The sequence below is a fragment of the Sinohyriopsis cumingii genome, chromosome 19 (assembly GCF_028554795.1).
Source record: "Sinohyriopsis cumingii isolate HCF-2022 chromosome 19, ASM2855479v2, whole genome shotgun sequence".
NCBI lineage: Eukaryota > Metazoa > Mollusca > Bivalvia > Unionida > Unionidae > Sinohyriopsis > Sinohyriopsis cumingii.
Window position 1 is genome coordinate 31,776,095 of NC_142979.1, and position 72,089 is coordinate 31,848,183.

At 35.5% G+C, this 72,089-nt stretch overlaps 2 protein-coding genes across 3 annotated transcripts in view; one reads left to right on the forward strand and one right to left on the reverse strand.

The window, feature by feature from the left end:
- Window positions 1-20,730: 20,730 nt before the first annotated feature.
- On the reverse strand, window positions 20,731-46,962 carry LOC149775386 (sn-1-specific diacylglycerol lipase ABHD11-like). 2 transcript variants are annotated; one of them, XM_089944191.1, is made up of 6 exons: window positions 46,785-46,962; window positions 38,512-38,662; window positions 35,066-35,239; window positions 28,789-28,974; window positions 27,822-28,003; window positions 20,731-26,476 (listed from the first exon to the last, which is right to left on the reverse strand). In XM_089944191.1, exons 1-6 carry the CDS (start codon window positions 46,925-46,927, stop codon window positions 26,332-26,334), a joined length of 981 nt encoding a protein of 326 aa, XP_089800317.1. In that variant the 5' UTR covers window positions 46,928-46,962; the 3' UTR covers window positions 20,731-26,331. The 2 variants fall into 2 exon arrangements, with proteins under 2 accessions (XP_089800317.1, XP_089800318.1); XM_089944192.1 differs by lacking the exon at window positions 46,785-46,962 and adding an exon at window positions 46,372-46,493.
- Window positions 46,963-59,728: 12,766 nt separating this feature from the next.
- Window positions 59,729-72,089, forward strand: part of LOC149775387 (ras-related protein Rab-35-like) — a 26,284-nt gene continuing 13,923 nt past the window's right edge. The window contains exons 1-4 of the mRNA XM_089944035.1: window positions 59,729-59,856; window positions 65,300-65,350; window positions 66,078-66,201; window positions 68,982-69,106. Coding sequence (XP_089800161.1) covers window positions 59,805-59,856; window positions 65,300-65,350; window positions 66,078-66,201; window positions 68,982-69,106 — 352 coding nt within the window. The 5' untranslated portion in view covers window positions 59,729-59,804. The remainder of the gene's footprint in view (window positions 59,857-65,299; window positions 65,351-66,077; window positions 66,202-68,981; window positions 69,107-72,089) is intronic.

Sequence of the window (72,089 nt, forward strand, 5' to 3'; positions counted from 1 at the left end):
CATACATACATACATACATACATACATGTATATTTGGGAGATAGGACGGTGGTGTGGGTATGCAAGTTAGTTATCTTGATTTGTTTGAGATTTGGCATAATCAGAATTTTAGAATTCCATTGGAATGATAGTCTACAACACTGTTGCACAATATGGAAAAGATGCTTTGTACAGAGACGTTTCGAATTTAGGAAATTAAAGATTAGAGTACAAAAGGACGCAGGTTGTATGAATGAACATTGGAAGATTGGGTTATGAGATCATTGAAACATCGTGGAACCATGACATGAATAGGTTTATATTTGAAAATAACTTTAAAGTACTTTAATCGATAATTAAAAGGTAACCGCTGTAAATAAACGAATAAATAAGAAGATCGAGAGTACTTTCGTGTAATAATTCCAAGAGCTCGTGTGGGGAGTTGAATAATCTGATTTTGATTAGCAGCTTTGCAATTCTCCCACTTTTAGCAGAGATTCTGGCACATACGAATACAACGTTCAATAAACCTATTATATAGCATTCTGTAGAACACGCGCGTTTTATTTAATTTTCCTACGTTAAAAGCCTGTCAATATTCACAAAGCTAAAGTTCCCTGAATAAATATATTGATATCCTTTAATTTCTTTCTTCTTTACTTTGACCCAGCTTAGTTTTGTCTGTGTTTAACTGCATTTTGTTGGTCTCAAACCAGCATCAACTTCCTGTTGTAAATTTTGCTCAAGAGAATGGATCCAACGTTCTGTTGTAAATTTTGTTCAAGAGAATGGATCCAACGTTCTGTTGTAAATTTTGTTCAAAAGAATGGATCCAACGTCCTGTTGTAAATTTTGTTCAAGAGAATGGATCCAACGTTCTGTTGTAAATTTTGTTCAAGAGAATGGATCCAACGTCCTGTTGTAAATTTTGTTCAAGAGAATGGATCCAACGTCCTGTTGTAAATTTTGTTCAAGAGAATGGATCCATCGTTCTGTTGTAAATTTTGTTCAAGAGAATGGATCCAACGTCTTGTCGTAACCTTTGTTCAAGAGAATGGATCCAACGTCCTGTAGTAAATTTTGTTCAAGAGAATGGATCGTATTACTCATGTCGTCCGCAAAAAGATCATTTTCAATGGAGATGTAAATCATTAATGACAAGGAGAAAGAGCAAACTGCCAAGAATAAAGCCTTTAGGGACTCCACCTTAGACTCATTGTAATGATGATGTAGCTTTGGCCACATAACTCATTAATGTCATTCTGTTAGGCAAGAATCAAACCAAGCATGTGAATTAACAAAGATTTTGTGTGTCTTGAGGTTTTTTTTCATCAATATTTCTTGATCTGCAAAATCAAATGCTTTTTTGCAATCAAAATAAATTGCTCCGATTATTTTCCGTCATTAATTGCTGCTAGCCATGTATCAACCAACTTTGTGAGGGATGAATACTCTTCTCTAAGACCTGATTGTGAATTTTGTGTAACTGGATTATATTTCTTTCAAAATCGGCGAAAACGAAGGGCGATGTGTTTTTCAAAACTTTAGATAAAATTGATGTAGGTAGATCATTGTATGTTGGCGATCTTTCGCCTTGTTTAAAGACTCTGAATATTTTGTCTACATTTAGATTGGGTGGAAAGACTCCAGTATCAATACTTGCATTTATCAAGCTAGCAGTTCAATGGGCAGCAACATGAGCTAATAATATGAGTATTTGTGGTGCTTTGTTAACATCAAGTTTCTTAAATATTTTTAACATCTTGAATATATATGTAAGGGACCTCGAATGATATATGAAATGGGGCTTTAGACTCCACAAAATTTATCAGGAGTGAAAATTCTTGTAGAAGAATGTTCTCGAATAATTTAAGTTAAATATGAAAATATGGTATTAAAGTCGTTTGCATTATCTAACGGCTCTATACCAGTAAGATTACCTTTCAAAATTTCTCTATGGAAAGCAAGAACGTTTGAACTTGAATTAAATTTACGAAAATGTTTCCATATTTTCTGCAATCATTTCCATTCTCAATTAATCTTGAAAGAGTATCCTTTTAGTTTTGTCTATTAAATTTTCTACTGTGGTTATTTTTAACTTCGTTTGTCTCGCTGTTTGTGACAGAAACCACTCAGTTTTATGGCTTTCCTATTTCAGAGTTATCTATCCCCACTCGAGTATAGCCTTACATTCAGGTCGCTAGGGTCTATGAAGCCAGTCATATTGACCCAAGACCTGACGGCTCAATTAAATAGTGTCTTGCATGCACAGGGGGATGAGGCTCTAATTCCTTCCCCCGGGATCAACTAAAAAGTCCGCTTATGGACATTAATCAGACGGACATGCCCGTATGGGCGAAAACGACTATAATTTAAATGATGATGATGATGATGATGATACCAACTATCAGAGCACACCGATTTATAAAGGAGTTTGCACGTGAAAACTTCATGAAGTTTCTTGGTTTGCAGACTGGGATATTCATTCACATTATGCGTCATTTTTCAAATTGTGTGTGTAGTTTGACAATGCAGTATTCCAAAATACTTATTCCAGTGGTTGGGAACAAATGTTAAATAACATTTTTAGAGTAATCATCAAATCAAAAATGAATCATACAAATGTTATATTTCATCACAAGCGTATTGTTTTAGCATATCAATAACACAGAATTGTTGGGGGACACGAGTAAAGTTCAAACAGTTAATTTGTGTATTTCAGACAATTAAGATCGCACTTACACAGATGACGAACGCAAGTTTAAAGTATAAAGAAGCAATAATCTCAAGAAGAAGAACTCATTTCGACTGGTAGGTGTCCCTTGGGTCTCTGCTATGACCCGCTAGGACACTGGAAGGTATGAATGGTGCTATATACGATTTAGATAATCTCTTCTCTCTTACATAGAAGTATATATCGAGTCCAGTACATGATTGGGTCGTAGTGATATAAGGACCATAGTGATATTAAGGATTTTCTTAAATTGGCTTGATATTTTATTCTTCTCCAGATAATTGTTTGTTGTTGTTGTTTGTTTTTTTTTTTTGTGGTGTGTGTGTGTGTGTGTGTGTGTGTGTGTGTGTGTACAGCATTAAGTCTTCCTCGGTCACCTGTGTGTATTTGTATATATTATTTATGTTCTGTCATGTGGTGTTTGTTACGATGAATCGAAAATTCTTCTTATTGAGATTCTGACAGTTGATACTCTGCTGTACATAGGTTTTCGTTCGTCGTTTGTGGATATTGGTATGATTGGGAACTTTTTATATTTCATCAAGATAATACCTTCAGTGGAACTTGAACGGTGGCGTCTGTCGTGGAGACAAAATGTTTACTATAAGAAGAAGAAGAAGAGATTTACAAGTAAATACATAAACAGTTTATTATTGTCCGGCTACAACAATAAAATAATTTATTGAAAAGCAAGTCAAGAAAAAGAAGCGTGGCAATGAATCGGCCTGAGCCATTTTCTGTACACATCCGTAATCGATGAGACAACTTAGGAACCGCAGTCATCACATGGATTTGTTCGAGAAATCATTTCAAAGATAGCGGGACAAAACATAAGCCTTTTGTCAATAGTTATTTCCATATAAATGGGGTATTGAAGATTTGATGGGATAAAGCATGCTGCAATGCAAATAAAGCAAAATATGGAAATTTTATTCGCTTCCCCAAGATGAGGGCGAAGCAAAACTCAGCCTCGTGCTTCGCGGGATTGTGTTGCCAAGAAGAAAGCATGGTACACGAAAGTGGGAGTCGAAATTACTTAATTTTCATATCATGGAAAATGAGAAAAGCAAATATTGTTTAACAAACATAAACCTAAAGAAATGAATAATGGATTCCGCCTTCGGGAAGGAGGTTGTTGTTGATAAAATGACTAATTAAAAGAACAGATGCCAATATACGTGCCGCTGGGATTGACCATTCTACAGCAACAGCACAGATCCGTGAACAATACCTTCTATTGCACCCATTACCATTATCACTTCTACCACTACCACTGCTAATAATAATACTACCACCACTATTACTGCCACCACTTCCACCACACTTACTACAAATACTCCATCGACATCAGTAGTACCACAGCCATCACTACCGCTACTTCAACATCCATATTGAATACCTGAAAAATGCGTGCCTTAGAGTCATACAAATCTTTAAGTTTAGTTAATTATGCTCGTGGGATTGTCTATCATTATGATTAGAAAAGTATAGCTATTACCCATTCTATAAGCAAGCCAAAAGAAATGTCGGGTTTGGTCGTGAATTTAACGCTTGCTGTGAAACACTCTCAAAATGTCTATACTTTGGAATGAAAATATGCAGTTATCCGTACTGTTCTTGAAAATAACCAGAAACAAAACACAGTGTATACCACAAAAATGAACGCAGATCGGATTAATATAAGAGACTTTATCAAACCAGCTTTGCCCTATATCGCTATATTGCCAACGAACATTGCCCTACATCGCTATACTGCCAACGAATATTGTCCTATGTCGCTATATTGCCAACAAACATTGCCATGTCTCGTCATATTGCCAACGAAAATTGCCCTATATCGTTATATTGCCAATGAATATTGTCCTATCTAGCTATATTGCCAACAAACATTGCCATGTCTCGTCATATTGCCATCGAACATTGCCCTATCTCGCTATATTGCCAACGAACATTAACATATCTCGTTATATTCCCAACGAGCATTGCACTGTCTTGCAATATTGCCAACGAACATTGTCCTGTCTCACTACATTGCCAGAGTCCATGGCGATCCTATAAGTGGGTTGGTTTACTCAATGCCAGCACTTTCATTACTTTTGCGAATCAGTAATGTTTCATCTCTCTCTCTCTCTCTCTCTCTCTCTCTCTCTCTCTCATTTCACTAAGGAATTTCTTTTAAAGTTTCAGTTTATTTTCAGGCATTTTGTCATCAGACTATTCTTTCCTTCCACGTAAAAGTGATAATAATAATAATAATAATAATAATAAGAAGAAGAAGAAGAAGAAGAACAACAACAACAACAACAACAACAAAATTTTACAAGAAGTAAAAACATTTTATTAACTCCTGTATGAATGACGTTTTGTCGGTCAACAGAATTCGACATTGTGGACATTTCTGATTTTAACAAGGTTGCCCAAAAAATATCGTTCCTATACTAGGAGTAAACGCATGTATTAAACGGGTTAAGTTTCAACAGAATAAGTCGCGTTCTCTCTTTCGATTCATAAGATACTGTATACAATGTTTTATTTCGATCGATATATATTGGCCCGTCGCCCTTACCACGTAATCACGCCTACTCAGTAGCACCCGTTAGCATATAAAATCAAAGTGTGTTATTTTGACCCCCGCCCCCTCCAGATAACTAAAGTCTGAAAATATAACGAAAAACGGTTAAAAAATGCTGAATCTATGACCCTTTGAATTTGTACATGACAGATAAAGACAGTCATCAAACTGACGGGCATCAGTCCAGCGTGCCTCTCATTACGTAATGACATACACCTTTTACAAGAATGTATGGATATGTTCAACTAATAGAAGCGAAAGTTTATTTTGGGAGAATATGTGTTTGAAATGATGTAGTTTAATGTAGACATGATATCATGCAGGCAAATTACTCTGCCATATATATTTCATTTCCCACCCAATGTGGATTTTTTTTTTTTTTTTGTTTACACGCCGGCACTAAGCTCACTGCACTTAATCGGGAAAACAAAAATCAAATTTCATGACCAAATTAAATTATTTTCTTTCATGTGCAAAGTTATTATTTCATTCATGAATCATACTTTGAAAAAAAAATGATTGCTATGGCAAACAATTGTCCAGAAATGTTAACGGAATTTGCTTCAGAGTATGCAGGGTATGGTTCGATGTCGACTCCAGGAAAAAAATCTATTGCCTGTAGTTTCAGCACTTGAAGGTTAATTCCAGCGGAATTCAAGCAGAAATCCAATAATTGTATGACAAACGAAGGGCTTGCGAGCAAAGAAGCATATAAGCCACGTAAAGTTCACGACATTAGGCTCCATGCACTTGAATTAATAAGCTGAAGAAGATATCCATTTTCTCTGAATTAGTTCCGACCCATTCGTCATTCTTACTTACAAGACAATAAATATTTATTTAGTTCCTCGTGTGATGCTGTGATGATTTCCTTTGTTTACTGAATAACAATGAAGGAGGAAAACAAACAGACTATCAAAGGCTTTTTTTTTCACTCACCACATAAAGAACACAAATATAATGATACAAAATGTTGTAAAGAAAGATAATGGTTTAAAGTGAGTTTCATTGTTATTATATAAAATGACAGAAATTTAGGTTAAGTGATTAATACAAAATCATCGATAAGCAATGCAGATGATTTTAAAAGGTTGTAAGAATAAAAAGGTATTACCAAAATTAGAAACTTGTATGACTACAGCTAAATATAAATACGAACATCTTAAAACTGTCACATGACTTCATAAATTCTGATTGCATAAAATATATACTGGTACGTTAGTGGTAAGAGATAGGTCTGGTAAAGAAATATGCCCTATTGTTGCGTGTAGTTAAATTTAAGTAAGACTTCCTGTTGACAAACACAAATATATAAAAGTGGAAAAAGCAATAAACAAATGTGTGTGTGTGTGTGTTTAGTGTGTGTGTGTTTGCGAAAAATAATAAAAGACAATTCCTGCGTCTTGAAATAAAAAGGATATGAAGGCGTGTGTTTAACAAACAAATAAATAAATCCCGATGATCGCGCCTAATATTTTTTAGCCCTCTAACGTTCCAGTACTGACATGAATTTATTCTTATTACTAATATCAGGAAATAAAGGTCAAGCGTTTCCATGTTCGATAGTTGCTTAATTAATTAAACAGGGAATGTCACCTGATGCGACCATACTCCAGTGTCAATATATTGAAAACAAAGTGTTCTTACTATAAATATAAAAAATTATGCAGTGATGTCTGCCTGTTAAAATAAATAAATACATATAAAAATAAATGTCATCGCATCTGATGATACCCTCATATTCATGCGTTTCAAATACTGACATGAAGTTGTTCTAACTCGAACTGTCACAAAGAACCGAATATATGTATTCGTGTATGTTTGCTGATAAACATAATATGTTAGGAATAAATAAATAAATAAATAAATAAACAAACAAGCGCGTTTGAAGATCAATCTTCAGTACTCACACGTGAATTTCTGTACTATTTGTTTTCACTAACCAATCCTTGAATATTGTCGTAAAGACTTTAATCACTAACAAATCAAATTCACGTAAATTACATTTTACTTATGATGTAATAATGCACCACGAGTCTTAACAACATATGCAAAATGCCGTGAATGATGTTGGAATCACGTGGTCTTTAAGGTGGAAGAAACTAAATACCCATATTAAATCACCGATACTGAATGGCAACCAGGTAACCCTGCATGAGATCTTACCGAGGTCAGTTTAAAGCCAACGCGAGCGCACAACCGGTGCTGCATTAATGTCCCCGTTCAAGAATTCTTATCCACATTTAAACGGTTTTCAGCTGGTTAAATATTTAATAGTTGTTTCACAACTGCCAGCTTCACAGGCCTAATAATGTATTTTGGAAAAGTCTGGATTGTTTCATACAAAACCGTCATTTACGTATGTCGTGAAGATTAAATTTTTAAAAAAAGAAACAATAAAAAAAAGATAAAATTCGAAAGCTTCCCCACTCGTGGAAAGTTTATGCGAACTTCGTTTGATTCAACATATGGAAGCCGTTATACATGGGGGCCACACGAGGAATATATATGTCCATTACAAAATCTGTGGCAATTAGACATAATATTTTGCGGAGAAAAAGAAGACGAAGAAGTAAAATTTATGCAAAAAGATGATGATGATGATGATGATGATGACCCTACTGTCCGATCTGCTAGGACGAAATATCGGATGTTTGAATAGCACATGACGATTTAGAAACGTCATAAACTCCAAACAAAACTAACCATGAAATAAAGAAACAATTGTTTATATGGATGCCAGTTGTTACAGGATCGGCGATAGTTAAATTTTTAAAGCAGCGGTGCAACCACGGAGTTTGAGTGAAGCATAATTAAAAACCTTTATTTACGTTAGATAAATTATTACATACTGATGAAAAATGGAAGTAAAATTGCAGTACCTGTAATAATGGTTTAAATACACAAAGAAAGTTATTGATATTGCTGTTTGCATTGCAGTTTAATTTGCTGCTATTGTAATACCATTTTCTTGAAACAGTTTCAGACATTTACCTTTTGGCCAATTTTCTCTAACCTTTTGAATGCTTTCAGGACTTTCTCTAAACGTCCTCTCCAAATATCTTAGATTCCAACAAACTGTTTTTGAAATACAGATTTTTGTGGTCTGTTTCTTTACGGATGTCTTGCTTAAAGCCTTCGAACTGTTTTTCACACGTTACATAAACAAATTTTCGAAACTTATTTTATTCTGAACTTATTTTTTTTACAATACCTATTTAACCCTTTAATCTCACTTACTCATGTGTAGTGAATAATGAATCCATTGCGGAAGGAAGTTATTACCTTTTAATTTTTTTGTCATAATGAGCTATTAAATCTGATGCTTCTGTTGCCTAGGTGACAGTGATATTCATTTTAGACTGCAACAAATTAACAATATTAAAAATGGTTTGGCTTAAAAACTCGACCACTATATAAGAGTTAGAAATAAATATATAAAATGTTTAATTGGGTGGAGTTTAGCATGACAATAGTTTCAGGTGAAATGGTTGCTGGAGAAGCTTACAGCAAACGGTAAAGTCTCTTCGGAGCAGAAATGGAAATCTATAATTGTTACAACAAAAGAGACATAACGCCACCCACTGAAGCAAAATAAAGACAAAAGCTTTAATTCTTGGTTGTTTAAATTTCTCATATACAAATATAGAGTTATATTACAACTAAAGGACCTCCTTCGAATCCAATTGACAACACAAATGGTAATCTATCCATATCGATGCAAATAACAACATTTTTACTGGTTATACTGAATAACATAGTTTCTTACATCAGTGAAAAGATCAAACAAGGACTATTATAATTTTTTATGGTATTTGCAGCCATGAAATTTAAAGGAATAAAGACAAAGAGGAAATGATTTTCATTAATGACCAAGAAGAAAATATAAATGTTCAATATTTGGATAACGACTCAAAATTGAAAATCACTCAGAGTAACGATTACACAGCGTATATTACCCCCCCCCCCCCCAAAAAAGGGCACAATCGTTGGGAATAACTTGTATAAAAAAAATCCACAAGCATCCATACATTTACCTGCATTACATAAATGACACAGAACTTATTTAAAAAATAAGTACACTTTAGAGATTGAATATGATGATAAGGGATTATGATGGAAAGGTAATAGATTTTCATTTCATGCATGTTTACAACCATTTGATCACAGAATGAAAAGCGAGATATATGCTTGGGAGTGCGATGTTAAGAGAAGAAAGAAGAAAAAAAAGACAGAAGTCAACGGCACTTTACAAAGTTAAAACATTATATAAAGATTTGAAATATGAAATCTCCACCACCACCATCCCCCCCACCCCCAAAATACCAATACAGTATAAAGCTAAGAGCACAAAAATAATACTGGCTTAAACAACACATAACTACCAACACTTAGGTCGTGGCAGAATAAATTAAATATGATAACAAAAATGATAGATGACATAACAACCAACAGCAAAAGGCAATCAAAAGGACTAGCGCTCTGCTGCCCGATAGGATAAGACCACTTCTTTTTAAAATGACGAGTATTGAAACTATATCTGTTAATATATCTGTTGATTCTCGAGCGATAAGATTTTCAAATTAGCCACAGTGAAGGCCACATCTGATGTAAAAATTTGCAAAGATTCAATTTAGAACAAACTAAACAACATATAATAGTTTTCCTGAAAACCACATGTTAATATGGCCATCAATTCAGGATAATTTTAGACAAGAATTTAAACGTGTTCATTGTGACCTCCATATTTGATGTCAGATCGGTACCATTTTCTTTCATGACCGAACAAGATATCATAGTTAATTTTCGGGCGAACATTCCATGTTAATGTTCCATGTTGAATATATTCTATATTAGTATTGCTATCTGTACGATGTGTTGAGGTTTAATATTACTGAGGAGCGGCGATAACAAGATTTAGGACCAACTAGACCCTAAGGATGAATGTGTATAAAATTTTGTGGCAATCCAACATGTGGTTTAGGGGAGTAGCGATAACATCTTTGTGCAAGCAGACAGAACTGCAGACAATATGCCTTCACATAAACAGTTTTTGTCTATGACCAGTTTAGGCTTTAAAAGAATGAATGGAGGTCTGATCAGAGCTATGAAAACAAATGTGCGATTTATCTATTACAAATCTGAGTGAAAAGATCAAAGCCATGCAAGACGTTACATTCACTGAGTTTAATAATAACTTACATGCTGAGATTCAGAATATAATAGAACTATAAAAAAAAGAACAAAAAAAAAAAAAGCTGCAGATCATGCAGTGGTTAATAACATTGGTGTAGTATTGACGAATAAACGCAAACATAAAAGATGACAGAAGAAGCTGGAGTAATTATTGCAACAGCAATAGCTAACAATTCATATTGTTTGATCCTGTAGGAACATGATGTGTGTGCGTCTGTGTGTGATTAATAGAAAAGATCGCATAGCCATGCCTGCGGAACGTGTGCAAAGCAGAGCTTTTATCCGTAGATAACTGTCATCCTTCAGTAAATACATAATTCTTCACAAGTAGGATAAAATACCAGGAGTTAAATATCTCAGTCAAACACAGCATTGTATTACATACATGTCAGTAACATTAAACCTGAACACATTGTACAGACAGAAATACTAATCTAGAATATTTTCAGTATACGTATAGTTTCTTCGTATCAATTCGTGTGAAAGTAATCCGAGATGCGAACAAAGCGGCGGTAAACAAATAAAACTGAATGCTCGCGATAGGTATCAGCATTTCTAATGTTATCAATGCTTTTTCAAGTTGAATGACTACATGTTAAAGCATATACAGGTTTGAGAGTGTGATTAAAATACGCAATGGAAATAAAGAAATTTTTTATAATAACATTTTTCGTCACTAATTGAACTAAACATTATTTCTGTTATAAATCGACATCGAAACATAAAAAAATGAATATTTACAATCATTACACGCAATGGAGATTTCAGAAGTTAGTAAATATAATTATATATATATATATATATATATATATATATATATATATATATATATATATATATATATATATATATATATATATATATATATATATATATATATATATGTGTGTGTGTGTGTGTGTGTGTGTGTGTGTGTACATGTATGTTTTATTGGTTATTTTTATATTATTAAAATATTTATACTTCGACTTGCAAGCTCGCTTTGAATAACGACATAATTTTAGTGTATTGTGCTTCGTATGGCAGTGACCGGAAATCGGCAAATGCAACTGAACTATCTTATGATCCAGCTCCGAATGATATTAAAAAATGGTCTTTAAGTTAATAAATATAGTTTAAATATATTTATGTTGCAGTTTTTTTTGTTTGTGTGGAACAATTCTACCAGCTGATGTGAACCATGCTTTTATGAGTGGTCATTTTTATTTGCATACGACGATTGCGTACTTTCTAAAATACGCATGTTTCATACAATCATTAGCGTCAGTATTGAAAAATAATTTTGTTTTTCTAATTTACAATACAAACAACAAATATCCAAAAATCTGACGATTAAAAACTTCAATTAAAAAATTAAAAACGCAAAAAATAATTTCCCTTGCGTATTTTATTTCCCACGCGTTCCATTTTTCCATTGCATATTTTATTTCCATTGCGATCAATTTTCCCATTGCGTATCTTAGTCATAGCAATTATCTGATTCAAATAGAACATGCAAGATTTAAAAAGGCAACGTAAATGATAATTAAGAGATAAGAAGCTTGTGATGCACAAAACACTGGCAAAGTGATCATCCAATTTGCACAGGGGCGTCTGCAGAATTATTTTGGTGGCGGGGCAAACATGTAGTGGTCAGCTATTAAGTTTTACGGATGTAGGCAAAACATGCTCAGAGGTAAAATCACGGGGACGGGTGGGGTGTGTGTGTCTTACCCATATGTGCGGGTGCCCAAGAATTGGCAGTGTAGGGAAACAGATTGAAAACACGTGGAATTAGATGGATAATTTGAGAGCAAAAAAATGTTAAAATGTTCAGATGAAAATAAATACTTCAGTGTCAAAAGAACTAGCATTTGCACTGAGAACTGTTACTGACGACGCCTTAATACTGGTTAATTTGAAGAAAGAAAATATGTGACAAATTATCTAAACCAATTTATGGCAGATCAACAATGTCAGAATTAAGCAAGTGGTTGGTGTACGAATTCTACTACAACGATTGGAAACAAAATATATTGACAGAATGAGACTTATTATGACTAACTGGATATACTGATTGTTAGTGAATGCATGTTTACACTCACATTACTAATTTACCACTATATTCGCTTATAATCCCAGTCAAACTGCAAACAGCAAAGATCCTGATCTGCCATAGTATAATGCGCCTGCAGATCTGGATCATTGTTGTTTGTTCTACTGATTACTCATAACAAACCGCACAGACCCAGATAAAATGGCGTAGTATGCGCCGGCAGATCAGTCTGCAGTTTGCAGTTGGGCTCGACTTTAAGCGAGTATATACGGTATTGGTTCCTCATAGAAATACTTTGTGGCATCTGTAAAGTGTTGCCTGAATGGAAAAAACCTGAGATTAAATCAAATCTGGCAGATCTAACGTAACCTATATTTTTGTATTGTTGAGTCAAATAAAACTGTCTTCATCACATTCTCTACTTTTGCGCAGTATCAAAACAACCTTTAAACTCATTACGCGTGAATCAAGTGTGAGGTTGGTTAAAGTTGTATTGACTGCTATGTCGATGGTGATTTAGTCATCAAAAGAAAGCAATTGCATTTCTGTATTTGTCATTAACTGATTGCGCAATTGTTTCCGAAGTGATCTTATTGTGTCTTGGTTTCCACCTTTTTATAATACACGTGATGCAGTAGATTAGTCATGGACAACTTATTCCTGAGCGCTGGCTAGATAATAATGGTTTTAAAAACCGCATCCTATGATGTAATTAACCGATAAAACTAGTTCACGGGTCGGGTTCGGCCCGCGTGCCGCATTTTCCCACCCATGTAGTAGAGAATGGACTGTTATATTCTAAAACGTCTGATCTCTAATGGTATTCTGAACTTCTTTGCCATACAGTTGGTTAGTTTTGGAAATAAAAAGTCTTTCTCAAAATAAGTTTTGCTTATTGGCTGAAATTTGTATTAAATTTTTATGTACGATTTTAATCCCGGTTCCTGATCCAAAAGGCAACACGTGTACATTTTTTTCCAGTTTTAAATTGAATTATATGGAAATCTTCATGTATATTTGGTAAATGATGTATTTTTTTTCCCCCAGTGAACACAAGTTTTGGCTCCAGTTAATTTTACATTCTTGTACATCATTTATCAGATTAATTTTCACCTGGAATTAATTTTCACCGGAATTAATTTTCACCTGGAATTAATTTCTCAACAGCTGATGGATACTATTTGAAATAAGTCATGTTACTGTAATGGAATCTCGAAATCTACTTCTCAATGCAACTGAGTTGTCAGACATTTAGGACAGATTTTCGTATAGATTGCAAAATAGTTACTGACTTATTGTTGAGACATCCCACAACCACAGAGATTGCTATGAACTAGGTACATAATAAGTGACATTGACTGGCTGTACCAATGTCGTTACTTATATCACGATCTTTGCCAAAGTAGTATTCGAGGCTTTATTTGGCATACGTTTGTGACGTGATAATCACTGCAATTATTTCACTCTCTGTGACCAGGAGAACTTAAAAAGAACTGAAAAATTCTAATTCAACATTTGATATTTTTAAACTTAAATCCTGTGCTAATCCAGGTGTTCTGTATTAATCAGCGTGGTCTAGTTTGTAATATTTCACACAGACATTACTAAATTCACCAAAAATGCCACATAGCATTAGTGTATCTTTCACGTACATCTTCATGAATGTAAGGTTAAAACGTTCCTCAACATCACATACACACAGACTGATAATTGTTATTCGATATGTTTGAATTCTTAAGTGATAAGAAAACTTTTTCACCGCTCCAGTGGCTGTAGTGGTAAGATAGTCCACCTCGGATGCGGGAGTTCGCGGGTTCGAACCCCGGCCATATCATACGACAAACTTATAAAAATGATACTAGCAGCTGCAGACTTATGAAAAATGGCACTAGCAGATGCATCGCTTGGCGCTCAGCATTAAGAGGTTAGTACTAAGAATGGTCGACCTGGTGCCAGGATAATGTGACTGGGTGGGACATCATGCTACATGTCTAAAGCATGGTGCCTCATTGCTAGACATCACTACAGGCATCGTAGTGATATGACTGAAATTTTTGTAAAGCTACGTTAAAGGTCCAAATCACACACACACACAGTGAAGTTTTTCTATTAGCCGTATAGCTGTTATATTATATCGTTAAAACCGTCATTGCATTCTTATGGGTAAATATTTTCCCTCAAATATGTGGTTTTCAAATCTCTAAAATATTTTATTTGATCTGTAAATGTTCACCACTGAAGTATTGGACCAAATGTTGAACGAATTTAAATCTATATACAAACTCGATTGCACTTTTAACCATTAGTTCTTTTCCATCTTTCGTCAATGCATGAACTTTGCAATACTAACTGAATGAAATATATATTTCATCATGACACACGATTTTTACATTTTCATCTTATTTTTTTTAGAAATAACTTTATGAAAAAGTGGCTCATATAATCAGACAAGTTGTGAATCGAGAATTGTTTGTATTTTAGATACCTACAATTAAAATTACATTATTTATGTGCTGGATAAATGGATAAACGACCATCAGCTATAACTGTAATTGTCTCTTTTTCACAGATGTGACATATTTACTGAATTAAAATGTTCTTCCGTAAACATCATAGTTTTCGGTCCTTAATTGTTGATACACTTGTTTTGGGACTTTGACCAGTGTAACACAACAAAAATTTTACAATCCTTTCCTTTTTAAAGTAATGATTTGCTTTATTTGTATACTGATTCAACATATGAACAGATCCCTGATGGAAAGTGTACTGATTAAACACACAAACAGATCCCTGATGGAAGGTGTACTGATTCAACACACAAACAGATCACTGATGGAAAGTGTACTGATTCAACACACAAACAGATCCCTGATGGAAAGTGTACTGATTCAACACACAAACAGATCCCTGATGGAAAGTCTACTGATTCAACAGACAAACAGATCCCTGATGGAAAGTGTACTGATTCAACATACAAACAGATCCCTGATGGAAAGTGTACTGATTCAACATACAAACAGATCCCTGATGGAAAGTGTACTGACTCAACATACAAACAGATCCCTTATGGAAAGTGTACTGACTCAACATACAAACAGATCCCTGATGGAAAGTGTACTAACTCAACATACAAACAGATCCTTGATGGAAAGTGTACTGATTCAACATACAAACAGATCCATGATGGAAAGTGTACTGATTCAACATACAAACAGATCCCGATGGAAAGTGTACTGACTCAACATACAAACAGATCCCTGATGGAAAGTGTACTGACTCAACATACAAACAGATCCCTGATGGAAAGTGTACTGATTCAACATACAAACAGATCCCTGATGGAAAGTGTACTGACTCAACATACAAACAGATCCTTGATGGAAAGTGTACTGACTCAACATACAAACAGATCCCTGATGGAAAGTGTACTGACTCAACATACAAACAGATCCCTGATGGAAAGTCTACTGATTCAACATACAAACAGATCCCTGATGGAAAGTGTACTGACTCAACATACAAACAGATCCCTGATGGAAAGTCTACTGATTCAACATACAAACAGATCCCTGATGGAAAGTGTACTGATTCAACATACAAACAGATCCTTGATGGAAAGTGTACTGACTCAACATACAAACAGATCCTTGATGGAAAGTGTACTGACTCAACATACAAACAGATCCCTGATGGAAAGTGTACTGACTCAACATACAAACAGATCCCTGATGGAAAGTCTACTGATTCAACATACAAACAGATCCCTGATGGAAAGTGTACTGACTCAACATACAAACAGATCCCTGATGGAAAGTCTTCTGATTCAACATACAAACAGATCCCTGATGGAAAGTGTACTGATTCAACATACAAACAGATCCTTGATGGAAAGTGTACTGACTCAACATACAAACAGATCCCTGATGGAAAGTCTACTGATTCAACATACAAACAGATCCCTGATGGAAAGTGTACTGACTCAACATACAAACAGATCCCTGATGGTAAGTGTACTGATTCAACATACAAACAGATCCCTGATGGAAGGTGTACCGATTCAACACACAAACAGATCCCTGATGGAAAGTGTACTGATTCAACACACAAACAGATCCCTGATGGAAAGTGTACTGATTCAACATACCTGATGGAATGTATTTGGCTATTTTTGCTGTCCTGGACACGTCAGATTGTTGATTATATGTATGCGCATACTGTAAACTGATACATTCAAAATCACAATATAAATAACACAAGGAACTTTAAACTAATTTTTTGGTGTTTTTTTAATTATAATTTACAGCTGAGGTATATGTTGTTATATTGTCTTTTGGTATTTTGATAATTTGTATGGCATATAAAAACAATGCATGCATTTTTCCCCAAAAGTATTTTCTTCTTTTATGTCTGTTTATCCATTTATCAATTATTGTTTCACATTAGGTACATGGATCCCCTTGAGGTTAGCATTTGGAGCATAGCACTTTATTACTATTACATATAACACCATACAATGGGGGCAGTCCTGTCTTCCTGATCTTTTTGTTTCAAATCCCAGTTTTCACACCATTCCCTATGTCCTACAATGCAAGACATAGCATGTTATTTTTTTTCCCCGTTTTCACACCATTCCCCAAGTCCTACAATGCAAGACATAGCAAGTTATGTTTTTTTAGTGCTAACACCCAAAACATAAATATCAGTTTCGAGGTCTTACATGTAGGACTAATCCTTCCCCAATACCCTCGAGTAAAGTTTTTTGTGTACAGGATTTTTGTCCATTTCTGGAAGTTATTCCCGAAGCCAAATTTCTCTAATACGGTGTCTATATAGTAATGTTCGAGTCTGTCAAAGTCCTATTCTTGGTCAAATGGTATCATTGCTCCTTTTAAACCTTGTATATTTAGGATGTCAGTTGTGGCTTGTATGGTTTATACATTATTTTGTATATCCCTCCCCTCTTCTCCGAAGCTTTTATTTACTTTTTTGGAAAAAAATTCTACTTAAAATCTTTTAATCTGCATTCAGTAGTGAGATTGGTCTCCAATTTAAGTCCTCTTTATCTCTCTTCGCATTGTATGTTAAATTTATTATAATCCCTCTCGCATCGAACTGGGCATCTCACCATTTAAAAACATTTTATTATAGAAAGACTATAATATCGGCTTGATCTCGTTGCCAAGTCTGATAAAACTCTGCAGTGAGGCCATCTGACCTTGGTTATTTTCCTTTCATTAGAAATTGTATTGTCTCCTCAGTTTCTATGCTTTGTATGTATGCACCACATAGATTTCTCGTTCGAAATGTTTATTTTTTGGTAGTTATACAAGTCGTTGTAATAGTACCGGAAAAAATCACTAAAATTTTCCATAATAGACTATATTTCCCTCCTTTAATTTCCTTAAACTTTTCTCTTGTCCTCTTCCAGTTTCTTCTCTCTTATGTAGGCCTTCCGCATTCTTATACAGATCCCCAAATTTCCCCGCTCTTATTCTCCATCCTTGGTTTTCTGCCTTTCATATTTTGTCTAATTCCGTTTATGCCATTTGTTTAATTTCAGTTTCTGTCGTACTTGTGTTAATTACTTTCATTAGTTCTTCCTTTTTCTTGCTTAGCTTCTTTACCAGATAAATTATTGTCAAAACCACATTTTCCTGTGTAAAATATAATCTGATACAGAGAGACACGACATCTGCTTCTATCATGCATATCTAGTAACCTTGTTTACACAGAAATTAAAGAAACAAACCAATTGCTACATTCTTATCAACATCACCCTTCCTGTGTAAAATACCTGCATGCAAGTCGAACGATCAATTGCCAAGTTATTGTCAAAACCACATGTTCCTGTCAAAACGCAACTGCTCCAAATTCAGTGTAACGTTTTTTTTTCCCAATAATTTTTAATGTTACCATTTTTTAGCATCAAGTGTGACATTTCGTGCTGTGACTTTTGGTCCTATATATTCTTCATAACAATACATTTCTGATTTGTGACTTTTTGTCCTATGTGTTTTTGTGACTTTTTGTCCATGACTTTTTGCCCTGCAACTTTCTGTCTGTTTCCCTCATGTACCAAACCAAGGTTTTTGTTCACCGAATTTTTTAATACCCTGTGACCACTGTGGCCATGATAACATCAGTTAGGCCTTAGCATGTCCAAAGATTTACTGTCTTAGTGGTGGCTACTCCAAATAACAATACTTCCTCATACTGCCATATATCCGTGATTCATTTACATGTATAAACCATTACCTGTGCAACAGTGTATTGAAATTTGCATCTATTGTACTGATAATATAAAAAGCTGTAATCAAGAAAACTAATTTTTGATGTCATGATCAACATACTAGACTTGTCTTCATTTTGACATTTCACTTACATGATTGGGGCAGTATAGGTATATAGCTAAGTTTGACTCGAGTGTGAATTATTGTGTTTTCTTTATGTGTGCTGCGCTGCACTCTGCTCAAAGCAAAGCAGCTTCACTGTCTTTATTCCCTCACCGACTTGTTGCATGTTGCAAAATTTTTCACACACCATCTATATTAGAAGACTTCAAACACTGAAAATGATTTATATGCCATACAGACATGCACACCATTCTAAGAATTACCACCCGAGCCCTATTATGTTGGGATGGGATGGAATTACAATCTACCCTTGACTGTGGCTTTTCTGATGGGTAAAGGTAATCAAATGACAGGGGATGGAAGCTTATCAGATCTGTCTGCATGTTGGCCCAGAATATTATATAAAATGGGGTAAACAGTTTCATATGGCAAATCAAAATGGTCACTAACTCTTAACAGGCTTGAGGTAGCTACTCTGGATTTCTGTACCATTTTTCATGTGTTTATTGTCAGCATTTGTCTACATTAATTTCATCATGCATTGGCTGTTCTGTTGGAATGTTTCTTCATTGGAGTCATGTGAACTCAGTCTGATTCCAACATCACTGCTGCTCCAGTGTCTAGATTCAATATTGGATTCATTAATCAATGTTATCAATACTTAACTCTCTCTCTCATCTGGGGAATTCTCAACATTTGTCAAAACTGTCATTGGGAAGCCTCTAGAAGGAACTGACATTTGACTGTAATGACTTAATGAACTACCTCCCTGTTTCAAACTTCCCATTCATGTAAAAAATCTTAGAACAAGTTGTTCTATTCCAACTTTCATCTCATCTGGATTCAAAAAGTCTTTTAGCAATGTACAGTCTGCATATCACCCTTGCCAGAGTAATGTAACTTCCCTTCTGAGAGTAGTTACCGATTGTCTCTCTGCTTTAGATAGCAGAATGATTACAGTCCTCATCTTCATTGACTTGTCTGCAGCATTTGACACAATAGACCATGATATATCACTTCACTGTCTCAGGCATGAATTTGGTATGCAAGATATAGCCTTACTATGGTTCAAGTCCTACTTGGTCAACAGAACACAAACTGTGTCCATAAAAGGAAAACATTCCAGCCCCGTTCATCTAGTTTGGTGTCCCACAAGGTTCTGTTCTTGATCCTGTTCTCTTCATTCTATACACTCAGCCACTGTCTAATGTCATAGATTGACATCCAGTGTCTCACCAATTGTACAAAGATGACACTCAAATATTCAAATGTAACTGCCTAACTGAAGTTGAGGCTAACATACAAGGCGTAGAGAGGTGCAATTCCAATGTGAAGTCATGGATGATGTGTAACAAGATACAGATGAATGATAACAAAACTAAAGCCATTCCAATCACCATGCAAAGACTTTCTCATTTACATCCTTAGCTTCAAGTGATAAGTATCAGCAATACCAACATTAAATACACACAGTCAGTATGAAACCTAGCTGTCACTCTCAACAGTACTCTCTCATTACACCAACATGTCATGAACATATGCAAGGCTACACATTTGAAGCTCAGAAGCATCAGCTCATTTGCAATTTTCTTTCAGCTGATGCCACTAAAACACGTGTGTTCCTTAGAAGTTTTAAGACTGGACTATTGTAATTCACTTTTATCTGGTTCATCTCAGTATCTAATACAGAAACTTCAAAAAGTTAAAAACACAGCTGCTCAGATTATCCTTAGAGTATCCTTAGGGTTCTTCCTCCACATTAATACTGGCTGCCATGTATAGCCTATCATGTGCTGAAAAATGGCGTTAAACCCTACAACAACAACAACATTATCATTATTATTATAAATTTGCATACCACTGTTAAGATACAATTTATTAAACATAGTAATTATATTCAAATTTGACATTTTCCTTTGTAGATACACAAATCTTTACCATTTACACATTCATCATTACTGCAGGAACATATACTGGCTGATCACATGCGGAGACTGGTCCAAAAATAGCTTTATAGTTTTGTATCTTTTGTGCTGGAAAGGTAATACAGTCTATCTGAGAAAATGTGGATATAATTAACCAAAACTATGTAATATAGTTCATGTCAAGAACATCAGTGGGGCAAAGTGTTGACATATCCTTGAATTTTGAGACAGTCATTTTTGAAGCCGAGGTTTACTCTCATGAGACAATGGAAGGCAATTTTGTATCCCTCAGAACTAGGCACACAAATACTGACCAATCATTATGGACAATTTCAGATACTGCAGATGAAATTACCTCCCCTGGCTAAATCTTACAACAGCTTTGGAATATCTACTTCTTTTAAAGAATATTGTTTTCAAAATTTTGTTTGAAAATATAGATCAAACATATCTAATTTTAAAACAACCATTCTTATAAATTTTGATTCATCCGAAATGAAATATTAAAAAAATTACAGTCTTGTGTAACTTCAATTCCTTGAGAGAAAAAAAAATCTTCAAATATCTCCAAAGTCCCTGTTTATTTTTATTTTACATTCCAGAATAATGATGCAAGTATTCCTCTTATTGAATGTAAAGCTCATTTAAAACTTTTTAAGTGTGGTTGTAGATGACTTCAAAATTATTCAGACATTATAGACAGTTACAGTGCCACTGACCAGAGTAACACATGGCTGAAGAAAAATACCTGGAAATTATAAAACTGCACCAGACACCTATTTCTCTACTAAATCTTTTCAAAAATACAGTCTCCATTATTAACTGAATATTTCTGAAGCAGAAGAAACAATGTTTATGACTCCTGACATAAGTACAAAATCAAGACATGTGAGGTAACTTTTGTCAGATTTACCTGAAAATATTATTTTGCTTTTTCCCCCCCGACTAATTCGTATTAGGTGATTCAATGAGGGCCGTTCCAGTAAAACATACCAGGGACCCAGGGAAGGCACTTTTGATGTGGGGTACACACCCATAGATGCAATTTAAAATTTTCTCATCATTTTAAAAGGAACTCCAATGAAATTAAAGTACCTTAGCATATATTTTTAAAAAAATGCCTTCCCTGGGTACTATGTATGTTAGCCCTGAGACAGTTTTGCACAATTTATACCAGCATAATATTACAAAATTACCGAATATACTCACTTATAAGATGATCCAATTACAAACTGCATCAACCCAATCTATCACTGCATCATGTGCCAGCAGTTCTGGGTCTGTGCAGTTTGTTAGGACTAATCAGTAGAACAAACAACACAGACCCTGATCTGCTGCTGCAGTATGTGATGACAGATGTGAATCTGTACTATCTGCATTTGGACTGAACTTGTAAGCAAGTATATATGGTAGGTCAAAATGAACATGGACCACTATACTAGTGATTTCTGGATTTCAACTGTGGAGCAACGTTCAAAAAGGTTTAGATGTTATTTTTTTATTATCTTACTTTGATTATGTTTTGTTGTTTGGCAAGTAGATTGTTTGTTCATATACAAGATGGCATGATAAGGTAATCAATTTAAAACATGCTTTCCCTGTCTTACCTTGCAATACTGATCTATTCAACAAGGAAACTTAAGACAACATCTTACACCATTAAGTAATAACACACATGGTAAAATTCATCTGTTGAATATTAGCTAAACTCAGTAAATAGCCTAGCTGTGTGGTACTAGATGTTAGAACATGGGAAGCTGTAGGGTACTAGAAGTTAGAACATGGAAAACCTAGATGTGGGGTACTGGATGTTACAACATGGGAAGCCTAGCTGTGGGGTAATATAAGTAAGAACAAGGGAAAGCCGAGAATTGGGGTAATAGAAGTTAGAACATGGGAAAGCCATGCTGTGGGGTAATAGAAGTTAGAACATGGGAAAGTCTAGATGTCTGGTAATAGAAGTTAGAACAAGGGAAAGATCAAACAAGAAAGCCACCATCATTCAATAATGTGAGAATTAATGAGCATTACCTCATACATCTGTTTATATTACCCAAAAGAGGAGAGGCATCGCTGGACAATATAATACTAAATGTACTTTAATCTTGTATTTAAAATAAAACTAAATATTGTTTATTTCTTTTACATCAAAAGGTAAAGCAAAAGGCAAAGGTAAACTTTTGCATACAGTAATATGACCAGTTTTTCTGCTGATATATATTCAAGCAACTATTATCTAAGATGATGGGGACAGAGCTCCTAGTAATATATTATGAATATCAACATTACAAAATAAACAGCTAAATTCATAATGAAATCAAATGTAAATCATGTGGCAACCAGTTCCATGCATCAGCTAATGCTAATCTTCTATATCAGAGACAAAGATAAGGAAGAGATACAATATGAATACCAACAACATAATGACGATATACAATTAATTCTATGTGGAATGACTAAGTAATCTGATTTCGATCATATTGTCCAGCAATGTAGTTTTGTACCAAAGCTGAGGTCAGCAATATGCATGATGCACATATATACTGACACCTATCTGTACCTAAACCTACAATCTTTACTGCAAAACACATGCATGGTGACTGAAGTAAATCTCTGATGAGATGTACAAAAGTTATCACAAGTTCAAAAAAGTAAAATATCTAATGGTGACAATCAATAACAATAAATGCAGACATAACACTAGTAGGATACGCTATTTAAATAGCAAGCTGTGTGAGACCACGCCATAACCCCTGTTGGCTGTTAGCCACTCATAATTATACTGTGTGAGACCATGCCATAGCCCCTGTTGGCTGTTAGCCACTCATACTGTTTTTCTCTACACTTAAAGATCATTCTACAAGTTGCCATGTTTATTTGCATTGTCCAATTTGTGGCAATGCTCATGGGAATCTTGGAATAAGATGACCTATGAATATATTATGAAAGACATTTTTCATGCATTCTTTTCACCAAACAAGCACCTAGCATTAATGAATTACAAGCAGATAAAAACCAATAGACTCACTGCATAAACAACTGACATGAAAGAATCATTAAAATTCCACCCATACTTATGGTGCCTACCTCTTGTTTTCATTTATGGGTATTCCACCTAATCTAGTGTCATTCCCCTGCTTTTCGATACCCTTTGTTATTTTCAGATCTAACTAGGATTAGTTCCCTTATACAGAATCTCCCATTAGAGTAACGGCAGGTCGAAACATTCAGCAGAGGGTGTAAATCTTGTCAGTGAGTGCCAGGATATCTTGATTATATAACAAATGTCAACTAGAAACCTGGAAATATTGAGCTATGTTTCTGTGCAACATATCCACTGAGAAAGATTGTATCTGTGACAAATTTACTCAAAATTTGTTCCAGTTACTCGTTCAAATAAAACACTTTTAAAATGGGGGTAAAAACCATATTGACCATAATTTATATAAAAATGGTTACCCCACTAGTCCTGATGCTTTTGTTTTGACCAACCTTCTTTGGACTTCATAAGGAACTTAGCTTAATGAATCAGTTTTAAAAAAATCATGTAGGAACCTTTCCAAGAAATTGTAGATCAGTTACTGAGACATCTGGACAAATGGAGTCTGGATTAATGAGCTCTTACTATAATACCCACCATCATAACTCACTTCTCTGGAAATGTTTCCCAAGAATATTTATTCTTATCTTATGTTGCTCAAAGTATTTAATTAGATTCAGACTTATATACAATTAAAAACAACTGCAAATCTGATATTTTCGCCTAAAAGAATTATCTTTAACACATTAACCCCTGGAAATTTTTGCCATTTTTGCCTGAAAATCGAGTAGGAAACACATTTTGAAAGCTATTTCTGAATAGACTCGAAAACACCAAATCCCCGGTCATCTTTCAATAACATACTGTCTAGTTGTGTTAGAAACATCATATTTTGTTGGCTATTTGACTCGCACATGAGGAGAAGGGTAAAAGTTGGACTTGTTTTTTTGTTGTTGTTTTTTTTGCTAAATGGAGCCATTATTTTTGTATGGAGACCACTCTTTATTCCAAGTGCCCATCTTAGCCTACTTTTTGCAAAGGCTCATCTGTCTGTTTGCAGTTCATACCAGTTTGCCTTAGATCTGAGACCTAAAAGTCTAAAATGCGGACACAAAATGGGATTCTGATCACGGGTGAATTTTGCATAAAAAAAAGTCGGGTCCAAAAAATGAGGTTTTTCTATCTGTATTTTGTAGTGCAACTAGATATTCCAGATTATTTGCTATCATTGTAGAGCTACATCTGTCTACCTTTCTATAATACCACCCACTTTAGTGTATCATGCATGACCATGACGCTACAGAGCTCGGCAGTAGGCTACTACCTCCTGCCCTGTAAAGTCGTCGCTAGGGGTTAATGTGTTAAGAATATGTTAGAACATGTTCTATGATATAGTGTAAATGTAGTGAATATATGCACCTGGTAGATGGTTTGAATCTGTATTGCATTCTGTTGCTTTACAGAAATACCAATTGAATTATCTGTACTGAAAGCTATATGAAAGATTCAAGAGCAATGGGATACATGCGAAAACTTGATGTAGAACTTGCATTTCAACCTGTATGTTTAAGCAGAGTCTATTCTTGGAAGGACGATTGCAGGATTCATGCAAATTTCTATTAAAAAAATCACTCACAAAAAAATCAACTGAATAAATGAAAATCAATTATAATATTTTCAACCCCTACCATATGTCTTCATTAAATTCAATCTATATTTAGAAAATTTCCCCTTTCTTTAAAAAATGAAGGGGTAAAATTTCCTTCTAACTTTCAAGTTCTAGAATAGATCCTGTTTAAGAAAGGACCAACTGTAATGAAGACAAACATCAATTAAATTAATTAGAATGGAACTATCCCTATGATGGTAAATGATCTTGTATAACTAGAAACAAATACTTATCTTGCTACACATTATGAATCCCGAGAAATACACAAAGAATCAACAAACTCTCTTAAAATCAAATTTTGGTCACACCAAACAAATACATTTTGATTACTACTCAGACCTTAAACATTACAGTATGTACTCACTTGTAAATTGAGCCAAACTACAAAAAAGACAGACCCTGATCTGCCATTGCATACTGTACTGGAACATCAGGGCTTATTTTTCATGAGTCTACTGATTACAACTAACAAGGTGCACAGACCCAGATCTGCTGGTGCATTATTTGACAGCATATCTAGGTCTTTGCAGTCTGACTCAACTTATAAGTGAGTATATATAATATAAAAATAAGATTTCAAAGACAGTCTTTGTGTTGCTATCCTTTGGTACTGTCACTATTCCCTTCCTGTTTGATACCGAAAATCAAGTTAAAAATCCAGTGTTTGCCACAGTTCCTGTAGATCTTGTCTTCTATACCAGAGTGCAGGAAAGAAGTCAAAAATATATTCAAAGTACCAGTGCCTCCAGGAAATGTTTGAAATACATGAGATTAAAATCTGCTTAGCTGGCAATACAAGAAGGAAGTTCTCTAGAAATAAAGTGGTCATCATAACAAAGTCTCCTCCAGAAAGTGTTTGACATGCTTTAGGAATAATGATGGCTTTTCTGAATGGACCCAGTGACCAGCTCCTTCTACAAACCGTACCTGGCAATTGGGGAACAGTTTTTCTATCACTGGCAAATCAGATTCCCTGTCAAAAGAGGAATAAGGATTTCACATTCATGCATGCTGATAACATTCTAGTAATGCATATATGAGGTTACACTCAAGTTATAGAAAATACTCATACAGTCTTGTTTTCTAATTATTTTATCAGTGATTCCTGTAGGCCAAATAAAACAATAAAGGTCAAAGTTAGCAACTTTTTTAAGGGACAAAAATATGCAGATGTTGACACTTCATATATTATGTCAACATTATGAAAACCATGGAATATGTACATTTAGATTTAATATTATTTATTGGGCACAATTTTCAGATTTTGTGGTTGTCACTTACAATGAATTTAAGACCCAACAAACAATAACTTTTCTATGAAAAAAGCAGAAAATATGAATGCCTAAAATGATACTTGTTGAAATATCACGAAAATGGACACCTCTAACAATAAATTTGCAGTAAACAGTTCTCATTAAATGTTTATACTGGACATGTCTGTGTGAGTATATATGTTTATGTTTGTGTGTGCACACAAACAGATATATATATCCTGGGGCCCCTAGTGGCAGAGTGGTCTAAAATACACACCTTTCCCAATCATTGCCATCTAACCTCTGTCTATGCAAGTTCAAGTCTTGGGCTCAGCCAATGTGGGTAGGTGAGAAAACTTGCCAGTAGCTTCCAGTGGTTCTTTATCAGGGTTTTCCCTGGTTCTTCTTCCACCAGTTATTCTGGCTGCCATTAATATTTTACCTTGCACTGAGAAATGGCATTAAACTCCAAACAACAACATGATTTTTCTTCAGGTGTGGGAATGTAGTATATGCCTAATTTACCATCTTGCAGATCACAAGAAGTGGCTAACTTTTTGCCAATGGATGCAACTTTTGATATTACACAAGAGATTTTGGACTTTTAAAATAGTGAAATTATCTGACCTTAACTTTTGAGTATTTTATCAAATTTTGCCATTAAATTTGTACTGCATGTCTTTTCTGGAAATTTTAGCAACATTTTCCTTTTCTATCTCATGGTATATATTTGGTTTGTATTAACAGATTCATCATCCTGAAAATGTTGGCAGTGTTTAGACTTTAAGATTTCTCCTGACTAGCTTTTGCTTGGCACTATATTGGCATGCTTAAGCTGATACCATTAAACCATAAACAAAGAAAACATATCACATTTTTAAATTGTATTCTGAGGGCATGCATAAGAGTTGGACATTGTCAGTAATCAGCTGTACTTAACTAGAAAAAATAAACAAAGTTAATGATTCCTAAGTAACTACGTCATATCTGGAGACTGGAGGGGGGTATATTAGAGTAATAGTATTTTTAATTTATCTAGAAGGTGATATAAAAAAATAAACTCACGTGACATGTTGAGAGTTGTCACCAGCTATAAACAATGTGGGACCTGTGTAAGACTTGTCAATGGTTGGAAACCGACACAGGTCAGAGTAAAATGTGATGAGAGAATCCAGGTTTACTCGCCACTGTATCTTATTATTCCTCTCTATTAAGTTTGTCACCAAGAATTCCCGAATTGTAACATTCTGAAATTTCAGAATTAATACAGTAAGTTACAGAGGTGTTTAAGCTGATGTGTTTGAACAAAATAACTGGTAAGCAAAGTAACTTGTTAATGTTGGAAACTGCTGATTCATTACACAGGGCCCCAGGAACACTTGGCTGAATAAAAAATTCCCCTGCTTTGGAAGAAGCTGGCTGAATAAAAAAAATCGCCTGCCACAGAAACAGCTGGCTGAATAAAAAAATTAGCCTAATCTGTGCATATTTTATCTTACTTTCATTGCATTTCAATTACAACAAATATAAGCCTGCTTGCTACTTGAAATTACAATAAACATAACGTCATCTGTAAACAAATATTTTCTCAACTGTTATGAAAGAAAACACATTTATAAATAAAATTAATTTTGCACACACACACAAATTAATCAAAATCTTCTGAATGTATGTAATGGAAATTCTTCGTCTATATATCATCTTCATGCCCTTACAGCTTTTACCATCAATTACTCTTGGTTTGGGAAGAATTTTTTGTTTTGGATCACGACATCTGATTTTGCTTTTATGTTTTGATGGCATCAGTAGATTTGTATAATTTTAAGAAACTGAGAGATAGACCTAATAAATAAATGTACTTCACCAAAGTATGCTTCAAGAAGAAAATGAATAAATGTAAATAAACTGGATATGAAAATGCAGGCACATAATTATATACGGTTCATCCCAACTGTGATATGACGATAATGAAGCTGCAATGGTAAGTTATGTGGGACCAGTGTAATGTAGAGTAACTCAGATCTGACAGTACCTCTTCAACTTCCCTCAACTTTTCCATAGCTTCTCGACGTGCAGTGGATAGGCTGACATTTTTGTCCTTGTCATATATCTGAAGGCCAATCTTCAACATCTGCTCCAGATACGCTGGGAAGGACCCTGCCACAGGGCTCTGCCTGGGGGAAACATCCACCACTATTAGACCTGCCACCCTCTCTGGCTGTTACACAAAAAAATGTTGAAACTTTCATTATTCAATAGTTATTCAAGTTCTCTGTATGCCTTTGATGCAGAGAGTCCTGCACCTTCAGTCTTCATAAAGTTCCAATAAAAAAAAATAACAGTTCAGGTGAGAAAAAATTGTTCCATCAGTGGGCATTCAATTTTTGTATTTAGAACATAGTAAATCTATTTCTTTTTTATTTCCATTTTCATTTAAACTTCTTGACTTCGGGTATAAAAAAACACTTTATTTTTGTCAATCTGGTTAGACAAAATGTACATCCAACAGATGCAGTTTCAGAAAATGGAGGATTTTGACCAAGATACAGGAAGCAGTGATATAATGTTGGGGTTCAAGACCAGCATTTGATGGTCTAGGATGTATTGGAAGTGCTTAAAAATATTTATGTGACTGCACGTCAAGTCAACTGATATAATGCACACCTGACAGCTTGCTTGTTGGTATTAGAGGTGAAATGACATGCCTGTACTATGTACTGACATGCATCACAATACACAACCTATAATACTATACATATTCATATGCATACCAACTTGATGGTAGGATTACCAATTAAGTATTATTTTAAAAATGGAAGAAACAAGCAATTTCATTTAATTTTTGTCCACTGCCCACCATTGTGTGGTCATCAAAGTTCAGAAACCTAATTATGGCCTTTAAGACAGAGCTGTATAGTTACTGGGCACATATCAAAAGAAACCAAGTTTCATTGCCCAACCTTAAAAAGAATTAATGGTAAGTTCAGAAAAGGGGTAAAATGTTTATCAGTGACCTTGACCTTGAAAATAAAACCTCACCTGTGATACATGAGATGCCATCAAACTGAGATTCATAAGTGTACCAGAGTAAATCTCTCTACCTCAAACAACTTAGCTGAAATAAAGCAGAAACAGCAGAAACCTTAAAACATTGACAAGTGACCTTGTCAATGGGGACAAGACCCTAAATGCACAATGCAACACATCTTCTATTTAAAAGATATAATTATGTCAAGCTTCATCCATTTATATGAAACAACTGCTAAGTTTAAAAGCAGAAGAGCAAATGTGACTGAAACCTAAACTATTGACATGACCTTGACCTTAAAGATAAGACCCTCAGTGTGGTACATGACTCATTTTAGTGATGATATATAGTTGTACCAAGTTTCATCCTTTCATCTCAAACAGCCATAAAATTATAGAATGGAAAGGAAAGTGTTATAGAAACATTTAACATTTAACAACATGATTCTGACCATGACAATATGACCTCCAATGTGGTTCTCAACATACTTGCTAATGATGATATACTTATACCAACTTATACCAAGTTACATCCATTAATATCAAATAGCACTAAATTTAGAGTATGAAAAAGAAAGTTGCAACCATAACCTTGAAGATAGAACCACCAACGTATTGTATTTGATTACCCTCCTATATGTTTGTCCACCTAATGATTAAACGAAAAACATCAGGGATATGAATTCAAAAAACATAATTTCATTCATCAATTTATGAATTTTAACCTGATTATTGTCAGGTGGTCCATAGCACTGTCAACTTGTTGGCCTTTCAAAGCAAACAGGGAAAGTCTTTTTTTTTCTTCAGACAATAGATGTAATGTAATTTGCCTGAGTCCAAGGCACATTGTTTTAGGAACAGGCATATGAATGGAGACTGTAACAGGAGGTGTAAACCAGGGGCCAAAGCATACAAGACTGGCTACTTCTAGGCCTTGAGACAAGTTTTGTGTTAATGTTATAACTGTCACTGAGTGTTAAGCAACAGAAGGTCTGTTAGAAGGTCTCAGCGAGCATCTCCAAATTGTACATTATCCTAGTTTCCAAAGATCCTAAGGGCTGAGGGCTCCATAAACAAAGAAAGTGGTAACTTGAGTTACCATCATGCCAATGGTTTAAACTTCCTCCTTTTCTATCACCTTACCCACAGGCTAGAACAAAGAAGAAAACCCCAAAGGAGAAGGGTCCAGTGAAATTAGGTCTTCTGAGAACTTCTTTGTATCTAGCAAAAGTACTTTAAGAAGGTCCAGGAAAGACTCTCCAAATTGTAGACTGTGAGAACTGAGGGCATCAGGTATAGATTGGTGGAAAGAAGGCAGTAACTTCAGTTACCACAAACTTCCTCCTTCATCACTTGACCCATATAGTGTGACGAAGAAGGGAACCTCCCAAAAAGAAGGGTGTAATGAAACTGGGTCTTCTTAAAACTCATTTGTGTCTACCAAAATTGAGAATTCATCATCCTGTCTTTGCTCTCAGGGCCTTCTTTCAAAATATTCAAGATAAACAGTTGCAATGCATTTACATACTAAAATGAACAGTAGCCGAATTCAAGAGTCCCTCCAAGTCCATTTCTTAATCACTTACCTACAGGGTTAGTAGCATATTTCTTTCAAAATTTTCAAGGTTCAAAATCATGTTTTTCAAGGTGCATTCTTACATTAATTTTAAAGGATATATAAATGAAACTGTATGCAAACACAAGTTAATACTTACTATTACTTCATACGAGGAACATTTCTCGCAAATTTATTAAAATAAAAAAAAAACATTAAGTCAAGATTATGATCATTGATATCATTCCCATTGATATTACATCTGGGCATTAGAATAATGTACAGTCACTGAACAAAGTTCATTTTACTCTGTCTACACTAAACTATTTACAGTCCAAAATATTTTCGAGTGAATTTTTAAGTTCTTGTAGCTTGTCATCAAGCTGTTTTTCAAGAGCTCTAAGTTCAGTGATTTTGTCCTTAATACTTTTCTTCAATCTATTTGATGTTGTGATAAAGGAAATTTTCCTATAGGTCTCTGCTTTCAATACATAGTATTTAGCAACAGCTGTCATTGTCTCAATGTCTTTTTCAGTACCTGCCTTTTTTCTTTACCCACCCGAACTCAACAAAATAAAGTAACAAAGATATTTGGGTTTATTTGCGTTATTGCTTATATAATAACAGTGTATGGATATTTGAAACTATTTCATATTAGATATATTAATATTTCTCTCAGCTTAGCTGTAGTCTATATTTTTAGATTTATTGTGTTCATTGCACTTATTTTCTGTCCTTTTTCTACTCAACTGAAATACTGAGTGGATCAAACTAATTTCATAAATAAGACTAAATACAGTTACTATTTTAAAAACTGAATCTCGAATTTATGTTGAAGGCTTCTTGTTTTGCCATATTAGCCACCATTACAAGAGCTTGGTGTTTCTTTTTTCCAGCTGCATGTGACCGTAGAGCGCTCTCTCCCATTGCATTCAAATCAATATGCTTCTGGCATAATTGGTATTCTACAAAGCTCTGAGAAAGATCTCATAATCCAAACTTTATATTTTTCTTTGTCTAGCCATCAAGGCTGGAATCAGCAGCCAGCCATTTCGAAGCATACAAATGATTCAAATTTAAACTGCAGCTACATAAGGGCTTCGTATAAATGGAAGTTCAAAATTTATGACTGTGCAGTGGCCAGTTGCAGAAACTTCCCTTCCAGCACAAACTAAGCGAGATATCTTTTTTCTTTTCTTTTTTCTTTAAATCTGTAAAACAAAAACCATTTAAACATTCCTTTCGGTTTCAAGAAAATCAAGGCTTTTCAAGGTACCCATACAATATTTTGAATTTTCAAGGTGTTTTCAAGGCTTTGTGGTACAAATTAAATTTTCAAGGTCTCCCTTGGACCCTGTAGCTAGCTACATGTATCACTTCATAAGACCAATTCCAAGCTGAAAAAGCTGTTGATGCAATTGTTATTTTTTGTAATTCATAATCATATTATTTTTGATGGGTAAATCAATTCTAGATTCAAGTTGAAACACAGACTATTTCATTACTTTTTTTGCCTCTTGAATCTTATGAATCAGATTGGACTTCATTTTTTGGCCTGTTTAAATCTATATCATTGCACAAGCTATCTGAAGTACATAATTTGGATGCTGTATATTGCCACTATCAACCAGTGTTGAAAGCTAAAATGTGTTTAAATTACATTTACAGTTTCCACTGCATTGTCCAGTGTAAACTGAACATTTTACACTCCGGTTTAAGTAGAGATTTTCAATAGGTTTTTGGCTGTCTGAACGTTACATTAGTGATCACAATACTGTACACCATACTGACTTTAGCCTTCAGTATTGGATAGGAAACTTCCACCACAGGGTCAGAATTCTGCATCATATGCAACCCTTTGATGCATTATGAAAGATTCTATTATTCCATCTCCCTTCACCGGGGCTTTGTGAATGGTGGTTTGCTGTATTTCCTCTACTCAAAGGAAGGAATGGAGCTAACCCATTATTTATTGATACAGAAGGAGGTGAATGGCAGTCCCCCTTCATTTTCTTTGATAATGGATTTAGCGGGAACAAGGATGGTTTTTGGACTGCACAGTCCATTGAACCATGGAGCCATGGGAAAGTTATCCATGGTCTCATGGGCAGAAAGACAGGCATCACTGGCTTACCACTGGGGAGTGGTGGTCCATAAGCCTTGTTGGGATTGTGTGTGTGTGTGTGTAGATAATAATACCTCATCCTGTTCCCTAGATGGGTGAACAAAGTCTGAAGACTGTTCTCCATAGGGATTGGACAGTAACAGTGGGATTGAATTGGCCTATTTTCTTGGACCAGTGGTCAAGACCTAGAGCCTCGCCTGATAACATCATGTTTAAGCCTGGAACCAGGTAACTGGTGACCATTAGGTGGCAACAGCCATCTGAAGACCGGTACTGGTCATCTGACCTGGTGACCAAAGACAAGCAACCAGTGAATAGTACTTGATGCATTATAATGCTCAGTGACCAGCACCCAGTACCCAGCAACTTGTGAGAAACACCCTGTTGCGGAAACCTGGTGCTCACTGACTGGAAACCAGCCAATGACTAGAAGGTCTGATGGAAAGGTCTCTACTCAGGGAACTTGACTGTGATGAATGAGATTCCTGTGATATGTAACAGGTCCACTTGAGCAAGAAGATGGTTTTTACCTTGTGTGAAGAAAGTGGGAGTGTCTACTGGCTGCTGGCAACTTCTTCCACCCAGAACTGCACAGGATCCTTTCCTAATGACAGCTGTAAACCTTTTTCCCCTTGGAAGTGTCACTGATCCCTCTTTTGCAGGAGTGGAACTTTCCATATTCTGCAGAGTCATGGAATCATCCCTTACTGTTACTGACAGCTTCCCTACATCTGGAAGTGGCCTGGACCTCTCCTGGGAAAAAAGGGTCTTCCAGTGAAGATAAAGAGAAAGTGGGTTTCTACTCCTCTTGTCCTTATAGGCAGAGCAGATTTTGGTTAAGTCCCACACTAACACATCAGACCAAGCAGGTGGGACAAGTGTCCAAAGAGGTCTTTTTATGAACACATTAACCAACACTTTTAGGTATACTGAAAGATTAAAAAGAAATGCAAAAATAAACCTGCAGAAATAGAATTGGGTGGGTAATACTTACCCTGGTTACTAAGATGGGGATAAATAATGATGAAACAAAGAGGTCCTAAAACCAGACAAACTGAACTAAAATGAACACAGAATAATGAAAATTACATAAGGACTGGGGAGAAAATATCAGTTATAACACAAACATATATATGATTTACAGTAGATATGCCAACAGACTACTTAGATGATGACCAATGTCCAGTGCCCAGAGGCACATGAAAACTACACAAGGTCCAAAGAAAAGAAGGACAATATTCCAAAAAATGGAAACAACTATGGAACCAGACTGTTTTTTTCTAGACCTCCAATTACTAAATGTAGAAGGAAATATTCAACTTGGACTGGTAACTAGCACCAGGAAAATAGAAAATAATGAGAACATTAGAGGTCAGACATCATAACTTTCAAATTGCATTAAAACAGATGACCATTATCATACAAATCCATAAGATCTGATTAAACAGCAAATATGAAAACAATTGTCAACAAAACCAATTATATCAATCTCCTTTCAAATCCAGGATTTGCATTTAACATTTGATTTGTAGCAAGCAAATAGGTACATGTTTAAAAATGTGTAGAATCTTGTATGGTCTATCTGTCTGAAACAACATACACCTTTAGAATGGCAGTCAACATACTGGTTTTCCCTCCCATACTATGCCCCATAAGTGTAGCCTTGTCGATTTCCAATTCATCCATCAGATGAATGATGTCATCACTCATCCGAAAATAACTGGTCTCTACCACATGGGGACTCTCTCCATGATTTCTGGCATCAACAGCAATCACCTGCAATACAGGGAAACACACATTTTACATTTATCAAATATCATGGATTGGATCTGATATGACACATAGTCAATAATTTCTTCATGAAAGAATACTTCTAAGTTCAGATTTTTGTAACTATTTTTTAACATGTGGACAACATATCTTCTCCATCAACCAAACTAAAGAATATCTTTTACTACTATTTCTAATTACTTGGGATATCAAAAATGTGACATCTCATTAACATCAACCCCAACAAAGATTTCACCAGTGCTTTATTTCATCCAGTTAAGACATAAATAAAAAAAAATATATTTCATTTTACAACAGAATTTGCTGAAAGATTACAGAAAGCTGAGCATGTTTAGTTTATTTATATAGTTGCTATTAATATTTTTGGAAAAAGCAATTATGTATTCTTTTGTTTAGTTCTTCTATATAGTTGCTCATAGTTTTTCTGAGTAAAAGCAATTCTGTATTTTATTGTTAAATACTCAGCAACACGTAAAATCATCAACTTTAAAACTGTACAACTGACACTAAATTATAACACCAAAAAATATCATGAATCCATGAATCCGAATCCAAACTGTACATCTTCCAATCTGTGTTTAGCATGTATCTCAGAGAAAGAGAGAGAGAGAGAAACCGAGAGAGAATTAAACTCATATAATTTTTTCAGGAAAATTAAAACTGGTCATGTTTAGTTATTCAAAGTTGTTGCTATTAGCTGGAAAATCTGCAAAATAAGAAGCCATGTAGATTGGCAGTGATATTTTTCATTAAGAAAACAAACACAGTTTTCTACACCAGATAATTGGACTATTCATCTCAAATGGTTAAAAAAAAAAAAAATTGTAATGGTGGGTTTCACATAATGGATCATTGTTTATTGTCACCATTACATGGTCTGCATTATTTGATGCTGTGAATGACTTGGTCTTTTCCCCTAGGTACACCCAAATTTAAACATAAACTTACTTAAAGTTACTATTCTTAAATAATCTACATAAGTGTGCTAAATTATTTAAAGAGAAACTCTTCAATAATAGCATAATACATTAATTAAGAAGATAATAAAATTAATGCTAACTATCAGGGTATTAAACATGATGATTTCCACAAGGATACAATGCTTTTACCTTTGTCAGATCACAACAAAATACCTAAGATTATCAACGATATTGCCAGAAATTTAGTGCAAAATAATCTTGACAATTCCCTTGCCACCTCCCTCTCTTTACTGGTCTGCATCAGAGATACTTTAAGTTCTACAACCGAGATGCAACTCTGCATTAGTAAATTCCTGCACAATTTCTTTCTATCATTCTTCAATCCTTTGAAAATATAATTTGTCAGAACTGTAAAAAAAACTTCTACTGTTCAGTCACTCTATGTGACTTTTAGTCTGAAAAATTAGCAAAATGCTGAGTTGCAAGACCAGTTCTATTTATCTTGTACAAATATCAGTTCTCTTTAATGAGTGATACATGCAGAATTTTAAAAAGACTGTAGGTACAATGAGATATAAAAAGGTAATAAAATAAATTTTCTGTGATTCTAATTATCATTTATAATGTACATGAATAGCACTGCTATACTTATCCAGTACATATGGTACATATTTATCATTAAATGGAAATAGTAGTCAGAGAAGGGAGCTAACTTGAAGAAACTGAAAAAATTCAATAGGAAAATTCTTGAATAGAATTTTTAAAAAAATGCCCCATTAATGATTTTCATATAAAACTAAATCAAGATTAGGAATTTTTCAAGGTCTTGTATCTCATAATTATATTCACACTTCAATAACAGAAGTGAAAGCAGCTATCTCCATCTCTGTATCACCCCAAACTATTTATAGAAGTATAAAGATGTCCATCATCATCCAGTCTTCTTTTCTCTCCCTCTCAGACTTGAGTGATGGGTTAATTTGCTCTGTAAACTTTGTTATTTAATCTTGTAAAATTTAGCAGATGCATATTCAACCAAAGCATCCGCCTTCTTTCTTGCCTAACATCACTTTCTTCGGTTCTCTCTTTAAATTGATATATATATATATATGTACTACCTTTTTCCATGTTTTTTTTCTTCTTGTTTCAATACAACACATCTTGGTCTCTCTCTCTCTCTCAAATGCAGTTTTGCACAACATACTCAGAAAGTTACACTTTACAGAAACAGAAAACAAGATCACAGATTGCCACAACACATCCCATTAAAACTATAAAGAAACCATATCATAAATAAGATTCTCCTGTACACTTAATTAAGACTCTGACTTTGTAAATTTACTACAAATGTGTACATGGAAATAGATGCCTCACCACAGTTCCTGAAATATAACCTAAATGCACAATTTAGCTGAATGGATTTTTGGATAGACACGGGTAACATTATATACCCTACCAATCTCATGGGCAAGGGTAACATTGTATGTTCCACCAATCTCACGGACAAGGGTAAAATTATATGCATCAACAATCTCATGAACAAGGGTAACATTATATGCATCAACAATCTCATGAACAAGGGTAACATTATATGCCCCAACAATCTTATGGACAACGGTAACATTATATGCATCAACAATCTCATGAACAAGGGTAACATTATATGCATCAACAATCTCATGAACAAGGGTAACATTATATGCATCAACAATCTCATGAACAAGGGTAACATTATATGCATCAACAATCTCATAAACAAGGGTAACATTATATGCATCAACAATCTCATGAACAAGGGTAAAATTATATGCATCAACAATCTCATGAACAATGGTAACATTATAATGCATCAACAATCTCATGAACAAGGGTAACATTATATGCCCCAACAATCTTATGGACAATGGTAACATTATATGCATCAACAATCTCATGAACAAGGGTAACATTATATGCATCAACAATCTCATGAACAAGGGTAACATTATATGCATCAACAATCTCATGGACAAGGGTAACATTATATGCATCAACAATCTCATGAACAAGGGTAACATAATATGCATCAACAATCTCATGAACAAGGGGGTAACATTATATGCATCAGCAATCTCATGGACAAGGGTAATGGGTAGCATTGTATGTTCCACCAATCTCATGGACAAGGGTAAAATTATATGCATCAACAATCTCATGAACAAGGTAACATCATATGCCCCAACAATCTCATGAACAAGGGTAACATTATATGCCCCAACAATAGTATGGACAACGGTAACATCATATACTCAACCAATATCATGCTGGGGTTTGAAAAGAAATCCTCATGAAAATCACCTGTCTGCCAGTTTTGGACAGCACTTTGGAAATGCTGTGCCAGTTGGACTTGGAACCAAGCAAGCCATGACTTATTATGATGGGAGGCCCAGGTACTGTTTCTTTGGCCGTTTCCTGATAGGATGAATATGCCAACTCCACTGGCATGTATCTGTAATTAGAACAAGATGGCCAGGACCTGTATGACTGAATCCATGATCAAATCATTGCTAACAAACTGTAACCAAAACCATAAAAAAACTGATGCTCAGGCCATGAATACTGAAAAAGTTACAAAAACTGGTTAATTTCTTGAATTTGATAAATTCTAAAAAGGCTAGCAGCTAAAAGAAATCATGTGTTTATGTGAATGTGTTTACATGTGCCTGGATCAACATACCGCTCACTACTGTGTACCAAAAACAATCAAAAACTACTTCATATAATTTTGATTTATACAATGTTTCTCGTACATTCATTGCAATATGTGAACTACAGTGTACACTGAAATCTTTGTTTTCTTATGACTTGGATAGAATTAAAAGAAAGCATCATTAAAACTAGAAAGACATTTTCATAAAATGTTCAACACAATAGACACTTAGTGAGCTACTAATTGGTGCATTCAACAGCACTTATACTTCCCAGAATTTCCTGAAAGAGGAGAAATTGCCACCTCTGGCATTTTTTTAAATGGGAATTATCAATTTGTAACAGAATGATATTTTAAAAAAAAGATCAATATGAACAGACTGCTTATGTTTTGCCAAACATGTCATAAATAAAAAGAAAAATTAAAATTATTTTATTTTGTAAATTTAAGTGGAAAGTTCCATGATGCACAGTTGATAATACACCCTCCTGCATGTCAAAAGCAACTAACAAAGGCAAGGTTAAAACCCTGGGATGCATCCTTTGCTGATGTGACATTGAAATATATAGGCAGCTGCAGGTGGGGCATAGGACACCAGTAGTTGGGGGTGGCTGGGACACAGCTCTGTGACGTCTCTCATGAGCTGCAACAATATGCTGGCAGCGGTCAGCCTCGAAGGTGGAACTGTCTTTTCTGGTCAGGGCTCGCTGGTGACTTCTGTCTGAGGCAACGAGCTTGAGCTGGTGGGGTTGAAGGTCTGCCCATTTGGTGTACCTCTTAAGATTGTCTTTGTACCTCTTGTGAGGGCAGCCTTGGTTTTGGTTGCCCTGAGCTAGCTTGTCAAAGAACAGCTGCTTTGGAATTCTGTTTCTATCCATGTGGATGACATGGCCAGACCAACGAAGCTGGGCCTGGATTAGTTTGGCTTCGATGCTTGTTGTGTTGGCTCTGTCAAGGACTTCCTGGTTGGGGATTCGGTCCTGCCAATTGATCCACATGATGGATCTCAGGGAGTGCTGGTGGAATTGTTCCAACTGACTGTCTGATATGCCTTCGGTAGACAGTCCATGTTACACAGCCATACAGGAGAGACATGAGGACAACTGCATTGTACTTCATCTTTGATGACAGGCATATATCCTTGTGCTGCAAGACCTTGGTTCAGAGTATTCCAAGTGCCTGACTGGCTTTTTGGATCCTCGCAGTGATCTCTTTGACCAGGGAGCCATCACTGAATATTGTGCTGCCAAGGTATTTGAAACTGTCCACATTCTTCAGCTGCGTGTCACCAACGGTGATGCAGGGTTGTGAAGGGACAGTGTTTGGGGTGGGCTGGAAGAGAACTTCTGTCTTTCCTAGCCTAACTGTGTCCAAATAGATTGGAGGCTTCAGAGAACCTGTTCATGATTGCCTGTAGGTCAGTCTCTTCATGGGTCATGAGGGCACAGTCATCTGCAAAGACCACTTCATTGATGAGTCTTTCTAGCATCTTGGTTTTTGCATATATATATATATATATATATATATATATATATATATATATATATTATTTTTTTTTGAGTGTGGCAGATCAGTTTCAAGTGCAACAAGACATGCTGTTGGGTCCCAACAGACATTTGTATTTCAACAGTAAAACCATTTGCTAATTATTCCATTTACTTATAGCTCTTAAAATTTTACTTACACTTACTTACAGCGTACTGTATTCTAACAAAGAATACAGGACAGTTGCATGTACGACACAAAATTCTAAATTAAATTGCTGTGCAGATGGTCATGTCTGATAACTATGACAAATTTGGGTTTCATCAGAGCATTCGTGGTCAAGTTTTTTTTCTACATTTGCTGCACTGATCTAAGCATCAGATTGTTTCAGATATATTACCATACACACACTCACTTATAAATCAAGTCCAACTGTACAGTGCATAGTGCACTGGAAGATCAGTGTCTAAACAGTTTGTTAGGAGTAACCATACATTATGAGATGGCAGATCATGGTCTGTGTTATTTGCAGTTGGACTTGACTTACGCATGTTTACACACTAATCCACAAGAAAGGTCTTCATCTAAATAAGCACAAAAAACAGACTTTTATAAAGGAATTTCAAAGGGAGAAATGGAAAGGCTGTTGAGAACTGGTGGCCACTGTGCAAAAAGTTAGCAAGAGTTTACTGCATTTCATCAAGCCTTCATTTCATAAATTTATGATGGATAAATAAGAGCATCAAAGTTGATGTCAAGATAGACAAATTTTAGGGAAAAGTGACCTCTCCTTTTGAACAGGACAGGGAGGAGTGACAGTTGAACAGGGAGAAGTGGGATCAAAGCAAAAAAAACCCAGTGTGTTTTCATTCTCTTGTTTGAATTATGCCTCTATTTTCCAGTATGCATATTTGCTTTTAACATTGGTAATTGGCAATATTTTATTTTCAAGTACAAAATTTTCTGAGTTGTATATATTTTATAAACACATTTGGTATGTGTATAAAAAATATCAAATTCATATGCAGTGTATCGTGAACAAATGACTTTAAAGAGAACAATAGACGCTATACATTGTAATGAATTTTAACTTAGGATGAGATTAGAGTATTCTATTTGCAAGCTGGTAAAGATGCTTAATAAACTGCCCTTAATCCAGAATTATTTTGTTTTAATTTTTGAAAGTTCCCTCTGTAATGGCACTTGGAAAGATTTCTAAACTTGTTTTAAAGAAAACCTCTGTGTTCATGAGAATAAATGCATGTCTTCAAATCACTGTTTTTCCTAATTTCTTTACTACCCATAAAACATTACCATAGCTATTCACAGACAACACATTGAAGCATTAAAGTCAGCATATGAATGAACTAAACACATCTTTCCAACCAAATCGACAAAGCCAACATGCAAGTGTGTCCATTTTTAGAAAAAACTTTTCTTAATGTAACCACTCACATCATAGCTTCATTACAACAGTCCATTGATAGGACTGCAAATGTTTGATTATTTGTCTACGTACTCATAGTAATGTTAAGCATTTGTTGCTTTGCTTCTTTTTGTACTTTCACGAAAATGAGTAAGGGCAGAAAATAACTTTGATCTTACAGAGCTTCTTGAATTCCATAATATAGCAATGTCCATACAGTTCTGACCTAGATAATTGGATTTTAAAGCTAAATCTTCAATAACATGTAGACTTTGCTTTATACGAATTGTATATTTTCCTGAATATATCTGCCCAATGGCTTACGAAAACAGATCATCTAATAAAGTGTTACTTCCCAGACACAGCAATATCTACCATTATTTCCCCATGACATGTTCACTCTTGTTTTCAAAGTGATTTTATGAAGAAAATAATGCCCATGTGTTAAAATATTCAGACCACTGATTATATTATTAAAAATACAACCTGGAATTTACATACTATTGTTTAAGTTTCAACACACAAGTTTGTATGTTTTTATCATCAAAGGATGACTTGCAGAAACTGGCAGTGATAGTTGCTAACATACTCAGGAAAGGATTAATGGTCAATCAACTATCAAAACACATGCTAGTGAATGTGCAAAAGTTTGTTTGTTGGCACAATTTAAATTAACACCAGCTGTTTGATGGCTTGAAGCCTACATTTCACCTTGAACTACAACAAAACACTGGAACTTACCTGGCTGAGGTGAGGGAGCATCTAAAAAATTATGGTCATTCGATGGACCTCTAAAAAATCAATGAGTGAAGTTATCGCTTTCCTCATAGAAGAAGGCAAAGTTTACATTTTTAGCTACTTAGTCACCCACTTCAACTGGTTTGTGTGACCCCTGCAAATATCAATCAGAACACGGTGAATTATTATGTAAGGAGATAAGGAGGCCAGGTGCTCATTTACAATTTCAAAGAACCACATGTCATATTTAACGAGTTAATGTTACAAATAGGGATTAAAAGGAGGGTCTGTCGTATTTGTTTCCTCAATATGGCTTATATAATATTGAATTTGGTAAATACACTGAAATCACACCTGCATTTGGATCCATAATATTTTCATATATCTTCCGAATGATTGTCACCATTTATTTTCTTCTTTTTCTTGATCTATTGATGACCTATATTGACTCAAGGAGTAGCATTTGTCATTTCAATTTCTTAAATTTGCACAGAATCACTGTTCATCTTGTAACCAATTGCAAATCATTCTGTGAAAAAAGCATTATTTATCTCAAACTGGATGGATCAAATTTGCCTTGTGACAATCAGTGGTCCATATATAAAATGTGTGGTAAAAATTTTTAAAAAATGATTGTCTTTAGAAAAATGTTAGTCTAGTTAGATGTAATTTATTTTTTAAAATAATTTTATCACAAGAAAAACAGCACAGATAGAACTAACTCTCTATGTTTTCATGAATATTAACTGACAAATAAGCATTGGCATAACACTGATCAGTTGTGAAATATAAATACTGACGAATAAGCATTGGCATAACACTGATCAGTTGTGAAATATAAATACTGCTCATCCAGGCAAAAATTCATGGTGTTGAGAGACAAACTAAATTAAAGTCATTCTCTGAGTACCCAAAAATATGCTGCAATAGTCTGATTAAAATATACTTTTCAAACATTTAATTGAGCAATTTTTGAGTTTATTCAAACTGCCACTTTTATAATTTTACAACATTTTAATTGGTTAATTATGTGGATTATGAAAAAAGTGTTAAGTTCTTTGCCCTTATTATAATCACTGCCAAATTAAAAGTAATAAAACATCAGCAAGACAAGAGGAGAATACCCATGTTGACATAGCCAGTGGTTTAGCAATTACATGATTTTCAATATGGTCACTGTGTTAGGAATACTGGATGACTAAGCAGCACCATTTCTTTCTAAACTAACATATCGTAAGAAGTCTTCCGGTGAAAACCCATGAAAATAAGACTTTCTATTCAGGAGGTGTAGCAATAACAAGATTTTCAAGCTGTGGTGGCCATATTGGATGTCTCCAAGGACAAAATATACATAATAAGAAGTATTTTAGCAAAATCCCATGTTGATATGACCATTCATTCTGAAGTAGCAACAACAACATTTTCAAGATGGCAAATGTGGCAGCCAAGCTGGATGTTTAAGTAGAACCATTTTCATTTAGGACCAACAAGACTGCATATAAAGCCTTCTGGTGAAAACCTCATGTCGATATGACTTTTTGTTTAGTAGAACTAATGATAACTGGAGTGTTCAGACCTTCATCAACAGCTGCCTAAGAAGAATTCTCCGGATTCGCTGGCCAGAGACCTTCAGCAACACCAACCTGTGGCAGAGAACCTCCCAGCTTTCAGTAGAGGACGAGATCAAGAAGAGAAGGTGGGGTTGAACAGGACACACCCTACATAAGCCGCCAACCAACATTATCAGACAGGCATTGAAATGGAACCATCAAGGCAAGCAGAGAAGGGGACAACCAAGAAACACATGGTGACGCAACCTTGAGGCAGACATCACTAAGATGGGTCACACCTGGAGGCAGCTTGAAGGGATGGCACAGGACAGAAGCCTCTGGCAACCTTTTGTGGGCGGCCTATACCTTGGCAGGGGTGACGGGCAAAACTAACTAATGATAACTGGATTTTCAAGACGGCTGCAGTGGTGACCATAATGGAAATCATATTGGCAAAACAGTCAAACCCACTTATCTCAACCTCTGTTATCTCGGGAATCCATTTATGCTGAGCATTTTAAGTCCTTCTTTGTTATGCTAATTTTTTCCTCTTATCTCGACCCCTGTTAATTTGATAAACCCATTATGTCTGGCATAAGTTTAGGTCCGAAGTAACATGCAGACATGCTTATTTCAATGAAATGATTCAAAAGCACTTATGTTTTCATACATATGATAAATGATGATATGCTAAGCACCAGAAAGACTTGCCACCAAAAATTTACTTTTTTAATAAATTCAGTCATTTCACTTAAGCTTTATCATCCACGTACACATAATTATAAAAGTCTTCCCAAGCAATGCCAATGCAGTATGCCATCTCATCAGCCATTGAATCAAGACATATTTCTGATTGAAGCAATGAAATCTGATCAAGTGACCAATCTGACCAATTTAAGTACATGCAGGATATCAATGCAGTTACAACTAAACAGCCACATGCTTCTGGACAAAGCATGTCATGGCTAATTGTTTGTTTACACATGTTGGTTGACAATGGATTATAAAGTACATAAAACGAGACTATCATTTTTGTAAACAGTATTATGAGCTTATTTATTGTCTGAAAAAAACTAAACTGGATTTTTAAAAAAATTAAAAGATCTTATTAATAAATATAAATTATGTATGGCACACATGTGCATGTCAATAGCTATTTGAACAAGAAAAAAACAACAAATAAAACAACAAACGATCATTTCTTTAGCCATTACAACATATTATGTGAGGTCGGATCTTTACTTTTTTAAAATTCTGATTCTGTCTTCACAGTAAAATTTGACATATCGACGCATTACAATCAATTTCCATTAAATAAGATCTGTATTTAGATTCATGGTAGCTGTAGATACATGTATGTCATATTTTTTCCTGTCTGCAAAGACACTAGCAAATCTATTTCACTTACAAGGGGTGGTCAGGTTTCGATAAGTTCATATTTTTTTCTTTTGGAGGTAAGATTATTTTATTTACTTTAGCATATTAAAACTATGGTATGTTCACTGCAAAACAAACATTGACTGCGGAATTAAAAGAGAAAATAGAGTACCTTCATTGCTGAGAATGCAAATACATGTAAACACTCTCCAGTAATTTATTAACAACTGTTCTTGTTGTATTGTCTCCACTGTACAGCTTAAGTCTGAATTTTGTCAAAAATACATGTTATTAAAGTAAAGCTGTACACAAATAAAGCAATTATTAATCTTAAAACTATGACCTGCTTGTTGGCAACATTCCAGTAAACTTAAGAGCAAAAGACAGAAACAAAGGTCGAGGACATCTTTCAAATTACATTACCAGTTTTTATGAACCCTATCTTGGGACCCAGTTATGTCGACGATTTTTTTAAAACCTGACGTAATTGAGATAACCGGGTTGACTGTATTTTCATTTAATACCAGCTAGACATCAAAGAAGTCTTTTAGTGAAATCCCCATGTTGATATGACCTGTTTATTACAGACTATATACTATACACACACTATAGCATTGATACACATAGCATACATAGGACATCCTTGGCAAAGATCACCTAAAAATTAAGGATAGAAAATCTGAAAATGGGGATGAGACCCATGTTTCAGACTACTACCCTTTAGAAAACACTAGCACTCAATACATAACTCCATCCAAATTTAGTTATAAATTAAATTTTGATCAAAATTCTTTTTTAAAATTTAGACAATCACACACATCTTGGGGGATACAAAAATACATGAAAACACTTTTTTAGGGGTTAAGTTGGTGTGAGGATCTGCCTGGTCCCCCCCCCCCCAAAAAAAAAAAAATAATATAAAAACAACTGACCCAGTCGATGCCATCAGCATCTCAAAACAAGCGCATGATGTCTCGAGAAACATGGGACATGAATCAAACACGGATATGAAGTTTGAAGGCTGTAGACCAAGTTGTATGTCTCCCCTTTTTTTCCCCCGACATTACTGGCTACAATTTTTAAGAAAAAAAAAAAAAAAAAATAGCCGAGATCTACCGATACTTGTTGGTTTAGGAAAGTTGATGATTTATCTCCGTTAAAATGTTATTACTGAGTCGTATCTCTAACTCTGTAATAACGGTAAACATTAAAATGTAACGTCATTTCCCAAATCCCAGATAGTAAAATGTAAATATCAGAATTTAAAATATTAGCCGAAAGTTTCGAAACGCTTAAATCTGTGGTGTCCCAGTCGAATGTAACCCCCATAAAATAGGGACTCGACCTTTTAAGCTCAATTCCTCCACCAGTGGTAAGATTTCTTTTGCAGATATGCAGATTTTCAAATCTTCTGAAGTGGGTGGCATATTTAATATCTGTTATGAATAATTTCAAGGTGAACTTCAACAAACTAATACCTCTCGTCATTGCTTCTACTAGAATAAAATGTAGCTTACAGCATTGCCAAGATTTGTGGACCCCACTTGATGCAGTCGCTTACATCATTGAAAAGATCTCTCTCTCTCTCTCTCTCTCTCTCTCTAACATGATGATCCAGTCTTTCTTTGTTATTTTCTTGTTTAGATGTAAAAGTGAGGTGAATAAAATTATTCATTCCTGCTTTTAATATCAGTCTTCAAGGAATCTATGATCAGAGTTTTTAGTTGTGTTCAGATATAGTTTGAGAGCAACCATTTATTTAAGCGATTCGTTGGAACTACAAAATGCACATTGCCATTTTGGACTAAACCTACTTTGGGATTATAGTGAATTCATTCAAAGACTTTCTGGATTATTTAAATGTGATACATCAAGATGATTAGTGCATAAACTCATTCAAGACTATTGGTACATCAACACATTCATTAAGAGCATTCTACAGTTTTGAATTTGTGACAGAACATTGATGATTATTTGGGATTTAATTCATAATACCGTCAGATGCTCTTAAATTTTCACTTTGTAACTTAGAGAAATATATTTGATTTATATTATTTGTTAGTTTTACTAAACTTGATGGTATAATTTTTCTGTTGCTTAGTCAAGAACCATAGACTCGTAACAATATAATATTCTATTATGTTTTATCATTTTAAATATTCTAATAACCGACAACATCATATTTTCTTTTTAATGGAGTGGATAGTTTACGCTAGATGATTTGCTGTTTGACTTTACGTTGTAGGGCTGTTCCCAGTCAGACCGTTTACTTTCCATACATTTCATTTAATACCACGTTGTTTGGAATCTGAATGTTTTATTCCATTCGGTTCTTCAGACCATTTTATTCAACACCAAATCATCTATCATCTGGACTTTGAATTAGTCATCTCATTTGCTGGATTAAATCATTTTATTTTAGACTACATCATTTTATCTAATACCACGTCATTCTGAACCAGCGTTCATCATTCCGTTTTCTTCTTTAAATCATATTATTTAATATCACTTCATTTGGAATCTGAATTCAACAGTTCATCTGTGAGTTTAAATCAAATGATTTTATGCTAAGTAAATTCAATTAATAAAACTTCATTTGGAATTAGAATTCCTCATTCCGTTTTGTTGTTTAAATCATTTTATGTAATCCCAGATCATTTTGAATTTAAATTCATGATTTCGTTTGTTGAGTTAAATCATTTCATTTTAGACTACATCATTTTATTAAATAACACCTAATTTGGAAGCAGATATCATGATTTTGTTTTGTTCTTTAAGTCATTTAATTTCATACTATGGCATTTCATTTACCACGTTATTTTCATATCTGAACTCATTATTTCATTTTTGGGGTTCACTCATTTCATTTCACGCTAAATCATTTCATATCACACAACATCATTTGGAATCGGAATTTATCATTCCATTTGTCGGTTTAAATCATAATATGTCACACTATATCATTTCATTTAATACCAGGTCATTTGGAATCTATATTCATCATTCGGTTTTGTTCGTTAAATCATTTCATGTGACACCACATCCTTTGGAATCTGGATTTATCGTTTCATTTGCTGGGTTAAATCATTTGATTTCATACTACATCAGTTGATTAATGTAATTTTGGCGGTGTCGGCTGCCCATATTTATTGCTTAATGATTTACTGCAAATACCACCAATTTTGCTTAACACACTTAAAGTAAAGTTGTAATCTCATTGTGATTTTTAATTTTTTGGGGGGGATGCTAATTTTTCTATTACAGCTTGTGCTAATTTTTCTATTAAAGCTTGTGCAACGAAACCCATACAAAGTTTCACCAAACCCACTAAAAGTTAAAAATTTCACTAAAATCTAAAAGTTAAAGATATCTCAAGTCCTGTATATCACACTTTTTGCTTCATATATATTCGCTGATGTCATCATTGTCAAATTTTACAGTGTAAAATTTTGTATACATAAACGACTTTAATGAGATTAACATGTTACTACTTTCAATACTTCTGTTTCTTTATATCTTATATTTACACTTCTTTGTCTTTCCCGTTTCTTTCTTATATATCATATAAATGTTGAAAACACGTTTAAATACTGTTTTATACACATATATGTATATTAGTTGAAAAATAACAGCAGCATACTGCATATGCGCGTGCGCATGTGTGTGTGTGTGATATCTTTCTAAACTGGAACCTTTAACTGATTTGCAGGGCAAGAGTAAGGTGCACTGTTTGCCAGTTTTTATATCTTAAGTCCGTTAATTATTTATCTAAAAGTTTAAACTTTACATCACGACTATATGTGCTGGCTAATACTGCCCTAATATTATTATTTGTTATTTCAAATACTTTGGATTAAGTGTCAAAAGTAAAATGTTATAAATGAGATTCGTTATTCCTCCGGTCTCGCCGTGCTTGGACAGTGGTTAGGGTAAAAAAATTTCTCTACTTTTTCATAATTTCCTTTGTGAATTGCTTACAAGTGTTCCTCTCAAAATAACTTTCTAACTAAAGCTGAACATTGTCGTACTAAAATAATTTTAGAAAGACAATCACAAACAATGACAAATAAAGGCTTAAATGGGGTTGTTACAAAGGTCTGACTGTGTGGTACGTCTAATACGAGTGAATATTATTATTATGTTTACCGCCGATTTTTAAAAGAAATGGGGGTGGGGATGGTATAGTACTTGTGATCTATGAATTTTCTTAAACAGAATATTTTGATCGTTTGCAAGATCGAATATTGGTGGATAGGTATTTTTTTTTTACTTGGGAGTGTAGGCCAGTAATATTATGGTCTAAAATTATTATTTTTTGTGAAGAGGGTTAGTTTTTGAAGAAATAAAATGAGGTATTCGTCTTGAGGTCGTGGTGATAATTACGTTATTTTTTTATTGGATTGGGGGTAGGAGATTGTTGTTTACATGTTATGTCATTGTTGGCCTTCCGAATAGTTTGATCGCGCGAGGTGTGAATTTCGATTTCACAAAGGGAACAACACAATAGCGTGTATTGAAGAGCTCGATGGCATGGATTAAGTACACAGTTACTTCCAATATGACAAATATTTAATGTATATTCTTTACATTTGCAGTACTGGCGTTTACAGTGTATCCATATTTAAGTAAATCATGCTGATAAAAAGTATCTTCCTAGAGTTCTAGACAAAGCTGAGTTCTTGTCATACGTTACCATCATATTTCGGGTTCTAGACAATGTTGAGTTCTTGTCATATGTTACCAGCACATTTCGGGTTCTAGACAATGTTGAGTTCTTGTCATACGTTACCAGCATATTTCGGGTTCTAGACAATGTTGAGTTCTTATCATACGTTACCAGCAAATTTCGGGTTTTAGAGAATGTTGAGTTCTTGTCATACGTTACCAGCATATTTCGGGTTCTAGACAATGTTGAGTTCTTATCATACGTTACCATCATATTTCGGGTTCTAGACAATGTTGAGTTCTTGTCATACGTTACCAGCATATTTCGGGTTCTAGACAATGTTGAGTTCTTGTCATATGTTACCTGGAATTTCACTACCGGGATAGTTACGATATCATAGCCTCTTCGTTGTCCACGAAGTAGTGGCACTAATATTTTTACTGGGACAGCATCAGTGTTTAATTAACTCACCGAGCACTGTAACTAAAATACACACACAAAAAATCACCCCAAAAACCTCATAGTCTAAAAGTAAACAATTTCCTTTCAGTCAGCACCTAGAATGCCGAAATCTAAGCCAAGAAACACCACCCCAAAAACAGTGTGGAAAAATACTCGAAATTAGAGAAGGTCAACTGACATGATAACTATGAGGAGTCAACTAGCGTTACAGGCGTCATGTGGTTGAAGAGTATCCTCTGATTGGTTGGCTCCCAATAGTGAAAGTTATACACGTCATGCATGCGTTCAGAATCGACTATTTCAGTAGTGGGTGGACTTTGATGGAATTTGATTACACACACATTTGAATGACAATTATTCGCTTAATCTGGATCCTCAAACATCCATATTCCGTTGGAAGGTCATTATTTACACGTCACGAAAAGTACTTAGGGCAATGTCAACGGCAACATTTTTAGACGATGTCAACTTAAATGTGATCCAGTACTAACCGGATTGAATGTTGCGCGATGTGATATCACGCTGAAAGCTTCGTATGTTGAAAAAAAATCGTACTTCCTACGTTGTGACGATTAGATCTGACGTGCTCTTTTCTTCGTCCAGTTTTGAACCTGGCTATGACTGGAAAAGTTCATAGCGATAAATAATATTCTTTTGGACGATTTTTGATGACATTTAAGGCGCAGAACATTCAACATTCAGGATCAAAGAGGCTTTGGTTAAACTATTGTAATATTAAATTTCAGAACAGCAAATAATATTGAATTTAGTTTGGGTAAATACGCCTACATGACCTGAGTGACTGTTACTATATAGTTTGTTTAATCAATCTTCGAGTTCCTGAAGTGTTTCCATATTGCGGTCCCTTGCTTGCCATACAAAAAAATCTCTGGCTTGGCTTTTAACGGTTGCTGGGGAGACTAAAGCATTTAAAGTCACACTCCTCATAGCTCATACTCTTTCAAAATATATCGAATTTGCGCATTAATGAGCGTATACGTTGACTGGATCCTTCCTTATACTTCATATGAGAGATTCAGAGTCTCTTCATTGCGACATTATCGGTATATTTAATTTGTGATACCTATAACGTAGGCCTTGCTCCCCATGACTGCAAGTAAAGTGTCACGTACTTAGGATACCTTCTTTATACTGGGCAAACTATTCCCATTCTGTACTAAAGTCATTATCTTGAAAAAATGGTAGTAAATGTAATTTAAATTCAGGGAAATTCAGTTACTAAACCGCACGATCTGGTCTAGGTAGCATAATACCATTATAGTAATTTAGTCCCGGGTAGTTTCTTCCCATTTTGGCATAGGGTCGTGTCGTACCAAACTCGTTTCGCCCCAGGTTATGTTTAAAATGTCAGTCGTCCAAGTCAGTGAAATAAAGTAAATCTGTTCCGTATTTTGGTTGTTTGTTTATTTGTTTTGTTTGTTGTATTTTCGTTTAACTATTCTAATGAAAAGTACACTGTTAAGCAATTAAATTCTCCAAGAAGACCATCTTACCGTAACGGAAACTTTAACCTATTTAAAGCGCCACTTTGATGAGTAAATATCATTGCGATTACTAATTAAGCGTTTTGTGCTTGAAAAAAAAAAAGTCAAAAGAATTCAGGTCCGTTTGATTTACCGTTACTAAGAAAGAAAAAAAGGAAAACAAAAGAATAGGGCACAGTCAATCGTATACATTTGCAGTTGTGTCTCTATAACGCTGAATGTTCCCGCACGTGTTAAACAATGCTCAAAGAGGTTAGAAAGTTAGGGATACCTAGTGAAAAGTGTGGGGAATACAATGTGGGAAGTCGCATTACCGAAAATTATTACTGTTCAATGTCGAACCTTTGATTCCGCGTGACCGCTTGTTTGGAGGACTAACCAATCCAACACGCTTGCTGTACGACGTCGACGAATCTCAAGAAGAGCAAATCAAATACATCGGTTTGTGTTCTTGTAGAATTGGGCGTGATAATATGTTCAATTTCCTACACGGCACCCTGAAATGCTAACAGAATACACAGGTTTTACAAGGCGCAATCGCCATACACGTTAATAATAAATGAGAGAGAGAGAGAGAGAGAGAGAGTGTGTCTTGCGACATTTCATTCCATTCACAATCGATTTAGTCAGACACCAGTTGTCTAGCCATCGTGCCTGCTGTGATAGGAAGACGAGGGGAACACCTGCGATGACCCGTGCTGCCACGTGTGGCTAATGACCAGCCTGCTACATGCAGAAGGGAGCCGTGGTAATAGCTGTGTATATACGTGACTGTGCAACACAGAAGATCGGATGTCAGAGGAGAAAGAAGGTGGGGGAAATGAGGACAACGAACTTCGTTTTCGGCTTGTGGTCTCCACAAAAACCCCAGATCCAGACTGCTTCCTCCTATGTTAAACCTTTGGACAATTTTAAAATAGGAATTCCTGTAACACCCCAGAAACACTTTTAACCCCAAACTGCCTCCTCCTACGCTAAAGCTAGCGAATATTTCCTATATGACCCCAGAGTTCCTCCCGCATGTTACATTACGACGTAATGTTAACTCCCGTAGGACCCCAGGGAGCTTCCTATACTTACCCTTCATCTTGAAAAAATTTCTTGTGAACTAAGGACACTTAATATATGTTAACAAAGTGTAATAACTTGTATCAGAAGACTGAATAGTTTGTCTCATTTCATTATAAAAAGATATTTCTTTTAGTATTAATGTACAATGAATTTGTATTAGTCATTAAACAACTTTCTTTGTTACTCTATTTTTTCTTTAGCTTTTAGTAATAGAAGTCGTGCATTATCAACATACTTTTGTAATTATAAAATCTCCATATATTGTTTTGTTTAATTTTATTTTCCTACTGTTTAAACTAATTAATACTAATATATTCATGCATTATTTTTCTCAAATAAAATGTCCTGGTAATATTTAAATTATTTATTTTCATCGATACACATTTTTACTGTTGTTCTCTTAACATTAAAAAACTATTTTTAAATTCTATAATTGTTTCTCAACTGGAATTTCTCCAGCAGAGTATCAAAAGGCAGTGAGTAACGAATGCACATTCCGATTTGCATATCCATCTTGTAATAATCGAATGAGGCTTGGAAGTAAACTATTTCAAATTATATACACAAGTATTGGTCTTAATTCTTCATAGAAATAACTATTGACTTTTTCAGTAATAAATTAGTAAAGAAAATACGTATGTATCACTAAATGTTTACAGTATACTGAATCATAGATTTCTTCTTCTTTTTCGTATCGTGTCACCAATTAATCAGTTGAGGACAATGACAGACAGTATTAAAATACACCGGTGACGATAATTATGATTATTTTGAGATGGCAGATGAAGAGGTGAATGACTACGACAGTTAGATGATAGATGCGGACATGTATGATGACCGTGACAGTTAACTTGTCTGTAGAGTAGTCACTGATTTCGACATTGCATAGACATAAACTTCAGCGATGACGTGATAAATGAGTAGGTTTCATGTAAACATTGTCTTTATGTGATTTCCTTTTTTAAGTTTTTGTTTTTTAAAAAATGGGTTTGACGTGTGGTGTTCTTGCATATTTATTTATTTATTTATTTATTTATTTAAGTCCCCTACAAGACCGGATACTTTCTGACTCGGTGACAAAAGAAGATGGTATGTCTTTTGAAATCATGTAAATATAAAAGCTTTATGGAGCAGTTTCATTCCTTGGCATCCGTCCGTCTACGGTAGAGGATGGTGTAACTCCAGAATAAGTTGTTGTTTCTCCTTCTTTCTATTTCTCTTTTCAGCTTGCTTTATGTTTCTGTCTTCCTCGGCTTTCTGAACGCCCTGTCTGACAGCTAGGCGCCAGGTGGAACGGTTGTTTGCACAGCTCTCCCAGTCGTTGACATTGATGTTGGCCGTCTTCATGTCCTTCTTGCAAACATCTTTGTAGCGCAGACATGATCGTCCAGTCGGTCTTTCACCTTCTGCTAACTCCCGTATAACAGGTCCTTGAGAATGCGGCCTGGGTCCATTCTCTTGACAATGGTCGAGCCTGCGAAGGCGCCTGTCGCTGAGAATGGAGAACATGCTGTTCATGTTGGCGCGTTCCAGGACCTCTGTGTTGGGTACTGTGTCCTGCCACAGGATGTGCAGAATGTACCGCAGGCATCTCAGGTGGAAGCTGTTGAGTTTCCTCTCGTGTCTCGTATAGGTGGTCCATGTTTCACTGCTGTAGATGAGTGAGCTGAGCACGCAGTCCTGGTAGACACGCAGTTTAGTTTTCTCAGTGAGGCTGAGGATCTTCCAGACCCTCTGGTTAAGTCTGGTCATCACTGCTGATGCCTTGACAATCCTGCCGTTCACCTCAGAATCAATGGAGAGTGAGCTGGAGATGGTGGACCCGAGGTATGTGAAGTTCGCAGCAACTTCCAATGATGGTGACGGAGGGAGGGGAGTTTGCGTCCTGCGCCATGACGTTCTTTTTCTTCAAACTGATGGTCAGTCCAAACTCCTTACAGGCGTGTGAGAGACGGCATACCAGCTGCTGAAGTCCATCTTCCGTGTGTGATGTTAAGGCTGCATCGTCGGTGAAGAGCAGTTCACGGATGAGTACCTCTGTGACTTTTGTCTTAGCACGGAGACGGGCGATGTTGAACAGCTTGCCGTCAGCCCTGGTATGGATGTACACTTCCTCGCTGCAGTCCTTGAAGGCGTACTGGAGAAGCATGGAGAAGAAGATGACGAACAGCGTCGGCACAAGGACGCAGCCTTGTTTGACTCCGCTGATGACTGGGAAGGCCTCCGATGTTGCGCCATTGAAACACACTGTGCTGTGCATGTTCTCGTAGAACGACGTGACTACAGTCGAGGGGGGTGGGGGCAGCCGATCTAATGCAGGAGTCTTAAGAGGCCACTCCGACTGACCATGTCAAACGCCTTCGTCAGGTCTATGAAACCAATGTAGAGGGGCATCTGCTCGCGACTCTTCTCCTGCAACTGGCGTAGTGAGAAGTCCATGTCTACAGTTGACCTGCTGGCTCGAACACCACAATAGGACTCTGGGTAGACGCGGAAGGCTAGGATCTGCAAGCGCGCCAAGGCAACACGGGCGAAAGCCTTTCCGACGATGCTGAGGAGGAAGATGCCCCTGTAGTTGTTGCAGTCGCTACGGTCTCCTTTGTTCTTGTACAAAGTGACGATGTTGGCGTCACGCATGTCATGTGGGATGTGTCCCTTTTCGCAGCAGAGACAGAGGAGTAAGTGAAGTGGTTGGAGCAGTGCTGACTTACCGCTCTTGAGGACTTCAAGCGAAATGCAGTGGCTTCCAGGAGTCTTCCCACAGGAAAGGCAATCGATTGCTTTCCTAGCTCTTCCAGGGTGGGCGTTGTGTCTAGTTCCTCCATGACTGGTAGGTCTGTGATGGTGTCCAGGGCGGTGTCGGTGACAATGTTTTGGGTTGCATACAGCTCGAGATAGTGCTCGACCCATCTCTGCAGTTATTTTCCCTGGTCTGTGGTGACTTTACCCGTCTTGGACTTGAGGGGGCGGTCTTTGAGGGGGGCTGTCGCCTTCTTGATACCCTCATACATTCCTCTTGCATCCCCGGTGTCGGCAGCTGTGTTTTTATACTGGTGCAGAGGTTCAGCCAGTAGGTGTTGACACAGCGGTGGGCGGTCTGCCGAGCGTTGTTCCTGGCAGTCCTGAGGGCTTGTAGTTGTCTGGGACTAGGTGCAGCCTTGTGTGCCAGAAGGGCATTCCTCTTTGCCTCAGTGACGGGCTCCGTCTCCTCCCACTTGTCCTCATACCAGTCGGCATTTTTGAGCTTGTTCTTCCCGTAAGCAGTGATGGCTGGATTGTGCACAGTGTCACGGAGTTGGGACCACTTGGTTTGCTGATGAACTGCTGTGTTTTTTCTGGGTTCCTTGCACAGCAGGTGTTGATGCTTGGGCGACCGTCTTCTTGGTGTGGTTCAGCTTCTTGGGTATTATTCGCACCTTGCTGGCCACGAGGGAATGGTCCGTGTCGCAGTTGGCACTGTGGTAGCCGTGGGTGAGGAGGACATTGACCGGTTCCGCACGCCTGGTGGTGACGAGGTCTAGCTGGTGCCAGTGGCGTGAACGTGGGTGTCTCCATGACACCTGGTGGATCTGCTTGCATTCGAAGAAAGTGTTGGTCACACATAGACCAAGCCTCATGGTCAGCTCCCACTCTTGCACTGAATTCTCCTAGTAAGTAGAGGCCTTCATTGTTGGGAATACTGGATATTGCCTGATCCAAAGCCTCATAGAACTATCTTCTTCATCGTGGGTGGAGCAGAGGGTTGGGGCGTACACGCTGAAGATGTTGGCCGGGCCTAAGGATGTTGACAGCCGGAGGGCAAGGATTCTCTCAGTACCTGATGACGGAGGTTCAATGAAAGCGACTAGCTTGTTCTTTACGGCAAAGCTTACACCGTGCTGCCTAGGTTCATCCGAGAGCTTCCCTTGCCAAAAGAAGGTGTAATTGGCTTCCCTGATGTTGCCGCTATCAGCCAGTCGGGTCTCCTGGAGGCAGGCAATGTCAATGTTGTCGGGAGAGTTCTCTGTCAATGACGGCAGTCTTTCGTGCATCGTCGATCTGTTGTAAGTCAGCGGTCAATCCAGGACACATGGTCCTGATGTTGCAGCTTGCAAAACGAAGAGCTAGAGTCTTCTTATTTCTCCTTTTAGTCTTTCCTGGTGCGGAGTTTGTGGCCCACTTGTCGAGATGGTTCTCTAAGCTCCACGCACCCAGTGAAGCAGACAGGCCATGGCGGGCAGCACGTTACTTACTGGGTGTTTCCCACCAGCTTGAGGCGGGTGGTAGCTGTCCAGTGAGACCTGATGATCTCTCCCACCGTCATAAGTAACCCCTGGCGCCAAGCTCTACGCCAATCGAGCTTTGACTTAGAACCGGTAAACTGCTACTTCCCGTGTTGTGCCGACCCCGTACGACGACGCTGGAGTGTCCTCTCCGGTGGAGCTACGAAGCCTGGGCAGGGTGGTATGGAGAATCAGCTGTTGACGAATCAGCAGATCCCCCCTTTCCATTCAGCTGGTGGACCCAAGGGAACGACGAATGCCGTTACAGCTTGGCACCAACGGCGTCGCAGGAGTTGCCGGAATGACGTTGAGGTCAATGTCAGCCCGCCTTAGGGAATCCGTCTCCGGATTTTCTGTCGGGGTTTACTCCCTTAGCCTTTCCCGTGAGTGGGTATAACCGCAAGGCAGCAGAGGTTTGAAATTAGAGTTTTACTTCTCCTAGATGAGCTACCATCCAAGGTTTATGAGTCCAATCTACCCGAAGTGACGGGTTTTTAGGCGTCACTGGCCCGCCTTCACCCCTTCTCCTGTTAGTGGAAACATAGTCCGCCGTACTTCGAAACTAGTTTCATTACAGTTGAATAAAATGGTATTGTTTAGAAATTCGAGAGAATGTTATTATTTGTCAAGCTAGAACCGTCGCATCAACTGGTCCTACGAACCCATACATCTAATTTTTGGGGAGTATTCTATAGTTAGTTTTCATACCAAAAATGTTTAAAGAATCGTATTATTTTTTTTCTTCAGTTTGGCATCGCTCAGGAAGAATCGCTGCAGGATTCAGGCTCACTTTAACAATTGAGACCTATACATCCACCAACCTACTAACCTAGACATGTAAGTCTAATGAACCAATTAAATGAAACATGCTATGAATGGAAATTAAGTATGTAATGTTTAAAACAAATTTACAGTTTTTATTGAAATTATTTATTTTAAATTAAAATCTATTTGTTATTGCTTTTAAAAATGTTTTTATCTTTTCATTCAAAGCATTTTGTTTACCTCTACCCCTCTCTGTGTACTCCTGTATCTTCTTTAACCATTAAAATTAGTATCTTTATAAACCAGATAATTAGTGTAAATGCATTCAATTTATTTCTGAAAAATAATGAGTCTCAGTTAGAGTAAGCTTGAATGTATAACGTGTCCGTAGTAAATTCTAAAAATATCGAAAATTATTTACACCAGTATCGGCCTATTTCTTAGAAGCTGGAACCGATTTTACAGCAACAAATATTAATACAGAAAAATATATGCATACTACCACTAAATAAATGTCTTAAGTATATTTGTATGGGTGGTGAACGAATTATTCATGAAGTTTTTCTTCAGCTTGTTTTAGTATAATTGTGGATTGAAATAAAATGCAATATTTATGTTAAAAATGAATGTTAAATAATTAACGTTATAAAAAAAAGGAATATATGGATGTTTATATATATTATTTCTATTGACAATAACACTGCATAACCTGTAAATAAAAAAGTACACGATATGTCTGTTCCTTTGCATGTCCAGTAACAATATTACAAACCAACTACAGGTGTATACCTGGATTCAAGCTAAAGTAATTACACTTTTGACAGATAGTCTGTAATTTAAAAAAAATTCTTTGTTAGTTTCCTCAATGTACCGACATGGAAAGTCTCACGAGAAGAGAATGCAATTTTGTAATGTCGAAACGGTGAATATGATCCTTGATTCAGTGAAATGTCTTTTCAACGGATGCTTTAAACATATCCGCCAATTATATGCGTAGTTAATCGATGAAGGGAACATCATTTGCGGATACGAAATGAAAATACATATATTCAGATAAAAGAATAAAAAAAGTTAAGTGGACGAAACCACCTGGGACAAATCGACTATGAAACGAAGTGACTCGGGGAACAACTGGATTTTGAACGAAACGACCCGCTATTGTATTATCCCTACGTATGGGAGGTAACCCATATTATTTTTTTCTCATCTGAGCTGCGTCACTAGTGCAAAGTAATTTGAATACTAGCGACAATTTGATCAACATTATTTGTTTTATGCGAAATTTCTATATCAATTTATGATACCACTGAATGAATTATAGATATGCAAATGAAATGTTGCTATAATACTGTTCTGGAATTATCATTCAATGAAATATCTCTGATATGAAAAAGGGAACGAAAACAAACCAAGAAACAAACCAAATGCCCAATCGATAATTGAAATACATATGAGAGAGAGAGAGAGAGAGAGAGAGAGAGAGAGATTGCAATACGTCAACAGGAACTGTAGAAGTCCGGAACACACGATACTTCTATTTGGTCATTATATTAGCATGCGCACACGCCCATTGGTCCTCATTCACTTCCGATTTATGAACGCATAGCAAAGGTCTGATACAACTACTTCTAGTTATGGCTCGGGAGTACGACCATTTATTTAAGTTATTGATAATAGGAGACAGTGGTAAGAACATGTCCTAATCTTATCCATCTAAATCAGAATGGTGTGACTCCATGTCAGACATGTCATCGGTATCATTCCCAATTTCGATGATTTTCACTTTTGCCCTATTGTATTTTTAATTGTATACTCTTATATGTGTCTATTTGTGTTTATTTGATTAGTTAAGATACACCCATCTATTTGTACAAGTCCATTATGTTGTATTTAATGATATAACTGTCAAATTTGTTCAAAAATAAAACTGGATAACTTGTGTGGTCTTCCTTGCACTTAAGTGTTTATAATCAGTTGATATGTATTGCGTACGTCAACGTCGTCACGTAGGCGCCGTTATTAATATTAAATAAAATAATAATTGTTTTTAATGTTAATGTAGTTTTACATTGTTCTGATTGTTAGATGATCTTCACCGTAATTGTCATAAAACGTTAAGAACAATAATACGAACTGTAATGATTGCTGTGATTTTTTTTTTTTGACGGCACTACAACATTGGGTAAAGGGTAAAGAAAGGCTAATATTGGGTTAAATAATCACTATAGTACAAGCCACAAGGGTCATGTAGGCATTAAACACCATTAATTTTTGCAATGGGTGTCATTTTTAAAAATTTGATTCTACATATCTTTAAGTGGCAAGTATTCATTTCATTTGGATTTGTATACATCCACATATTCCTTTGGAAGGTAATTATTTTGATGCCATGATAGGTGCATATGGCAAAATCAATGTTGTAGTACGTAGACATTTTTTGACGAAATTAACCTTAAGATGTGATTGAGTACAATCTGGATTGCATGTTGCACACTGTGATGTCACAATGAAAGCTATGCATATTGATAAACTAATTCGTAATACTCTCGATTGTGATGATTCTGCTCAATGCACTCTTATGTTGACTCAAGTTTAGTACATGGCCACCATTGTAAGTCCATATCAATAGATAATGTTCGTCTGGAAGTTTCTTGGTGACAGTTAACGTGCAGAGCATTCAATAACCAGGACTGAATAGACTTTGGTTAAAGAAAATTAGTGTTAAATTTTAAAAGAACAATTTTTATTTAATTTAAAAGGAGTAAATGCGCATACATGACCATGTGACTTGTACTATAGTGCCTGTCTGGTGGCCTAGTGGTTAGAGTGTCCGCCTCGGAAACGGAAGGTCATGGGTTCGATCCCCGGCTGAGTCATACCAAAGACTTACAAAAATGGTACTAACAGCTGCCTCGCTTGGCACTCAGCATCAAGAAGTTAGTGTTAGGACTGGTCAGCCTGGTGTCAGGATAATGTGACTGGGTGGGACATCATGCTACATGTCTGTGGCATGATGCCTCAGAGCTAGACACCACTATAAACTGTCACATTGCAGACATCGTAGCAATATGACTGAAAAACTGTTAGAGCTACGTTAAAAATCCAAATCACACACACACTCTATAGTGCCAGTGGTTGTAAAATTTGTTTCCAGTACACTTCACTTTCATTGTGACATCAGATGTATGTGTAATAAATTCTAAAATATGACATCTTTAGTGGAGCTCATACTACATGCCTATATACACCTGAGCTTTGAAAAATTGCACCCTGATAACTTGTAAACCCGCTTATAATGCGGGGTCAGGCATGGATCACATTTTTAAATACCCAACATACCCAAAAATTGATCCCTGTTTGTTGATGTTGAGGAAAATAACAATCGAAATTGGTGATGGAAACTCTGATATGTTTCTCATTTTATCGTCAAAAATGGTAGATAGGACCTGGAAATTTTAATCAGCATTATGAAATATAAACTTCTAATAAGAAGTCATAATTTGTTACATTTTCTTTCCAAACGATATTCTTAGCACACTGCAATTAAAAATATTCAAGGAAAATTTGATCGATGAAAATGTCACGCCTAGTGGAGGCAGTACATTAATAAATTAAATACCAAGTAAATATCTTTATTGTGTCAATTGAAATTTGTGTTCTAGTTCTGTCTTTTAGGTCTTTTAAGAGTAATCATCATAAGTGTCCGCTTGTAATTAAATATATAATGTGTTAGTCTACTGTAATAGCTATGTCCGCAAGCTTTTCTCTGTTGATAACAGACTAGCGGAAGCATTTATTGTATTGTTGCATTAAACAGAAAGCGGGCCTCCTTTTCTATTATCATGTTAATTACCTCTTTTGAGTCAAATAAAGGATGTGGAATAATAAATAATGTTGAAAGGCATACAAACCCTACATGCTTAAGAACCAGTGGCCCTGGTCATGTCAGGTAACTCATTTCATTTGATCAGTTGAACACTGTTTTAAATGTTATTGTGTACATAATCAGATTAAACTATGGTACCTTGGATTAACCTGCTCAATCATAAATGTAATTAAAGGTGGCATGGCAACCAAGTGAAATGAGTACTTTGTAAAATAAGGAGCTTTGTTCACAGATATAGACCATTGTAGGGGAAACGAGTGTCAGAGAATTCCTGAATTCGCATGTAGATATTTCCTCAGGGTTGAAAAGTTTCACTATTACTTGCAATGAAATCATGGCATCAATATTATACTAACCGAACAATACAGAAAACTGAGTTTTGACGTAGATGATTGTTTCACAAAATCAATGCTGAGTGTTTTTGATAAAAAGGAATTTTATTTGGTTGTGTATCAACAGTTAGTCTGGTTCTCTGTTTCATAGACTCCTTGTTTTGCACAATACTATTATACATTAATCCAGGAAGAAAAGTAAACAAAACAAAAAGCCGTGACATCATACATGAATGTTTTTCGCTTACCGTGTTGATTATTGAAACCAGATGGAATGATGTTATCAATCTTTCAGATGTCGGACATTTTGAAAATAAATGTAATTTATAGAGAATAATGAACAACTTCATCAGAAAAGGCTCTTTATTGGTAATTATTCTTGAGGTGATTATAAAACAAGGATTTAGTCATTAAACAGCCCATCCTCCCCAACCCCGCGGTTCTCTTGATGTCTAGCAGATATTTTGGTTGTAAATTAGATAGTGATGATACAGGTGTAAATTGTGCAAGTAAAAGCTTTCTCAGAGTTCCACTGTAAATAAACAAGACTTTTGATGGGATGATCAGGGCTAGAATCTCACAAGCTCTGGTAACGCAGTTGATTATTTCATGTAATACTGTTCTTTATTCTACGGTGATATCATTCAAGTTGTTATTGTAACTTTAAAAGATGAATGGCTCATTTGGAAAGGGAATTATTTGGCCTTAATTGTACTAATATCTTGTACTTTGCACAGTTTAAAATGTGCCAAGACCAATACTAAAATATGCTACTTCAACAGTATTTGTCATACTGGTAGATTTGTTTATAATATAAACAGTTCTGTGATCAGTTTCAAGGTCTTGAACTTGGTAACCATAGGGATAATGACTGAGTCTTTCACCTTTTCTTTTCACCACATGAAATAGAGAAGAGATATGATACAACTCCTGGTGTCAGCCCCAGTATCTGCACATATAACAGCACATACATATGTACATCCTTACCATATCTTGATCATTCTTCTTAAGTCACAGACAACAGCATGGAGTTGGTTTTATGACACCTTTTCCCTGAGGATGGTGAGTAAAGGGGCTGACTTTGTACATGTGCAATATTTGTACATTATGTTTTGTCTCATTGAATTTAGCTTATAACCACGTAGGCTTTGCATGCATGGTGTTTTATCAGCAGCCATGAAACTTTGTGAAGGGATGCATTTTGATGAACGCTTTGTTGACAACCAAAATTGGTAACTCTAACCCATATTTAATTCTTGACAGGCTTTGGTCAATTGTAAGTTTTATGTTGACTTCTCTAGCACTGTTCATGCTAGAATTGTCAAACTAAAAGATCTCTGTTTATTACCACACCGTGTTAACAAAAATTAACATTGACCTAAATTTCACATTTTATTGGCTGACCGGTAGGCTGAATTAATTGTTGATGTACTTCTGATGGATTTGACTTTGAAAGTTACTAACTTTAGATAGGTCAGAGAGAGTTAATATCTTTTAGCTAATTATACAATTATAAAGTGTATCATCGCAAAGATTTGATATGGAAGATAAAAAATGTCTGGAGCAAAAAACATAACATCCCAAATAAAGTATATTTGTCTCGACTTCCAGTGAATGTCAACATTGATGCAAATGTATTAGCTCAGTGGGGCGCTCTTAAAGAAATATATATGACCATTGAATGTTTTCTTCACAATGAGTTGGGGTAATGTACATATTGATTATGTTTTGTACACTTGTTGTTCAATATCCATTGAAATTACTCTTTTCTGGGTAATTAAATCAGGTCATATGATTCTGACTGTAGGACCATGCTAATATCGTTTGTTTTCGATGATGCTTATGCTCATTAATTTTTCTTAGACTGTGCTTGGGGCAGCTGTTTATGTATGTTGGTTGGAACAAAAGTATGTTACAGTTTTCGTGTAATTTAAGAACTAGAACATTGCTGCAATACATTGTACAAGTGTGTATTAACACAGAAATCATAGCTTTATATGATATATTGTAAGATGGGTCATTTTCTGTGATAGCATTCATTAAAATACCTAATCAGTCTTAGTTACAGCTCATGACCACATTGGTTTCTTCCATTCCGTATACATCTTGATGGGTAGTACACTTCTTTCACACAAGTAGGTCACTTTGACCCATGTTTTATACTTAACAAACTTTGCTAAAATTTTATGTTTTAGGTTTATTTCTCAAAAATTGTTCATGTTAATATCATCAAACTAGACAGTTGTATGCTTCAATACCAGTGTTACAACTGTACAAGAAAAGAAGATGACATTTCATATTTTACCAGCTTAAGTTAAGATTGTGCAATTACAGGGCTTTGGAAAACCATTTGTTCTTTTGTTCTGACCAGGTAAAGATTGGTAGTTTAAAAATAAATACTATAACCTATGACAAAGTAGTCAAACATAGAACCAAGTCCCAGTGACACTGGCACCATATGTTGATTGTCATTTGTACAGATTATGAATCTAAACTCTTGTATAATGCTGCTATATAATATATATGTGAAAATTTATGATACATTCTCATAGATCAGCTCATTGCCACCACCACTTTTTTCATCAATAAGGGTCCTGACTTTTTTTGTAATGGTTCGTCAGTTCCTGTATTGGCTTCTGTCAGTGAATTGGATTATTGCTTATTACATTTTAAAAGCTAGGTTCAGGTAAGTTTGCATAATTACTATTGTTGAATTTCAACCCGTTCTTTTTAAGAGCATTTTATTACACTAGCCAGTTGCTACTTGTGAAAAATGCTGGTATTCAGTTGCACAATAAAACGTTTTGCATTCATTTTGAGATATTTCTTGTGCATGTAAGTGCAAGTCATGAATAATGAATTTTAACTTTGTCTTGTTAACATAATATGAAGTTAATTTATTACTTTTCAGGTGTTGGCAAGAGCAGTTTGTTGCTAAGATTTTCTGACAACACATTCTCAGGTATGGAAACTTTAGATTTGGAGGATAACCATAAAATCCCCCCCCCCCCCACTACCAGCTTGAGGTATGTATTGATTTTATGATACATCAAATTTGAAGATATTCAGATGCAGAGATATCGTCATTTTACATATTCCTGGATTTGTAAATGTGTATGCACATAAAGATGTAAAATGTCACTAGTGGATTATTGTACAGGAAATAACTGAACTCCAATTATACTTTTGCCCAAAAATACTGTTGGTATAAAACTGTTCTTTTTATTTATCTCTGAAAGACTTTTTATTGTCAAAACCTGTACCACTTACCTTGAGCCATAACATCTACAATACTATCATCAGATGTTGCAGTTTCATACAAATTCTTGTAAATATGAAGTTAAAACTTCTCAACCAATCACATTTGAGGATCAGTATCATCATTACTTGGTCATCTTTAATGGACATCAAGAAATCTTTAATCCCCTTCACCCACCTTGCTTAAAACACTACTGTAATGAATATTGGAGTATAACTAAGTTTTTTGTTCAATTTTGTAACAATTATGTTTAAAAAAAATCACAAATAAATGATAGAAAAAGATTTTCCTGTGTCAAAGCCGTTACTATGAACAATAATTGTTAAGAATGGAGTTACCCTTAAATAAAATGAAAGAAATAGTCATTTTTTTGTTCTATAAAAATGTCGTTTTACTGTATTTTTATGATACTAACTTTTAAATTCAACAGGCACATATATAACAACAATTGGTGTGGACTTCAAGATTAGAACAATTGATGTGAATGGAGAGAAGGTAAAACTTCAGATTTGGGATACTGCTGGTCAGGAGAGGTTCAGAACAATTACATCCACGTATGTATATGTAAAGAACATTGGGTAGTACAATAAAGTACAGTGGTTTCTTTTATTTGTCTGGGTATCATTAATCATTGTTTGTCGAAATATGACAACTTTATTGGTACTTCATTTGTGGATATGCCTCAGATGGGAAGGTTGTGGTATATTATTTTCACAGATGAGTTAGAAGAGCTTATGTGATGGACCTGTGTCCATCACTTGTACCTTGTCTGTTGTCCATTAGCATTTTCTTTTATTTATTGGTGTTCCTCCTAAGTAACACAGACTAAAGTCATGAAACTTTGCACACAGGTCTAGAAGGTCTTAAAATGAAAATGGTGCCACTTAAGATATTTGGTTTAACCACCATAATAGCCATCTTTAAAATTGTGCTTTTGGTGCTCCTCCTTAATGGAGTGTGCGCCATATTAACATGGTGTTCTCACTGAATGGTGCCAGTCTGACATCCAGATCATGACAGTGATGTCATATTGAAAATCTTGTTATTGCTACTTCTGCTGAACTGATGGTCCTGCACTATTGAGTTGGTTCTATGCTAAAATGATGTTAATCTACCTTCTAAATGGAACTTCGGTGGCCATCTTGAAAATTTGAAAAGCTTCTAATGGCTACTTCCCCAGAATTGATGCTTGAATCAACATAATATTTTCACTCCAGTACTATAACAATATGCTGCCTGCCAAAATGTCAGCCATCATAGTCATCTAAAGAGTCTTTTCTTTACTCTTTAGAGTATAGTGGCATTCAATTGGGTTTTCAGTTATAGACCTCCCACGATATGTAATAGGTCCTGAATGAAAATGGTGCTAATACGATCCCAGTGTATACAGTCTGTTGTGAACAAATTGAAAAAATGCTCTTGTTGTCCATGGGGTCAAGTCATAGGTCACTGCTTGCATTTTAGGGCTTGATTGGTATGGAGACAAACCATTTTAAATTGATACGTACTGATATAATATCTGGTAATTATTCTTAACTGTAATAATTTAGCAAGAAATTGGAAAATCCAATGACTGTTTGGCTGATAATAAAAATTACGTTCAATATACAAAATAAATCATTAAAGCAGCTGTTTTCTGTATGAATCAGATGATCACACACAATAGGAAGTAAACAAAATCAACTGTGTATAGCTGCTTGTCTTAGTGTTAATTTTGCATCCATCTGTATAACTAATGGTGCAGTTATGAAAACAAACATGTTCTCAATTTGTTGGGCATCCAATGATGTTTTTGCTGAGAAGGTCTTTTGATGTTGTATTAAAAGAATGTGTGAGTGTTTTGGATTTTTAACATAGTTTTAAAAAAAATTCAGTCATATTGCTATGATGTCTACAGTTTGGAAGTTTATAGTGATGTCTACCACTGGGGCATCATGCTGCAGTCATGTAGCATCATGTCACACCCAGCACGTTTTCCTGAAACCAGCCAACCAGTCCTAACACTAACCTCTTAATGCTGAACCATTTTTATAAGTCTTTGGTATGACTCGGTCGTGGATCGAGCCTGCAACCTCCTGTTTCCGAGACGAATGATCTAACCACAAGGCCACCAGAGCAGTATTAAAAGAATGTGATTTATTTAAATAATTTACTTTATCTTTCCTTTATATACCTTTTCTTTGGATATGCAAACTTTCTTGTCACTATATAGACAGGATTGTGCTGTGGTGCTATTAAATGACATGCATACATGCACATGCACAAACACAGAGCTAAGACAATTTTTCAAACTGCATGGCTGCCCATTGGATAACCTGACAGAACAATCTGGTTGCCAGTAAAATCACATGGTTTTACATATCAGATATTCACTAATGTAATTCCACTGAAAATGAATAGTCAACAGATACAATTTTGCTGCAACTTTGTAATCAAATTATTATCTTCCCTTCTCAATAAATGTTAAATAAATTATATGATTTAATGATTTTAATGTTTATAATTCATTTGTTTCCCTATATGCTTCTGGAGTACAAAGAAACTCTCAGATCAGTATAAGAGAACCAGTGTCAAAGAGCTAAACTAGATATCATTCTGCCTGTCTTAATTATAATTTGTACTGTATATGAAATATACTGAAAGTGCTATTGCCAAATCTTTGCTGTATATTGCATAAAGTCAGTATTGTTTACAAATTCTATGCAAGTTATGTATGTATGTATAAAATTGCTGAATATTTGTTTATTAAAATTTTAAGGCAATGTCATTGGTGTACTGGACAACCAGGTTTATCTAACAACATTTTGTATCATTTACCCAAGTGCTTATTCAATTACTAAATGTAATTTTTGAGTTATTGTGTTGGCTTCATCATTATCATTTTGTATTTCTGACATATTTTATTTATTAAGTGTCATCCCTTAGGCTAGAAAGAAAAAATTTCCTTTGATAATGAATTCAGTTGTATATATTTAATATTACTTAGAGTGTAATTTTTTGACAGCACTGAAGATATTAAACCATACCTTGTAACACTATACACTGGTAAATTTTTCAGTACAGTATGTACACCAGGTGTTGGCAACCTATGGCACATGTGCAAACAATGACACACCAGACTCTTTGGAAAGACATGTGGTACGAGTTGCAGTTTTGTATTGTATGCACAAGAAATGACAATTCAACTAATGGGATGAATAGGACTTGTCACACAGCACTCTACAATTGAGTGGACCTAGCACAGCAGTTGTAATAAGTTGCCAATGCCTGATGTACACTGTGGCCAATAAAGGTATCCATTGAAACGGATTGGATATGTCATTTTGTTTTCCAGCTATTACAGAGGGACACATGGAGTTATAGTGGTGTATGATGTGACTAGTGGGGAATCTTTTGCCAATGTCAAGCGGTGGCTTCATGAAATTGATCAAAATTGTGATGTAGTAAATAGAATATTAGGTATGTGTAAATTTATTAGGATATTTTATCCAGTGATAAATTTCATGGAACTGCCATGTGCATTTATTGATAAGTCCTGAGGACCTGCCATGTAGATTCAACAACAAGTCTGCAGGACCTGCCATTTACGTATCTATCAAGTAGTGGGTTGGGTTATCATTGAAGAAAATTAAAAAATAAAGAGACTTCAGCACATCAAACTTAGAATTTTGTAGAAGAAGTAGAAAGTGGTCATGTATCAAGTTAATGATAGGAATATTACGGTATTTATTTTGTTACTCTACATATGTACATTGGTAACTATTTACAAGCATTACTAGATTACAATTTTTCGTTAATCCATACTCTCTTTAAATTATGGGCAGGTGTGATTAATCAAAAGCTCTGTGTAAGTGCTTCCAGCACATCTGTGCCTAAAGATGCAAGTCATGGACCCTCAGTGTATAAAACTGCATCTTTTGGACCCTTACTATCTAGCTCTGGACCCTCAATGTATAAAACTGCATCTTTTGGACCCTTACTATCTAGCTCTGGACCCTCAGTGTATAAAACTGCATCTTTTGGACCCTTACTATCTAGCTCTGGACCCTCAGTGTATAAAACTGCATCTTTTGGACCCTTACTATCTAGCTCTGGACCCTCAGTGTATAAAACTGCATCTTTTGGACCCTTACTATCTAGCTCTGGACCCTCAGTGTATAAAACTGCATTTTTTGGACCCTTACTGTCTAGCTCTGGACCCTCAGTGTATAAAACTGCATCTTTTGGACCCTTACTATCTAGCTCTGGACCCTCAGTGTATAAAACTGCATCTTTTGGACCCTTACTATCTAGCTCTGGACCCTCAGTGTATAAAACTGCATCTTTTGGACCCTTACTGTCTAGCTCTGGACCCTCAGTGTATAAAACTGCATCTTTTGGACCCTTACTATCTAGCTCTGGACCCTCAATGTATAAAACTGCATCTTTTGGACCCTTACTATCTAGCTCTGGACCCTCAATGTATAAAACTGCATCTTTTGGACCCTTACTATCTAGCTCTGGACCCTCAGTGTATAAAACTGCATCTTTTGGACCCTTACTATCTAGCTCTGGACCCTCAGTTTTCTGAATCTGAATCCTGTGAATGTACTTTTTCCTAATAGGATGTCAGTAAAAGCCCTAATTGTCAAGAAAGATAAATACATGCAATACAGAAATAATGAATTCTTATATTAAAAAAAAGATAAAATGAAAATTATTTTTAAATAAAAAGATAGTAATAACAATAGTCAGTAAGTTTTACTAAAATAAATCCTTTTTAATTTTACTTGAATATATTGATTTTACATCCATTTATGGACTGCTTTTTAGCTCACCTCTAGAGGTAAGCTATTGTACTATCCCCCAGCATTAGCATCCTCACAGATAAAAGCATATACATATGTACAACCTCACTGAGTGTCAACAGTTCTTTCTTCCTTGGTCGTAGGCAACAGTTTGGAGTGGGTTTCATAGCAATTACTCCTTGAGGAAGGGTCTAAGATGGCTGAATTGGTACAAACATGTACATTCTTGGTTATGTTTTTGTGTTTAATTTATTTGCACATTGTATAAATACTGTTATAACTGTAATTGTGAAATTTGGTGAGGGGATACATCCTGATGAGTATTACACCCTCATCACAAATTTTTGGCACTATGACCTATATTTTGTACATCACTGAGGGATTAAATTTTGTTGTTTACATATATTTGCCAAGCTCAGTTCATGATAAAATCATCAGATTATATAATCGTATGTATCTCTATCAGTACCACACCCTTACCACGAAGGAAGGTAGCTGTGACCTACATTTCACAATTTTAGTGACTTCATTTAAGGTTTTATATATATATATATATATATAAATGAAATTTGGTGGGGGATACATGTTGATCAGCATTACACCCTTATTACAAAAATGGATCACTGTGACCTGCTTCTCATGTTTCACTGATTTTAGATGCATTTTGTGTTTTAAGTCTATTTTTCAAGCTCATTGAATGCTGGAATCATTAAACTTGATGATTGCATGCATCTCTATTAGTACCATACCTTTGCCACAAAAGAATATATCTGTGACCTAACTTTAACATTGTACTGGGTGCGGTTAAATTTAGCATTTAGCTCAATTGCAGATAGGTTTTAGCACTCCGTGTATATGCTGTTCTACTTAGATTCATGAAACTTTGTGGGAATGTATTTTGATATGTACTAAACATTCATCATAAAACATATTTCTCTGTGATCTATATTTTGGAGTTGTAAATGATTAGACACTTATATTTTGTTCAAAGATCATTGATGTACCAAGACTCCAGTAACCATAAGCATTTTTGTAACATTTATTTATTATGTAATTTATAAAGGCTATATGCTTGCTATTTGGCAGATAGTTGTAGTAAAGTGGATAAAATATAAATGCTCTCATGTGTTTCTGAAAAGTCATCTTATCAGAGATTGTTTGATGCGTTCAACAATTTCATGATTAGGTGATAATTGTTAAGTAGATGGATGAAATAAGTCTTCTCAACTTATTCAGTTGTGAATGTAAATAAACATTACATAATGTCTTGCTTTCATTATTGTTGATATAGTTGAAGAAATTAGTCTGCTTGCATATATAGGGAGAAAAAGGAAGCTTTTTGAAGTTACCACAAGTATATCAAATGAATCTGTTTCAGATAAAACTGTTTGTTCAGTTTTCTTAGTTTAAAGTTATTATTATTCCCCAAATAACTTCCTTTACCTCTTAACTTCTAAAACTAGTATCTATCTGTGCTTTATATATGTCTTTGCTTTTCATTATAACCATTCCTTTTCTTCCCATCATCATATCTATCTACATGTGCTGTTTACATATATCATGTCTGGTCATTTTAAATACCAGCACACCAGTATGTTATGTGCAAACTAAAATTTAAAAGGAAACAAAAATTATTGTTCTGTAAAATAAATATA

Coding starts and splice junctions, on each gene's coding strand:
- LOC149775386 (XM_089944191.1), bottom strand. CDS start 46,927: ATGACGAGAGGTATTAGTTTGTTGAAGTTCACCTTGAAATTATTCATA. Junction 35,240..38,511: donor TGTCCAAAACTGGCAGACAG/GTGATTTTCATG, acceptor CCTGTATTGCAG/GTGATTGCTGTTGATGCCAG. Junction 26,477..27,821: donor GACAACTCTCAACATGTCAC/GTGAGTTTATTT, acceptor CTCTTTTGACAG/GGAATCTGATTTGCCAGTGA.